Genomic DNA, 72,089 nt, shown 5'->3' on the forward strand with positions numbered 1-72,089 from the left:
TGGAAGCCAAGTACAATGGTTAAATGGTGCCTTTATGCTGCTAAGCTATGGAAGTTAAGTAATTAGAGTGTTTTAGGTCTTCAACATACATATGCCATCAACATAAATAGAAGATGACACTTCAGAATTTCTTGCGAATGACCCTATGAGATAAGAGAAAATACGAGTTCTGCCAACTTACATAAGTCATTCTTTTAACATCCTTTTTCATTGTTCATAAATGACAGCCTTCATTCTCCCAAAGAGTGGTAGAGATTTGCTTCTTGAATCATGGGATAGTAATGAAGAATGTATGTTTGCTTAGCTTGATCTTTTTTTTACCCTTTGGTTAAATTCCTTTTGTGGTCCTATCTGTTGGAGGATCCATGATTCAAGACTACAAAGAGTTTTTTTTTTTTTTTTTTTTGGCTATTGGTATTAGAAGTCATATTCTGATTGTTTTGTTAGTTGGGTGAAATGAATGTTATTTGTTTGGGTGCTCTGGATCATAGTCTTGTTGTTATTGTGCTTTGATCTCCTACACATTGTTTTGTTAGTTGGGTGACGACTGAACAAATGTTATTTGTTTGGATTCTGGATCAATGTTATTGTGCTTTGATCTCCTACGCATTGTTTTGTTAGTTGGGTGATGACTGAATAAATGTTATTTGTTTGGGTGCTCTGGATCATAGTCCTGTTGTTATTGTGCTTTGATCTCCGACACATTTAGTACTGAGAGCATTTTCACCCCTCTTGTGGAACTAGTTTGATGGTGTAACTTCGGTTTTGCTAGTAGAGTACTGGAGCCCGTTTGGATTGGCTTATAAGCTGTTTTCAGCTTTTTTGAGTATTTGGCTGGCCAGCTTAAAGTCATTTTGTGCTTAAAATAAGCTCAAAAAAATAATTGGGCCCATTTGACTTAGCTTATCTAAAGCAGCTTATAAGCTGAAAACAGCTTATAAGCAAAAAATAAATAAGTTAGACTATCCCTAACTTATTTTTTTTAGCTTATAAGCTGCAAACAGCTTATAGGCATAAGCCCATCCAAACAGGCTCCTAGTAACGTTTACGTCTCTTCTTTTATTTCAATTTATTCACTGAACTGAAACTTAGCACCTGTATTCTTATTGATTCCTGAGGTGATGTCTATGAAATCTATCCATATAGCACTTCTTAGATCAGGCCAGCAATGTGCTATTACCCGATGGAAGTACACTGTTCTCTGTTCAATCGGCCACGTAGACTATGTCTTGTGTGCAAGCCCCATCATATATATTCTGCGTGACACTTTGATATAACTAATTCATCATTCGTTGGAAAATTATAGGGCAAATTTTGTTTTTTTTGGGTTATTGAATTTCCCTGGCATAAGAGAAGATTTTAGTTTAGTGTGAAAATGGATTTAAAAATTATTTTACATCATATATCCGAATCTGCAGTGAGACTTTCTAGTATAATATTTTTGAATCTCCTATAGATTATTGGATGTGCCACTATAGGTGTTTTGTTTCCTTAAAGTCTGGTTCCAGATAAAATGAAAATCAGAAAGTAATATTTGGGGGTGTTTTTTAATAGAAAAATAAACAAAGAGGTTGGGTTTTGAATGTTGTGACAGAAAGGGACTGCTTTGGACAAGAAGAACCTTTCATTTTCTGCTTACATCTTTGATAGATACCTGTTTTATTTTTCCTTTGGAAATTTGGCAATTATCTTATAGATCAAAATAAATAATCTACTGAATTATTTTTGGTAGATAAAAGCGTGTCTGGAAATAATTTTCTGCGATATAAATATTCAGAAAAGACAAATGTCGATGCAATATAGAGAAGCGGTTATTACTTACTCCAATCTTATTATTTTGTTGGTCGAAAATACTTTTTTAAAATTATACTAGGCATAATTATTTACATCAGCTAGTTCTTTTAGACTCCCTAACTAGTTCTCCATATATATCTGCAATCTATCTACTAACTTAATTTCTTCATCCCAATATTAATTTGTATTTTTTCACCTAGCCATAATAACAACGATGCACAAAGACATCTTCAATACAAGGAAAAAAGGGGGATGTGATGGGGTTCCGTCCACCCCCTTATTACATAGCACACATTCACAAGGCACATGATTTCTATTTCTTCAATATGTCAACTAGGGGTGTTCATGGTTCGGTTTGGGTCGGTTATTGATTAAAATCATAATCAAACCAATTTAGTCGGTTTTTAAATGTCTAAAATCATAACCACCGGTTTGGTTATTGTCGGTTTGGTTCGATTTTTCAGTTTATGACTAGCAGCCATGAGACTTATCAATAAAACATTAAAAAGTTGAAAAAGACATGTCTTTCTTTTGGTTCAAATGATAACTTTTATTTATAATTTAAGGTGAAACATACATCATAGAAACATTTTCATTATTAGTGATAGCGTAGTATTCAAGTTACCCAAAGTTGCTAAACTATTACATATAGAGCTAAAAACTAACTTAGTAGTGGCTGCACCATTTTTGTCATCTTAATACACATACCTGGAAATAAAGTAGAGCATAGGAGTTTTTAGTTGTTGTTTACAAACATACATATTAATTAAACATAAAGACTACCTAAAATTAAAATGAAAATATATGAAATAAAAAAACTTTGTGTAATGATCCCAAACTTTGGGACAATAATTGCATTTTGCCCTCAATTCTCCCATTTTATTAACAAAACTTTGTGTAAAGATCCCAAACTTCAGATGTTTTGCTATCACTATCCCCAAGGCTAGGGTCTCGATTACAAGGAGTTGTTCTTTTCTGTTTTTTAGGAGGATTACCCACAGAAGAAGTATTGGGGCATTAACATGTGCTTGAGTTACAACAAATGTTGATGTTACTGAAGTATCTTCTATACGAACCTCCAAATCTACAACCTTTGTCCTTTTCATATGAAGAATATTAGAAGTTTAGGACTCATTCAAACAAGAAAAAAGAAAGGTATAAATTCGAAAAAAAAGAATAAGAAACAACCTAAAATCAAATGGCTGACAAAAAAAGGCTAAAAATTTAAGTTAAAGGCATTAGACTCTAACGTGAGCTTCTGTTAGTAGGTTTATACTTAACACTTAAAGAGTTAAAAGACTTAAAGACATGAGCTTGGACATATTCTTAAAAACACGAGCCTTAAACAATCATGTGAAATAAGTAGACCAAAAATCAAATTAATGATTAAAAGGTATAAAATATTTATAATTATTTATGAAAAACTAATATTATACATATAAATAATTATAAAATTTATGTATATAATTTATCCGTTTGGTTCGATTATTTATTCGGTTATTTTTTAATAGAATCATAACCAAACCAAATATTATCGATTTTTAAAATTTAAAACCAAACCAAACCAAATATCAATTTTTTTATTCGATTTGATTTTAATTTTAATCAAAACCGTGAACAACCCTACTCTCAACTATGGCCAGCTAGCCAAAGTATAAATTGGTGCCATATAATATTTTTTTAGTACACCTTTTGAAATTATGGGAGAAGGGATAAATGATACAATCCGAATTGGCACACGTGCTAAGGATACAGATAATATCAAGACAAGAGAATGTTTCACGAGGTCAAGAATTAAATGAAGAATCCATTCGAAGATGCTAATTTCTGGATTGACAAGTTGGTCAGAACGATCGTGGACCAAATGGCGGAGTCCGGAGCCTAAAGAGTATAAAAATACACCGTCTTTATCAAAAGGAGATGATAAAAAATTAATATACCAAAAGGGATATATCGTGGATCAGCCCACGATATACCCCTAAAAATTTTTTTCCGTGTCAGACTTCATCAACGAAAAAAAAAACATTTATTGTATAACGTGGATCAGTCCACGTTATACAAGTTATAAAAACTTCTAAGGGAATTTCAACTAGTTGGTATTGTTTTATATGCTTTGCTTTTCATTGTCTTCTACTATTAGCTAAGTCCACATTGATTTCGGAAAAGTAGAGTCTAACTTGGCGCCATGTGATTTTAAGCCTTCTATAATGCAGGTAAACGGTGATAAATATTTTTGGACAAGTAATCATGTAGTGAGTACAGGATTTGCATCAAATTAGAATATTTAATTATAAAAAAAATCTAAGGGAGGACTACACTGCAAGAGAGAAAATTATCAGAGGTGATGTTATTTGTTTGAAGTCAAACACTTAGAATTTTTTATAACTTGTATAACGTAACGTGGATCAGTCCACGTTATACAAGTTATAAAAAAATCTAAGGGAATTTTAACTAGTTGGTATTGTTTTATATGCTTTGCTTTTCATTGTCTTCTACTATTAGCTAAGTCCACATTGATTTCGGAAAAGTAGAGTCTAACTTGGCGCCATGTGATTTTAAGCCTTCTATAATGCAGGTAAACGGTGATAAATATTTTTGGACAAGTAATCATGTAGTGAGTACAGGATTTGCATCAAATTAGAATATTTAATTATAAAAAAATCTAAGGGAGGACTACACTGCAAGAGAGAAAATTATCAGAGGTGATGTTATTTGTTTGAAGTCAAACACTTAGAAGTTTTTATAATTGTATAACGTGGACTGATCCACGTTATACAATAAATGTTTTTTTTTTTTCGTTGATGAAGTCTGACACGGAAAAAAAAAAATTGGGGTATATCGTGGACTGATCCACGATATACCCCTTTTGGTATATTAATTTTTTGTCATCCCCTTTTGGTAAAGACCGTGTATTTTTATACCCTTTAGGCTCCGGACTCCAAATGGCGCGGTCGCAAAGGAGCAACTGCAGTATGGGTGGCAAATGAGTGGGTTTGGTTGGATTTGATTTGGTTGAAAATTGTTTGAACAAAAATGGGTTGGGTTTCAAACCGTCCATATTTTATGTGGGTAAATATGGGTTGGGTGATAAATGGCTGGGTTGGTTATGGGTTAACCCATATTATACAAGTGTAATATTATTTCAAGTGTATGTTTATAATTTTTTTCTTTTGTCAAGTTAAATTAATTTTCTCATATAAATTTTAGGGGTGAGGGTCGGGGTAAGATTTTTTTTTCCATTTTTTATAATTTTTTTTATAAAAGTAAAATATATGAAATTGATTTTTTTTTTGGGTGGAGGGGGGGGGGTGGGTTGGAGGTAGGGGAGGGGGACCAGAAATTCTTTTCCATTATTCATAAATTTTTCATAGAAGTTATATATATATATATGAAAATTGAAATTTGGGGTGGGGGAGGGGGTGGGGCGGGGGTAAGATTTTTTTTTTCCATTTTTTATAAAACTTTTATAAAAGTAAAATATTTGAAATTGATTTTTTTGGGGGGTGGGGGTGGGGAGGGGGGGTCGGAGAGGGGTGGGGTGGGTAGGGGTAAGAATTTTTTTTCATTTTTTATAATTTTTTTATAAAAGTAAAATATTTGAAATTGAATTTTTTTGGGGGAGGGGGGGTCGTGGAGGGGTGGGGTTGGGGTAAGAATTTGTTTTTCCATTTTTATAAAAGCAAAATATTTGAAATTGAAATTTGTGGGGTGGGGGGTCGTGGAGGGGTGGGGTGGGGGTAAGATTTTTTTTTTCCATTTTTTATAAAGGTAAAATATATGAAATTGAATTTTTTTGGGGGGGGGGTATGGTGGGGGTGGGGGTAGGGGTAGGGATCGGAGTGGGAGGTAAGAAAAAAATTTCTCCTTTTTTATAAGCCCTTTATAACAGAAAAATAAAGTATATGAAATAAAAAAAAAGTGTGTGGGGGTGGGGGGGCATGGCGGGGTGGGTGGTGGGGTAAGAAAGAAATTTCTTATTTTCAAAATGAGTTATTTTTTAGTCTAGTGTGTTCTTATATGTATACCCATATTTTACCCATATTTGCCCATATTTTTATGGGTTAAAGAGAGACTTGAAGCCCATATTTACCCACCTGAAATATGAATGACCAACTCACTAACATGTGGATAAAATGGGCTAATTTTCTAAATATGGGCTTAAATTGCCTCCTCTAAACTGCAGGCAAGAGCGCTATCGCAGAGATATGTGCACGGTTGCAAAAGACTCCTGTGCTCAAGAGGACGATCTTGTGACACTATGCGCGATTATGAGGAAAGTGTGCATCGATTACGTCGTAAGCAAACTAATATAAGTCCAGAGAGGTTATGATACCCCTATCAGGTTAAAGAAAGACTTTTGACAATCATTAAGCATGTACCCTAAAGGTTCCGAGGCTAAGATAATCGAAGAAAGTACTTTTTGTGAAAGTTTGTTGACTGGGCAGAGATACGGACCATAAAAGTGACATACGGACCGTCTGTCATGTCTGAGAGGCGTAAAACAACATCAGAGAGTTGTGCAGAATTTTGGCCAACATACGGTCAGACATATGGACCGTAAGTATGACATACGAACCGTATGTCCACCGTAAGTTGTTGTCGGTGGAAAAGTTCCAAGTTACATATATTTGGCCTACTTCGTTTTTTCCCATTTTTTCTTCATCCACAGACCCCAAACACTCCCAAAAACCCTCTCCACACCTCTAGAGCCTTCTCCACACACTCCTTTACATAAATCCAAGGCAAATTAAAGATCAACATCATTAATCCAAAGAAATCAAGTGCAAGGAAGCTCTTTAGGATCGTTAGAAGTCAAGAATTTCTTTGGATTGAAGCTAGGGTTTTTCCTCAAGTGAAATAATTTCATCCAAACTTGCTCCTACCCAATCAAAGGTAAGTTTTATGATTCTTCCATGTTATTTAGACTATTGAGGGGTTGAAAGATTTGGATTATGGAAGGAGGTAGAAGATGGGTTACAAATATGAGAATAGTGGCATTTGTGAGTAATAGATTAGTATGAGTCATGGTTTTTGATATGATGCGATTATAAATATGTTATAAATGGTATTAAGGACATGGGAGGAACATTATATGAGGATAAATGTAATATTGTATTATGACCATGGTTATGGATGCCCTTGAAAGGGAAGTAGGAGAATTGAATAATGTATGGTTGACGAAGATTGTTGAGTATGATATTATGAATATTGTTATTGATGTTTGGGAGTTGATAGATGATATGGAGAACGTTGTATAAACAAAGGAGATGCTTCCCAATTTTCTCTAGTCTTAATTTAAACATGCATATGTTATCGATTATCTAATATTAGTACGAACTCTCTTGAAGGTACGAACGTGAATATTGGAGGGGAACGTTCAAGTGATAAAGTATCTAAACGAAAAGGTATGTAAGGCTAGTCCCTTCTTTCTAAGGCATGATTCTTATGACATGACTTCCCTTATCTCTCCATGACTTTCTTACATTCCGGAAACTATGAGTCAACGTTATGCAGAGCTTCTTATGAGATAAAAGAATAAGGGATATGTTATGAATACGATAAAGGTAACGATGAGCCTAAGTCTAGAGATTCTAAAGCCTATGATACGATATCTTCACGAAATTCATACTACGAATATGACATGAAATTCTACGAAGCTAACGATCCTTGTACGACTCTTTGATGTTATTCATTGTTGCTAGACCCACCTTATGATGCTAGCCCCTTTTCCTTCCTAAGACATGACCCCTGTATTGTATCTCCCATGCATTCCATGATTATTAAGAGTTTTCTTATGAGCCACAGAAGAGATATGTTCTATGATAATAGTGATGATTCCATAGTGGTCAAACTACATACGACGCTCACAACGCACCTAAGCCCAGCAACACTAGAGACCCACAACTTTCATGAATCTTGCGATATTAATAATAGTGATCTTTATAATGATAATTCCTATGTTGTGACCCCACTCTTGTGTTCCACATTGTCCTTACTCCTAAAATGTTAGGCTTCCATGATTCTTAAGGCCATCATGATAATATTGAGGAATGTTCTTCGTGATAATGATTGCGATGGTAATTCCCCTCCCAGTGATACGCAAAGACTAAAGTTCCACATGTCCTCATGGGATGATTTAGCTTACCGTGTGAGTCTCCGTCACATTCATGATAGTTGTCCTTGTCTTATGTTATCATTTTCTTCAAAAGTGAGACATGACAGTAATGACGATCATGATAACGAAAATGATTGTGCTTTCCAGGGGATATATAAGCATAATTCCCTTATTACGAATTCAGTTAAAATGTCTGAAATGTGCTACTCCTAAGAAAAGCTAGAGTATACGACTTCCAAGACTCTTAAGATGATATTGATAAAAGACTTTCATAGTGATGGCAATGATGATAATGGGATATACCGAGCCTTATTATGGCCGGGTACGGATGGCATGTATGTGATACTGTCGAGCCACTATGTGGCCGAATACGGATACAGTCGAGCCATTACGTGGCCGAATACGGATACTGTCGAGCCACTACGTGGCTGAATACAGATAATGTTTAATGTGTATGAGCAGATACGGTACTAGGATATGTATGTGCATTCCACGATTCCTAAGAAAAGGTAAAACAAGTATGATGAATATCCCAAAAGGTATTACTTGGTCTTTTATCTTATGCTATCCTTCACGTTTTATTTATGTTACTGCTTATGCCTTACTGAAATGCCTTACATATTCAGTACATATTTCGTACTGACGTCCTTTCTTTTTGGACGTTGTGTTCATGCCCACAGATAGACAGGGAGACGGTGCAAATCCCTAGGAGTTACTCAGCAGACCTACAGGAGCACTCTATTATTCCGGAGGTGCCATTTTGATATATTATTTTGTGCATATATTTTGGGCACGACGGGGTCCTGTTCCGTCCTTATGTCTAGTACTCTAGTAGAGGCTCGTAGATACGTACGTGTGGGTAGTAGATGTCCCATGATGGCTACGTGGTAATTTTGTATATCATTTTGATAGCCGGAGGGCTTATGTATATAAATGTAGCTATGTATTAAAAGTGAAAATGATTCCTCCTCATGGCTAGCTGTGTCAGGAATAATAAATGAAGGCAAGATAAGTATGATGAGTAGTAGAATGAGTGGTGCTCGATAGTTAGCTCCGGGTACCCGTCATGGCCCCTAGTCGGGTCGTGATAGCTAGATTTGCAATCCTCTATGGGCGTTTGGGCTATATTTGTAATAGTTGATAGCTACTATAAATATAACCTAGACTTAGGACTCGTTTCGCCATAAAAATTATTCACTTTTTTCCGAAATTTTTTTCTTCACTTTTTTAAAAAATTAGTGTTTGGCCATGAAAATTTGAAGTTGTATTTGGAATTTGAAAAACAAGAAAAACTTATTTTTGAAGTATTTCACTTTTTTCACAACCAAAACAAGTACATTTCAACAAAAAAAAAAAAAAACTATTGGCAAAAACTATGGCCAAACACAACTCCAACTTCAAAATTCCAAAAAAAGTGATTTTTTTTTTGGTTTCTATGACCAAACGCCTACTGAGTATGCGTTTGGCCACATGATTTGGCAGCTTGATATCATATTTTGATTTCAGATCAGCGTATGTTTACGAAATCTGCACAAATTTTCAACTTCAACTTTAAATCATGATTTCAACTTTTTTATAATGTAAAACTTGACCCATAAATTTTTATTTTATAAAAAAAAGACCCATCATTTTATATTTTGTAAAAAAGACTTATGCTTGAAGCAAACAGATTGTCCATACCATGTGGAAGGATTATATTAAAGAATAGCTAGTTTTTACTATTGTTGATTTTTTGAAAGTGGATCTTTGTATGTGTTTTTTGAAAATTTGTAATAGCATGTAATCGGGAGCATTTATTTATAAAAGGAATATTAGATGTGTAATTTATTAATGTAGCGCCTTAGGATATTTCGATACCTTGTTTATGAATTATGATTTGATAATTTGGTAAGATTGTATAAGAGTTGAGAAAATTTTGATATTTTTCACAAATTGTGGGGTTTTCATGTTTATGAGAAAAAGTACAACTTAAGAAATCCAAATCGCATATCGAACAAATTTCAACTTCAAATCAATCTGATTTTAAATTACTGCTTTCAAATTATGATTTGAAATCGGGTTCAAACTCATTTATTAAGATTAAGATATCTGAATCTGAATGCACATCTAAGTGATCAAGATGCTGATTCTAAATCAAAACATTGAAGGATTAAGACAGTTTGTTTTCGACATCTGAATATTCATAATTTGTTTATTTTTAAACATAATAAATACACAATCCAAATAAACAGTAATTATATATATATATATATATATATATATATATATATATATATATATATATATATATATATCATTATTTGGTTAAAAAAAATTAGTTTTGTCTGTTAGTAATGATAGAGATGGTTTGTAGTGTTGGTGGAGATGATTTGGTATTAGACTGAGCCTATAGACTCAAGGTACCCTGAAAATCAATCCAAAATTAACTTTGGCATTTAATATTGGCATTATGTCTGAGGGGATGATTATCTTTTCTTTTAATAATTTCTATGTATTCCTTTATTAAGAAAGAACTAGTAAATAAAATTTTGAAAAGAGATGGACTTTCTTCTAGTGAACTGTACTAAAAATTTACGTAAATCAAGCAAAAGAAGCAACACATAAGTTTTATTTGTCAACTTCATCTCATTTATTACCCCATACAAATCGCTTTAATATGTCTTAATTTTAATTGATTCTGATTCATCACCCATTTTTCACTTTTCCGCTCATGATTCTCCCCCATTCACTCGTGACTCTCTTTTTCATCCTACTTCAATCCAATTTCTCAATTTAATCCATCTTACTCATAATGACATATAACTAGTACATTAAAATCCTCTCATACACATGATAGTTGTTTTTTATTTTGTATAATAATGACGTCTAAACAATTTGTCCGATAAATTTATCTGATATCGATTGATACTGTTCATTAAAATTTAAATAAATGAAAAAAAAAAAAACACATACACCCATACTGTTCATGACTCCCTTTTGCGTCCTCCTTCAATCCATTTTCTCAATTTAATCCATCTTATGCATAATGAAACAATGTAAGTAGTATAGTAAAATTCACCCATACACACACAATCACACATACACATACTAGTTGTTTTTTATAATGATGACGTCTGAACAACTTGTCGGTTAATTTTGTCTGATATCGATATTATTCGTTAAAATTAAGATAAATGAAAAAAACACACTTACACCCACCATGTTCATGACTCCCATTGCATCCACTTCAATCCAATTTCTCAATTTAATCCAACTTACTCATAATGAAACAAGTAATTAGTACCGTAAAATCCACTCATACACATACTATTTGTGAATGACGTCTGAACATTTGTAGGTCAATTTTATCTGATATCGGTTGATATTATTTCTTAAAATTTAAATAAATGAAAAAAAAAACATGTTGTTTATGACTCCCTTTTGCATCCTACTTCAATCCAATTTTTCAATTTAATCCATCTTACGCATAATGAAACAATGTAACTAGTATAGTAAAATTCACCTATACACACACAAACACCCATACACATGCTAGTTGTTTTTTCTAATGATGACTTTTGAACAACTTGTCGGTTAATTTTGTCTGATACCGATTGATATTGTTCATTAAAATTTAAATAAATGAACAAAAAAAAAAGCTCATACACCCATACCGTTCATGACTCCTTTTGCATCTTCAATTCAATTTCTCAATTAATCCATCTTACTCATAATGAATAGTAAATCCAACCATACACACGCAAACACACATACACATACTATTTGTGTTTTATTTTATATAATAATGACGTCTAAACAACTTGTCGATTAATTTTATCTGATATCAATTGATATTGTTCATTAAAATTTAAATAAATGGAAAAAAATAATATCTAGAGTTTATTTGTCTCTATAGGAATTTAAATTGTAGTCCTCAAGATTTGCGCCCATGTGTTACCAAAAAAAGGCATTGCTATTTCCACGTCAAATATCTTCAAATTTTTATTAGTCTATGATGGAAGTTAGGGATCGTTTGCCTGGTGGAGTAAAGAATTATAATTTCGGGCATGTTTGATACAATTTTTTTAATTGTGTTTAACTATCCCGGGATCGTTTATACCATACTTTATGTGGAATAACAATACTGGAATTACTAATTCGGGGATAAAATAATAAAATAACATATTTTTCCTTCTACAAAAAATTTCTTCCAATGTTTTAAAGAAAGACTGGGTTAAAACTGAAATAAAAGCTTACCCCAATTTATTCAATTTAAATCAAGCAAATATTTAAAATTATACTTTATATATCTCATTTTTGCCATCTACCACTAAAGGTATATTCATTAAATAATTCGGTCATTATTTAATCTTTATATTGTAATCACAACCAAAGGGCATCGTTTGGTTTAAGGGATTATGTGGGTTATCTGTATGGGTAAAATATGTGTTTCACAGTTGGGCGCGATAGTTGAAGCCCGATCAGGTCCAACTCAGCAAAGACAGCACCAGACACAACGCTAGAACATACTCGATGAGTCTGTTCCTATCCAGCGGAAATCCGAAATAACGACACAGGCTTGCCTAGCTCCAGAGTGACGAGAGTGGGAGCGCATTAGTGATCAATCAAGATAAACTCGACTCATAATCGTGTCCGAAGAATTCCAGATTTTCTGTGACTATTACATACCCATGTACGTATCGGATGCAATGCAAATAGTGATAATTAGGGATGTCAAATGGCAGTTAGACTGAGATTGGGCAAGTCAAAACGAGTTAAGTTAATAAATGGCTTGGGCTAAGATTGGCCTAAAAGCTATGTGGGCTGAAATGGGTTAAAAATGGGCGGGTCAACTTGGCCCAATTTTTTTGATGGGCCTATTTTTTAGAAAAACATTTTTCTTGGTAAATATTTTTCGTGAAAAACATTCCGTGGAAAATATTTTGAGGAAAACATTTTTCGTGAAAAATATTTTCCTTCATATCAAACACAACCCAAACTTATAATAATAAATGATACAACAAAAGTGAATACATAGAAAAAAATAAAGTATTCCCTCCGGATCAAAAAGAGTGTCCAGTAGCCTTTTTTTCTCGGGTCAAAAAGAGTGTCCACTTATCAAATCAAGAAAGAATTAACCTTCTTTTTTCAGATTTGCTCCTATTAAGTGTTATGTGATCAAATCCCAATACCTAGTTAATTAGGGGCAGTTTAGTCAAGTTATCTATTTTTGTCGAGCAATTCGCAAGAATGCCCCTTATTCAGGGTGGTCTTTGATTTTTGCCCCTTCTAGTCTTTAATTTTTTCCCTTCGCCTAGAATACCCTAAGGTTCTGGGTTCGAACCCCGACTCAGGCATAAAAATAAAAATAAAAATAAAAATCGCAAGGCAAGGCTTTTGGAAAAGTCTACCTTATGCGGCATAGGTTGCCTTAAGGCATAACTAAAGTTCTGCCGGATCCGGCAGAGGTTGCCTTGCCTTATAAGGCAGAATTTTAGTTATGCCAAGGCAACCTCTGCCGGAGACAACATAGGTTGTCTTAAGGCATAACTAAAGTTATGCCGGATCCGGCATAGGTTGCCTTATAAGACAGACTTTTAGTTATGCCTCAAGGTAACCTATGCCGAATCCGGCATAACGTTAGTTATATGCCTTAAGGCAACCTATGCCGCATAAGGCATACTTTTCCCAAAGTCTTGCCTTGCGATTTTTTTTTTTGACTAAGCGGGGGTTCGAACCCAGAACTTCGGAGTATTTTCGGCCACTTTTTTAAGCGAATGGCAAAAATTAAAAATCACCCCTAAAGAAGGACAATCCGCGCAAAAAAAAAGAATTTTGTCCAGGAGTTAGAATTTTCTTTAGGGGTGTGCAAATGGCATGCAAAAGGCTAAGTGAATACTCTTTTTTGTTTGAAGGGAGTAAATCTCAAGCAAAAGACCCAATTTAAAGTAAATCTTGAAAATGGGCTAGAATTAGGCTAGTATTGGCTAAGTTTAAGATCACTTTAAAGTGATTTTTGTTGGGTTGGGCTAAAATCAGCCTAATATGAAATTATCTTGAGCCTAACCCATAAAATTTTGGGCGAGTTGGGCGGATCATCATCTTTTGGGCTATATTTGACACCCCTAGCAATAATTATGGGTAGCTGAATATGTAGAAGACATTACTTGAGGTTATATTATAGAAGTATCCCTTCCCTTGACTTGTATCCCATCTGATTTCCATCAGAATAACTACATTACGCTCTCAGTTGTAACTCTAGCTCTCAAGTAATCGCTTTTCCAATAACGTTGCCAGATAATTACCCGGGAGGAAGCTTAATAAGATTCAATTATTCTCTTTTATTTGTTACTTCATAACCTAGTATTCTTTACTTATTATTTCAATTGTATCATTAACAAGTCATGCACAACCTAACACCCCCCCAAAAAAAGAAGCGAGCTATGATAACACTCAACCATACCTTCGTAAAAGAATAAAGCGATCGTTACAGTAATCATAGAAAGTATTTATCACGACCCAGCTAGGGGCCGTGACGGGTACCCGGGGCTAGCCACCGAGCACCACTCGTTCTAATACTCATCTTACTCATTTAATGCCCTTTTACCAATTTTATACACGAATTGTAGGAAAATCATATTTTATAAGAAACATAAATACTTATATACATTTGCCTCTCGGTCATCAAAATAATATATACATAATAATAACATTTTGTGAGACCATCTGACCCACACTGCGTATCTACGAGCCTCTACTGACATACTAAACATAAAAACGGAACAAGACTCCGTCGTGCCCAAAATATGCATATATACCAAAAGAAGAATCATAAGCACCTCCGGACAATGGAGTGCTCTCAATCAGCTGACAGCTACTAAGGGTCTGGACCAAGCTCACCTCCCTGTCTACCTGTGGGCATGAACACAGCGTCCAAAGAAAACGGACGTCAGTACGAACATTGTACTGAGTATGAGAGACATAAATAATAAAGAAAGACAGTGTTAATATAATGTGATCATCAATATGAAACATCTGAATCTGAATGACAATCATAAAAGAAGTAATGCATGATGTCTTACTCATACTCATCATAATTTCATATATGCATAATATGCAAGCTGCCCGTCCATATCGGAACGGTGTGATAATCAATAACATTAGCCCGCGTCCAGGCCTCCCGCGTCCGGGGTACCGTCTCATGCCGCCCACTAGTGGTGTCTGCCCATGCCCAAAAGGGTCATGGTGTATCCGTATAGCTGCCCGCCTTGGCGGTGACTGCCCGGCCAACTAGGCGCGGTGTAATATGATCATGACATGCTCATAAAAAAATACTTGTAATAATATGCTTATCATAGTACATGCATAAGACTCAAGATCAACTATACTCTGTCGGGGTGGCGTAAGGTCGTGATCCCCCGATTTCATTATGGAGTAATTATTGACATTCTGCCTCACCTTGAAGGAATTTGTACATAAGGTGAGTGTAAGAAATAAATAGCATCATTATCAATATGACATCATCATATCATATCTCTTATCTCTTATCTTATATAGACATTTATGGACTTAGGCTTCTAGCTTTCCGGAAAATAGGAGCTCATGAAGAGGAAAAAAACTTATGCTATAGGATTCATGCCATTAGAAAGAAAGGACTAGCCTCACATACCTTTGTCGTTTAGCTATGTTGTCGTTCACTTTCCCTCCCCCAATGTCACGTCGTTACCTTCACGGGAGAATTTGTATTAACATTAGTTAATCGACTATAAGAACGCGTCGTAAATTCTAGAGAAAATTGGGCAGCATTTCCCCTGTAAACTTAACAATCCTCGAAATTCCAACTTAGCCAAACGTCAATCAAAATACCAACAACAACAATACCAACAATTTCATATCAAACTAGACTTAAATCCATTCTTAAATTACTCCCAAAACAGCCCAATATACATTCGGATGCCAATGCTTGTATACACTTCTTTATTTCCGTATATCCATAATATAACAACAGCAACTACAGCCAATCCTCTGATATTCCAGCCCTCAAAACAGTCTATAACGACCATAAAACAGTCCCCAAAATATCATCGCAAAACAACCACAAATATTATACCAAACAGCTCCAAAATATAGTCACAAAATAACCACAAAAATTACATAAAACAGCTCCAAAATATTGTCACAAAACAACCACGAAAATTACATAAAACAGCCCGGTATACGCTTTGTATACAATATCTTTATACACTTTATTCTTCCAAATTCAAGAACAACATCAACAACAATATCAACAACCTCATATAGCAATATAAGCACCTAGAAATCTCTCAAAGTTCCAATCAAAAACAACCCTCAAGGCAATCATATCAACCAACTAATCTATGACTTCATAACATAATTCCCTTCACTTTAAACTAGGGAATTCTCCCATGAATAACTTAATTAACAAGAATAGAGTATATTACATACCTTATTGCCCAGAAAACTCAACTAAAATCCTAGCTCCAAGCTTCAATAATCAGCCACACATCAAGCACCAAATACTATAATCCTTTCCTAACTAGTTTCCAATTTCCTAAGATGAAATCTTGCTTTGATTTGGAGGAATTCAACTTGAAAGATTTAAAGAGCTTTTAGGAGGGTTTGGGAGGGTTTAGAGAGAGTTTAGAGTGAGAGAGAGAGAGGTAAAAATGAAGAAAAAAAATCAGATTTTTTTCGGTTTTTTAGTCTCTGATTTTTACTGTTCATCGGTACTGTTCATCCACGTCTACTATTCATCCGCGTCTACTGTTCACCCGCAGAATTATTTTCATGGACTCAATTTTTTTTTTCTGAGGTGTAACAGTATTTTCGAGTCGAATTCCACAAAGAGCAATTATATGAGGTTGTTAAGTCTAAATTCGTTTACCTATACATAACACAGTGCCAAATATCCTTTCGAAGCGATTTTAGTTAGCATTTAAACCTAAGAATTAAGAACGCGTAGTAAAGATATGTTGTAATCGATTAGGAGAAACATAGGGTTTCAACGCCTCGTTGCATTCATTCGAATTCATTGATTTATTAGCGTTTATTTAGTGATCTACCTTTAATCATACGTCATAGTTTCACGACATGTCGACTTATCTTTACTTAGCTCATATCCCTAATCATTAAACATGTTTTAGTTCTTATTCTGGCAAATCCCCGAGATGAGATAAACTATTCCTAGCGATCTCTATTGGTTCGACAATCTAACTCCATAGGCAATCTACGCCAACCCGCGAACTGAATCATATCCGAGATACGTTCTTCTTTCCCAAGATAGAGCGCAAAGCCACAACCAAGAGCGTGCACTCTTTCGGTTAATAAGTACAGATTCAATTAGAATAAGGAAAAACGCTAATCCTTAACCATAGATGAAACAAGAAACTAAAATACATAAATTTGTCTTAAACGCTAGATATATGTTTAACCGCTCATGCTAAGATCACTACAAATGAATAAATAAGAAGAACTCATCATATTAATCACGAGAACAAAAAAAAAAATGTTTAGAAGGCGAACAACATTGGATTTTTCCAGACTTGTGTTGCTTTTCTCCAAAATATTCTCTCAAAGTTACTATAGTGGCTTTTCGAATAAAAGATAATAAAAACGCGCGAAGTATTGCTTGTTATATAAAATTACAAAATTTGGAGTTTCAGACAAAACTGTCCCTGGTCGGCCACAAGTGCGAGGTCGCACATGTCCTCTGTGGTGTCACAAACAAGGTCGTATAACCTCTGTGGGGTGGCAGACATCTCTGTGGGATCACATACATTCTCTGTGAGCTCTCAAACATCTCTTTGAGCTCGCAGAGGACTCTAAGACCTCTCAGACTTCATAATTTTCAAATTCGAGCCTGATTTAGTCATTTTCTTTCTTTTTTCGCTTCTTTATCATTATTTTTTTGCTTCAACTACGTCTATTGATCCACACACCGGAAACACGATTAATTTCATAAGATCGAGCACAAATACATACTAAAAGAACTACAAAAGCGTAAGTAAATGACGCTGAATAAGTGGTAAAATCACCACTTATCAAGCTACGTTCGAGTTAAACTTGGAGCTGGAAGTATTCTTTCATTTCTCAATGGTGAAGTAAGGCCAATCTCATGAGCTTATTGTCTCGGGCCAGAACAAGTTGATTGGACCCTTTCCCCTAGTATGGCGATATGAGGGGGGGGGGGGGGGGGGGAGGAAAAGAGAGAGATGGGGGTTCTCTCGCTTTTGGCATAACGGTCCCTCAATGGGAGGTTTGTCCGACAAGCTACTAGCTCAGTGGTAGAGCGGACCCCTAATAATTGAGTTATTGTGTCGGGCTGAAGGGCTCTCGGCCACATGAATAGTTCAATGTATAACAACATCAAGAACATATTATTTGGTCATTATAATATGTGTACTCTAGAACTTCGAATATAAGTTCAATCGTTATTCTAATTCACTGATTTAGAGGTAAACATTATCCCCGTGTAAATTTTTAAAATCAAATTTATCTCGTATTTGGTTGGACATATTATTATTTTACTATTATACAAAGTCTATCTCATATAAAAGACGAGATTGATTGTTATAATCCTGATTATAATTCGGGATATCCTGGATATCCTGGTTTTGAACCAAACGACAACGACCCCCCGGATTGTGAATCCCAGTGGTAAAATTGTAAAAAGACATTTATTAATTCTTTCTCATTTAGTTAAGCAATAAAAATTGTTATTGCTCTGTGACAGCAGAGCAACAAATCCAATATTAAATTCAGCTGAGTTCTTCATCTTTGCCTTGTCTCTCACTTCCCAAGAAAAACAAAGATATTGCACACTAGTCTTCTAATCTGTATGTAGATGCGTGCATACACATACATATTTGGCTAGGTATATATTTTCTTACATACAACTCTAAGGGAATTTAGCCAAACCATTGATTCTTGGATGATGCTGGCTTAGATCTCTTTTGTTTCTTGATTTGGGTATTTCTTTTTTTCTCTCTGCTTTTAGGTTTATGCAAATATACATGTTATTTTTTTACTTTTTATTTTTATTTTTCTGTATATGTGTGCAAATATACAGAATGCATGTGGATCTGCTTAATTTTCTGGATAGGTTTTGTGGTAGATTTAATTATGTAAAATGGGTTTCAATCTGTGTCATCTGTGCACTTGTGTGCATTTTTGCTAGACTTTTTTTATTAAGAGGAATGGGGTTTTGAAAAGAATTGAATTTACTGATTTGAGGCAATTTTTTTAGTTTTAGTTTTCTTTTCTTTAGAGCCGAGCGTCTATCGCAAACAACCTCTCTACCCCACAAAGGTAGGGTAAGGTCTGCGTACATCCTAACCTCCATAAACCCCACTCGTGGGACTACACTGAATATGTTGTTGTTGTTGAGGCAAGTTTTTAGTTTGCTCGTTATTGTTTTATCATACTTTTATGTTTTGTTCGGATCAAGGTGAATTTTGCTTCTCTCTTTTTCTTTTGATTTTCCCTGTGATTCAGCCAATTTTCTTTTTATTTGGAGAAGTGGTTGTAGTTTGAATGCACATCGGGCGTGGAAAACTAGGGTTTCGTTTTCAATTTAGGGTTCAATGAAAGTAGGCGGTTATTAATTGAATCTTGAGTTTGCAGTCACTTAATTGTTATGTTGCTCAGACTCTTCGAGAATGTCGCCTGGTGCGTGTCGGATACGTGCAATTTTGGAGGATCCGACACGGATGCGGCACATCACGTGTGCCTAATGTGCACATCGCGTGTGAAAATTAGGGTTTTGTTTTCAATTTAGCGTTCAGTAAAAGTATGTGGTTATTAATGGAACCTTGGGTTTGCAGTTACTTAATTGTTATGTTGCTCAGACTCTTCGAAAATGTCGCCGGGTGCGTGTCGGATACGTGCATTTTTGGAGGATCCGACACGGATGCGGCACATCGCGCGTGCCTAATGTGCACATCGCGTGTGAAAAAAGGGTTTGTTTTAATTTAGCGTTCAGTAAAAGTATGTGGTTATTAAAGGAATCTTGAGTTTGCAGTCACTTAATGCGATGTTGTTTAGACTCTTCAAAAATGACGCGGGGTGCGTGTCGGATACTCCGAAAATAGTGCATTTTTTTGGAGGATCTAACACGGATGAGACTATTTTTGGAGAGTCCGAATAACGTAGCTTAATTGGTTTGTTTAAAAGTAGGTGGTTATTAGTGGAATCTTGAGTTTGCAGTTGCTAAATTGCTATGTTGCTCAGACTCTTCGAAAATGCCGCGGGTGCGTGTCGGATACTCCAAAATATATTGCATTTTTGGAGGATCCAACGCGAATGCGACAGTTTTTTTTGGGAGTCCGAACAACGTAGCTTAATTGGTTTGTTTTTTGTGTTGTGAATTTATGTAACCGAGCACAACTAGTTTGTGACTAAGGCATAGTTGTTGTTCTTCTGCTTTGTTTTTAAGGTGCTCGACTATTGTGCATGCAGCAGTGTGATGGCATTCACTAGTACTGATAAAAACAGACTGGCAGATACAGTGGTATGTAGTTATTCTGCTCCAAATCTATGGAAAAACCTGTTATTCCATTGGTAGCCATCTGAACAAGTTGTTGAACCAACAACATATTCACCTAGTTCATATGACCCTGGCTTGCTGAGAGGCTTAGGTCAGTCTGATTTATTTTTGACCTATTCCCTCCGCCTGCATATAACTTGTTTTTTTGTCTTATCCGGGCTTTACTTCTATAACAGTTACTTTTCTTACTGTTTTGTCGAAAGGAGGAGCTGTAGATTAGTACTTTTAAGCAAAAATTATGAACAGAAATTGGAACCTGAAATAGCTAAGCTGGCACATTGAAACCTTGTGCTGTGTGGTTGTTGAATCTATGTCCTGTATGGCCGCTATAATCAAACTAGTATAGCAACTCTGGGTAATTCTTCAACTAGGGAAGGCACTTTTACTTGGGGATGTCTTGTCCACTACTCCACTTACATTTGTCAGGTGTTTAGTGTTTAGTGAGATCTGGACGTTAAATCCCCTATCTGCAGCCACAGGGATATGGTAAGAATAAAGTAATACATAGATAATCAACATCTATCAAATGAAGAAAAAAAAAAAACTCACTTCTTTGACTTGCTCTGGGTCATGTGTAACATGCCCAATTCCGCAAATTTTGATTTGCCGTAAGATAATCTTTCCTAATTTAGTACTCCCTCTATCCCAATTTGTGTGAAACACTTTCCTTTTCAGTTTGTCCCAAAAAGAATGTCACCTTTCTACATTTAGCAACAATTCTAACTTTATGAGATGATTTAAAACCACACATTTATCTAAGGCTTATTTTGGATCACAAATTTCAAAAGTCTTCCTTTCTTTTTTAAACTTCGTGCCTAGTCAAATGGTGCCACATAAATTGGGACGGAGGGAGTAATTTAAAACATCCTGCTATAGTAAGTAAGGCTAGTTACTTTGTTTCTTCTATCTCCTAATGAGACAAGTTTTATCAAAGCGCCACATTTGGAAGAAATTCCAACTTTTACTTAAAACACTGAGGTTTTTACAATATTCAAGAATTGCTTGAGTATAAGAATTCCATTGTCGCTTTTCTGACGATAAATGTTGTATGACATGCTTGGATGTTAGTTACATTGTTTGTTAATAGAACTATTTGCAGGTTCCATAAAGTTGAGGCTAACGTATATGGTCAGATTGTTTTCTTTTGAGGTCCTTTCTCTTATCAGTTTTGAAAAATTGGGTCGAACAATAACGTGGTATTAGTCAAGCTGTTTACTTTCTTTTTTTGGATGAAAAAGTAAGAATAAAAAGTAAGCAACCATAACTAATACCTTGTTAGTCATTGCTTCTTACTTATGCTGTTGGACAAGTGATTGGCTGTTGGATCAGATGAAGTATATTTAAGAATGGCAAACAGATTGTTGTTAGAGTGCTTTAACTTTGAATAGCATGTCAGTGATAGTTGTATCGTTGATACTTCCCTACTTCCAAAATTTTTAGGAAATGGAATGTATGTAAAAAGATTCAATGATATATCCAAAATTCCGACTTTATAAGCTATGCGAAAAGGAAACAGTTCACCAATTGCATAACAATCCTTTGTTGTTGTAGCGCGTGACATCACGTCTTGTGAACAATCGTAGTACAATCCCTCAACAACAACACCATACCCAGTGTAATTCCACAAGTTGGGTGTGGGGAGGGTAGGATGTACGCAGATCTTACTCTTACCTTTGTGGGATAGAGAGGCTGTTTCCGGTAGACCCTCGGCTTATTATAGAACTTATGAATTATGATTCAAAATAAACATAGAAGATCAAATAATAGAAGAACTTCAAATTTAATAAATAACTTTACAGACAAGTTACTGAAAATAGAGGATAGAGCTGCACATAGTTCTCTGTTCGGATATCTAGAGAATCGAGAGAGGTTTGCTTGTTCACAGTACACGGGTAGCAGTAAATGCGGTGATAGTAACTGCTAAAAATATAAGAAAATAAATTTAACATACGTCAATTGGTGCTTCATCTGAAAACGTTCAGAGATGATGTGAACAATTTATTAGTGCATTGTAAAATTACAAAACCACATATAGTGCCCCTATAGTAAGTATTCATAGATTCAGGCCGCCTTTAAATAATGTTCGTGTTCTTAAAATTTTTGTTATATTTTGTCCCTATAGTAAGTAGTTTTTTGCTATTTCTCCTTCGCATCCAACATCTTTTATGTGTTGCTTGACTAATATTTCGAGATCCTTACCTTGTTCAACATATTCATCTATTCGTCTGCCGAATTGGTTGTCAATCTCCATTTTCTCAACTTTGTCCGTGAAGAGTTGGAGTAGTATGACCCCATAGGTGAAGACATCACGTGCATATGACCCAAAAGAAAGTAATGTTAGTGAGGAAGAAAATAATTAAGTATTCTTTACAATAAGGGCGTGTGGTCTAAAACCAAATTTTAATTCAAGGCTTAAGTATATACACATACAAAATAAGTTTTAATGGTTTCATACTTCTTGTTTTAGTGTAGTATTCTCAGAAGACATAAAATCTTTTACCAAATTTTAATTCAAGGCCTTAAGTATATACACATACAAAATAAGTTTTAATGGTTTCATATAGTTGTTGTTTTAGTGTAGTATTCTTAAAAGACATAAAATCTTTTTGTTCACATAGTAATATTATTATTTATAATAGTAGGGAGTAATTTAAGTTAATAAGATATTAACCATGTGTTTTCAATACATTAACTTGGATGTTGTTGTAAAAACTTTATTTATTAATAGGTAGATTCATGTAGTTTAGTTTAAAGTTTTAACATATTTCTGTTAAAAAATTAGGTAATTTCTAGACTCTTATATTCGTTTTGCTTCCACCATATGCCGTTAACTCATTACTTTATTAAGAAGAACCTTAAGACTCTAGAATTTAGAAGAGTTGTTTGCAGGGTTAGTGACCAGAACTCAGATTCAATTGGTTGATGAACTTCTCTGCTTAAGATTTATGACCAATAAAACCTCCTAAAACAGCGGCTCTAGCCATTTTTTAAGATTAAAACAAAAGCTTTCATGGAAACAACCCGAGTGTCAAGTGGCCCCTGGTATTTGCACTCTTGATGACTTAGGGCGTGTTTGGAAAGCCATCCAGGTAATTGGAATTGGGTGTAATTACACAGTTTGACCTGTTTGTTTGACCAAGTAATTACACAGTTAGGTGGGAATTGGGTGTAATTGAGAGGGTGTAATTACAGGGTTACTTTTTAGTTTGTTTCTTTTTTTGTTTATTTAATTTCTTTTTATTTTTTATTTCGGTTATTTTAATTTCTTTTGATTTTTAATTTATTTTTTATCTATTATTTTAATTTCTATTTCTATTTAATTTTTAATTTTTAATTATTTTTATTTTTTATATTATTCATTTTTCATTTCCTTTCTTTTCATTCCCAACCTTTACTTCTTGTGGTTCCATGTAATTGCTCGTATTTTTTATTTTTATTTTATTTTATTCATTTAGCATAACCGTGTTATTATTCTAATTTTTTAAACTACACCTCTTAATATTGGAAAGAATGAGTCATTAAAAAACTTGGCATATAACGAGTGACGTTATTAAAGTAGAATTTCGTTGTGAATGAGGGTATAAAATTATATTTTCCTTTTCTTTTGAATTATTTACTTAAGTTAGGTTGGAACTTATTTATGTAATGTTGGAATTTGACATAAGAGTATTATGTTAAACTTTTCTTTTGGATTTTGAATTTAGGTTGTTTTATCAATTTTAAGTTATTTGCTTTCACATTGCATGTTGTTTATTTTTCACTTATATTTAATGGATTTCTTGTGTCAAACATTTGAATAATGTTATGACATTATATTTATAAATATTATTTTTTTGTTAAACATCCAATCCATGACGTTCTCACAAAAAAAGTCTTCTTTTAAGTTTTATAATTAATTAAAATTAAATATTATTAATTTGAAAAATATATATCAATTATTTTTTACAATATTAGTTACAAATATATGATTATTAATTAATATATTTTCAAGAAACAATGTATTATTAAATAACAAATTTAATATCATTTATGAAGGCAAATATTTTTTAAATATTAATTTTAAATTTTTTATAATTAAATTTTATTTTTAAATTAAACTAACTGTGTAATTGCACTTGTGCAACCAAACAATACCCTTGTAATTACACTGTAATTACGTTATGACAAAAAAATAGGTCGTTGTAATTACACGGTTACGCTATGTAATTACTACCCTAGTAATTACACCAATTCCAATTACTAGGTGGCTTTCCAAACAGGCCCTTAGGAAGTGCTTTGTTTGGGAATATCATGTTCGTTCAATATTAATAGGATTCTTAAGTTTCTGATTAAAAAAATAGTACTCCTAAGTTGTAGTTCAAACTATGTACCTTTACCGCTTTATGAATGGTTTCAATCCCCAGAACATCAGCTTCCTTTCGTGGTTATCAAGATCTCTTGTAAGTCATTTAGTTGAGCAGTTTCAAAATTTTATTTCTCTTGCCACAGATCTCCTCTGCGGCCTCTTGTTGCTTATCTGATCGGTTGGGAACTTGATAGATATTATTGCCTTCTATATTCACTCTGATTTTTCACCTTGTAGAATTTTCTGTTATTAATGATATTTGGTTTTATTGGTTTGCCATTCATTTTATCGTTTATGTGTAGGTGATTTTACGGCACTTTCATCATAGAGAATAACGCCTGTACTTTGATTACCCAAAGAGTTAAATTAGATTTTATCTTTTGAAAGGGTTTTTGGGCATTATATCTGAGTGTAATGTTTAGTTTCAAGACCCCTCACATGTTTAACTGGATCTTCTTGTTTATAATATTTTCTCCTTGTACTAGATGGACACATTTGGATATGGAGATTATTTGAATTGCTACCAAGACTGGCGTTTTTAATTTGATTTATAATTGCTCTCTAATATCCTTCATGTTAACTCTTGATGACTTGGTGTTGAGTACTCCCTTCCAGCCTTTATTTTACCAATCCAAAGAAGGATTCATGTCTTTGTAGAAAGTAACATAAATTAGCCCTTCTTAGATGCTCGGAACCTTTGGTTAAATAGGATAAAGGAGGAGTTCCTTTTCTGTTCTATGCTGTTCACTGTTCCAGGAATTCTATTGTCGAATAAATTGTGTTTTTTTTTTTTTTTGGACAGTTCTATTCAATTTAGATTTGGCTGGATGGAGCGAGATTTTCTGGACCTTGCGACCCCTGGAAAAACAGATCATAATGATATTCATGGTTCTTCAGTTGCTAGTCATCGTGATAATATGAAGCATGAGCCAAAAGATTCGAGAGATTCTGCACGCCCCGGTGTCATTGGGACTTCTAATCCGAATCCTATAGATGTTACTTCTTCAGCTGAAAGAGAAGAACACAGCTCAGATGACGAGGATAACCGCACTGAAGATGCTCAAAAACAGTTGGTGCTTTACGATCCCACTGCAGTTGGTGCTGGTGAAATTGAACTCGTCCCTGATCCTGTTGATTCTCAACCTCGACGAAATTCCTTTCCGAATTATGCATCTAGGATTTTGCCATCTGTAGGGGCATTTACTGTGCAGTGCGCTAATTGCTTTAAATGGAGGCTTATACCTACGAAAGAGAAGTATGAAGAAATAAGAGAACACATTTTGGAACAGCCTTTCTATTGCGAAACAGCTCGTGAGTGGCGTGCTGAAGTATCATGTGATGATCCACCTGATCTTACTCAAGATGGAAGTAGGCTCTGGGCTATAGATAAGCCTAATATTGCTCAGCCCCCTCCTGGGTGGGAACGTCTTTTAAGAATCCGAGGTGAAGGAGGCACCAGGTTTGCCGATGTGTAAGTTTCTTGCATTCCTTCACTCCTCCTTTTGCCATAGGTTTTAAAGTGCATATCGGTGTTGTCAAAGGCGAGATTAAGCCCTGAAATGAGGCTCAGAACATGTTGAGCGCTTCGCCTCGCTTAGCGAGTGCTTCAATGCCTTCATCAAGGCACTAAGACATACTTTTCCTTGCCAGTGAGCATTATCCTAAAGAGGCGTGACTACATAATTGATTTCACTGTATCATAATTTCTTTTTTTCCAGTTTCTTTGTCCATATATATATATATATATATATATATATATATATATATATATATATATATATATTAATTCATGCTCATAATTATTACTCTTGAACTACATGTACATATCTGTATTTTTCTCCATTTGCACTTTTCTTCATTAAAGCCTACGTTTATTTTGCGCTTAAAGCCCCGACGGACCTTAGAGCTTTTTAGCGCTTTTTGTCTTTGATAACACTGGTACATATATGATTCTTCCCTTTTAATTTAGGACAACACTGCCCAAGTAACATTTTCTTGTCATGATTTACAGGTATTATGTTGCGCCATCTGGCAAGCGACTTCGTTCAACCGTTGAAGTTCAAAAGTAAAATACAAATTTGGAATCTGTATTTTCCTCTCATATCCCTCATGGTTTTGATCAGTACTTTCTTTTCTTAGGTACTTGCAGGAACACCCAGAGTATGTAGCACAAGGTGTAAGTATGTCCCAATTTTCGTTTCAGATCCCAAGACCTCTGCAGGAAAACTATGTTAAGAAGCGGCCTTATCGTCCAGCACTTGCAAATGATGAAAATGATCCTGGTATGCAAGGACCTTTTGAACCTCTTCTTCCTTTATATACTTGGTTCATTAAGCATGCTTAAGTTAAAAAAGTCTAGCATTTGTGATGAATTGATAAAGCTAGTAATTGGAAAATAAGGAAGTATCGCTGCTGTCCTGTCTCTTTCACTCTCTCAGCAAAAGGACATACCCTTGACATTTTTGAATTTTACTGATTCTTTGCACCGTGATTAAGTGAATGATGATCTGGTGTGTGTATGTTTTTGTTTTTTGGGGACAAAGGGAATGTTGATCTGATATTCTAGATGGATGTGATAATACCAGGTTTTCATGCCTGCAGAAATATTCGAAAAGTAAGTTAACAGGTGCTATTTGCGCACCCCCCCCCTCCCTCTTCCCCCCCCCCCCCCCCCACAAACACCCCATCAAGTAAAAATGGAGTCTCTGCTATAGGTGAACAGTGAAAGAATTGCTTGTAAATTATTAACTGTGAGTGGAGTCACAGGAAGCTTGTCTTACGGATAATGAATCTATCTGACATGCATGTTATATCTGAATCATTATGTGGTTTTTGTGGCATAAGCATTCAGAACTCTTAGGAGTCGTTTGGTTGTTGGTTAGGAAGTAAAATTATTCATGTATTAAAATCAGCATAACTAGTACCATGTTTGGTAGCATTTTAGTTGCCATGTATAAAATTCTGCACACCAAGTACGGTGTTTGGTTACTAGTTTACAATCCCGCATAACTAATACATGTATAAATTATGAGGGAATCTATATATTATTTTATGCAGGGTAGAAGATAGAATGGCTAATACACGAATAACTAAACCCTGCATAATTAATTTCTGCGTTACTAATACCTGCCTACCTCTAACCAGCAACCAAACGACCCCTTAGGCTATAAGCCCTTCATTGATGGATTTTCCTTCACTACCCTCTATCTATAACTAATCACCTCTTGGATTGAGAACCAAGCTATGAAATGAGTTCATAAGCATAGATCAGTCCATGTTGATTGGTGTGACTTCATAAATTGCTGACCTTGAGATGGCTGCTGGATATGAAGTTCTGTATTTATATCTTTGCTCCTGACTGGTTATTCATCTGGTTGTCCCATCACCTTAGTCTAATCAATGCCTGAGCTTGGCAGTATTATTTACAAAAGGCGCAAACTTTGCACTCGTCACTGATTTGAAACTCATTTGTAACTTTGACAGTTAATCGCATAGCATGGATTGATCAAGATGGCGATACAGATTTAAGGCTTGGTATGCCAGAGCTGCCTGCACCTTGTGACAGGGCCCCGCTTTTTGAACCTGTGAGCAAATCGTTCAAGAAAAAGCGGACTCCCTCTAAACGAATGAGCAATGCTGATGCAGGGTGGAAGTCAAGTTAGGAGAGTCTCTACTTTTATTTGTATATGATCCGGCAAAATCTCTCTGATTACCTTTTATGTAAGCTGACATTTAGCAAACTGCGCATGGACTTGTACCTATGGAAATGTTTAGGAAATATGGCTTTGACCAAGCTTTGTTTTTTGATGAACTTACCTTAAGTTGATATCTTTTGTTGTTTCCGACAAGTGAATATGAACGGAATTAGGTAATGTAAAGAGCTTCTGTTCTTAGGTTTAGTCGAAATGTTTTCTTTTGTTGACTGACACCCCTTCGGTGGAAAATTATACTATCTAAAAAGGTAAAAGACGAATGAGTATTGTTGAAATATAACTGGTTGATCTTGGTATTTTCATGTCGAGATGTGTGTTGTAGAAATGTTAAGTTGCACCACTCATCTATTGTTTGATAACATTTTGACGCCGCATAACACGTTAACGCTCCTACAATGCTCCACTCTAATTGTTGTACTTAAAAGATGCGAATATTAAGAACTTAAGTCTTGATACTAAGATGATATGTGCACTCTCCAGATGAGGGGGCGATGATTCATGTCGATGAAAGAAGCAATAAAGGTCTAATTCTTTTTATCAAATCCAAAATCGGTTTATTGAATGAAGTTAGTGGTTCCAATGAGTGGGGAAGAAAGGCTAATACAGTAAGGATCGTTTGGTTGGTGAACAAGTTATAGCGAGGTTATAATATTCGGAATAGTAGTAACAGGAAGCATATCAATCAAAGATCTTGCTGAAGGAGAGAAAGTATGACAAGCTAAGAAAGTCTAGTTGAAAGCAGTAACTCAGACGGTAACAACTATTTTCACTAGTTCTAAAGGCTTGATTGAACCTTGGGATTGAATCTGGCTAGGGGGTGCCCACTAAAACCTCGTTACGCCGAAAATAGTTGAGGGACGACAAATTCTTATTGATAAATGTTTGATTTATTAGATTAGAAATGAGAGCATCTTTGTCATTTTGGTGTTTTATTCCAATGTTAGTAATTCTGGCATTGTTATTCCATGTTGCAAGCTTGTGTGGCCAAATTGTCAAATCAACTTATTTGGAAAAGTGCTTAGGCATAATAACAATTTGTGTTTTACTAAATCATTTAAAAGATAATTTGTTTATCTTTTGTTTTTCACCAATATTTTTAAGAAGTTTATATAATTACAAAAAATGATATGCATATACGTTATCACCTATTTATCAACTGGAAAGGAGACTCACAAAAATGATACAAAGATCTTACCCCTACCTTTGTGGAGTAGAGAGGCTGTTCCGATAGACTCTCAGCTCAAAAGAAAAGCATGGATCGTAAGAAAAGGGACACCAAATAGCAAGACACAATACAAATCCAGCAACAAATAGTAATAGACGTCGAAGAAATATGCAATAACTGAATACTACTACTAAAATGAAAAGAGGAGAGGAGAGGAGGAGGTTAGCCCTAGCTCCCCACCCCCCTCCCTCCACACCCCCCTCTCCCACACAGAGTGAGACAACACTCCACTACCTACTAGCCTTTTACGCTGATCCTCAACCTTCATACCTTCCTATCTAAGGTCATGTCCTCAGTCAGTTGTAGCCGTGCCATGCCCTGTCTACTCGCCTCCCCTCAATTCTTCTTCGGCCTACCTCTACCTCCCCTAACTCCTGCTACCGCTAACCCCTCGCACCTCCTCTTCACATGACTGAACCATCTCAGTCTCCCTTCACTTATCTTGTCTGCCACTGATTGCACTCCCACCCTATCCCGTATAACTTTGTTCCTAATCATATCTCTGAGTGTATGCCCACACATCCATCTGAGCATCCTCATCTCTGCTACCTTCATCTTCTGAACATGAGCGTTCTTGACTAGACAAGACTATTCCTCATACAACAATGTTGGTCTAACCATTACTCTGTAAAATTTACCTTTAAGCCTAGGCGACACATTCTTATTGCACGGTACCCTGGAGGCGAACTGCCGTTTCACCCATGCTACTCCAATACGATGTACTACATCATCGTCAATTTCTCCGTTTCCTTGAATAATGGACCAAAGATACTTGAAGCTCCCTCTCTTGGGTATGACTAGTTCCTCGATCTTCACTTCCACCTCCACCTAATGCGTTACATCACTGAACTTGCACTTCAGGTACTCTGTTTTAGTCCTGCTTAACTTGAAACCTTTGGACTCTACGGTCTTTCTCCATACTTCCAGCTATCATTCACTCCACCGCGTGTGTCCATCAATAATCATGCATCTTATGATTAATCATTTCTAATTTAACGTAACAACTCCTAAATTTAATTTTTAATGAGATATGCCTATCAAATAAGTAGAGAAGCAAATCAAAACAAAAAAGAACTAAAATATTACAAAAATATATTTTTGGCACTCACATAATAATGAAGTAAAAGAAAAAGAGAGCAAAAAGTGTTGTTGAATATTGTAATTGGCTGCAAAGCAACTTTTTTTTTAAGAATTAGTATTCGTACTTGCGCGATACGCTATTGTTAAAAGAAATTAGTTATGTAAAATTATTATCTTGTTTGTTTGGGCACATCAAATTTGACTTTTTAAAATTAAATTATAACTGTGATTTTGCTTCCCATGCTATGTATCCTAAAAATAAAAATTTTATGAATTATAAGCTAGTAAAATGTTTACACCAAACTACTAAATACGTTACATATGTCTTCATATACATTCTTATCACTAAACATTAATTAAGTACACACATTTTTCATTAGTTTATAACTTAATCATAGTAAATTAGTATGATTTAGTGTAAAACATCGAATGCGGATGAATATTTACCCGTAAGACTACCTTAACATCTGCACTAAACGATACATAATGCTAGAATTCCATCAATCACTATAAAAAATTACTTGACAATTGATATCTTTTGTTGAAATAAGCCTCTAGTTCTGATACTTTGTACGTGAATTCCATGTACGAAAGAGGACTTATTTTGATTTTCTATTAGCTTTTCATTGGACTTATATTATTGCTCATTATTTCCCATTTATTATAACATAGACCAATATTGCTTCCGTTTCAATTTATCTGAACTCATTTGACTGGGCACGGTATTTTAAAAAGAGTGAAGGCTTTTAAAATTTGTGGTTCAAAATAAGTCTTGAATATTTGTATGGCTGTAAATCATTTCATAAAGTGAATTTGTTTTCAAATTATAAAAGAGATCATTTATTTTAGCACGGACTAAAAAGAAAATAGGTTCACATAAATTGAAACAAAGGGAGTATAATTTTTCTTACTCTTAATTTTTATTTTTATTTTAGACCCTTTATTCTATTTCTTGAATTTCTATTATTTAAATTTGTTAATAATAATTTTAACTTTTAAATGAAGTGAATTTTTTTTTTCTTTAATTCTCCTTTGCAAACATTCTCTAAATATGTTAGTTAGGTTTTCCCGGTAAGTGTTTTACCTATGATCCAAAACTGTTATGTATTACTGTGATTCCAAATTTGTTCAAAGTATAGATAGAGAAGTGTTTTAAATTATTTTGTCATAAAACCTATGAATATTTTTAATAATTGTTAGTTTAGTAATATATGCAATAAGCAATTATTTAAATTTCCTATTTGAAAATTTTAATTTTTTGTAATTGGTTATTTTGTTGCTTGCCATTTTTTTTTTTTAATTATCAATCTTTCATTTATTTTCAACTTTATCTGTTAAAATTTCAGTTACCTGAGTTTATTTGTAATATAACTTTTCTTGTGCCAGTTCAAAATACTTTCTCAATTCAAATTCAAATGAGTATTATCCAAATATATGTATACTTTAATAATAAAGTTTCCAAGTGTATTATTAACTTCAACGGGACAAAAAAGGGAGAAAGAAACTACTACGGTTCAATAGAAGAGGAAATTAAGTGATTAGAGGTGCTACAAAATGCTTACTCACCGATGAGAAGACTGTCTTTTTTCCTAAAACTGCAGCTTCCTCGTTAATTTAGTCACATACTGCTCGTGAACCTTCAAAATTTAAGAGCTTAACTTGATTTAATTCACATTAAATACTGAAATTTGAACAAAAAAAAAAAAGCATAAGACCATCTAAACTTACTTTTCTTTGCAAAATAATTCATCCTTAATTCAGGATCTCTCCACTGCCCTGCTCCTGAAAATAATTTGATATCACTTTCAAGATAATGTTTCTATGTATATACTTGCAGTTAATTATATTTTTAAAGTGATTGTGTCTTGATAACAATAAACTTTAAATGTCGAACTATTCATATATATTAATCACATTGTGTAAACACATAAACTTAACTGTGAAGAACAGTTATATGTAATGTCAAATCCAAAAACTTCGATATTGATTTGGATAAATATAATTTTAATAGAGTTATAAAAAAAAAAAAAAAAAGGAGGCAAAATCTGTGTTTTATTTGCTACAAAAAAGGGGACCAGAAAACGTGTTTTTAGTTGAAAAAAAGAATTTGCTACATCGAGGAGCCAAAAAAACGTGTTTTTACTGATTTTAAAAAATATAAACCGTGCATGTGGTGGGGAAGTTGGGGTAAGGGACGTTAAATCAATTGACCTTTCACAGAATGTTGATTCCATTCAGCAAAATAACTAACATCACAATATTTTTAAAAAAATTAATCTTCCAATTCAAATGGAAAAAAGTCGAATTGATAAAGATTGTAATTCAAATCATTTAAAATTCAAAAGAAAATCTTCATCCTTTAAAAATACACTGAATACAAAATGTAAGAATAATAAATATAAATATAGATATGGATTTCGATATGTGTATATTGAAACACCAAAACTGCAATTGTAGATAACTTTTCATACCGATCAGAATTTAGAGTAAAATCTTTTATTCCATTCAGAATATTCAACATCCCACGTAATATTAAAAGTTTTGACACTGCATTATCATCAAACAACGTATAACCAATTTGCATTTCCTTTCTCTCTCAAAAGATTTTTTCATCTTTAGGACTCAAATTCGAAAATTCTAATTAAGGGTGGAGGAATCCATCCCACCACAATCCTGATTCTCAGAAGAAGATTATACAGAGTTATTATGACAATGCAACAATCAAAATTAATACTTACTAAAGAAAATAGGCAACAAAGTGCAAAAAAAGCTTATTTTAGAGAAAATGAATCTCTTTTTCTATATAACCAAAGGCATTAACTCGGTAAAGGAAAAATCGAAAGCAATATAAAAAATAATGTATTTTTAAATACTACTTTCAAAAGCTAATTTACATGAAGACAAAGTTATAAGATGATAAACTAGACTAACAAACCTGGCACCGATAGTTGCCCAACAACATTGAATAATTTTACATCATTTTTTACTCGTACTCTTTATTAATTAAGGAATAATGAAGAACGAAAAAAATGGGCCTGAAAGCTGAAACTTTTACAATGAGGCTAAAATGCTGAGATGTTGTAACCACCTTGGCAGTTTTTATATATATATATATATTTTTTGAATTTTCTGATTTTCTGATATTGGGAGTTTTAATTTTCAAGTTTAAAATAGGATATTTTCGCGTGATGACACTTGTCATCCTAATATTGTGTTGCCTCTCCTGTTATACTCTCTCCGTCTCGTATTACTTGTCCACTTTCCTTTTTGCATGTTCCTTAAGAAATAATAAATAAAAGGTGAATTTTACTATTTTATTCTTATATCTCTCCAATAAATTACACTCTAATCAATATTGATAATTTTCAAGAATACATAATATTAAGGGTAAGATGGGAAAAATTTCATTAATTCTATCTTAGTTTTGTAAATGGACAAGTAATTTGAAACAAATATTATTAGAAATGTGGACAAGTAATATGGGACGGAGGAAGTATATAGATAGAAGATGTTTGTATAAGATTAAATATTGTTTTATCCGATGTTTGATTTGTCTTTTGGATCATGTATAATTACTCTTCGTACAATTTAATACACAAATTGATTTATTATTTTGTACCAAGATCAATGTGGTATAACAATATCATGATTATTCATGGATAAAACATTTAAAATGCTGTTGGTCTTCCTAACTCTTTTCCAAACCCTGATATGGTTTTAAACCAAACACAAGTTTAAATTAACCACCATATATCTAATTATTTTACAATGAATCATATGCCCGATAGAAATTCATTATTAGTCTGGTTCTTTGCGTAACTTGTTTTTAAATCAAATGACCCTTGTTTGGTTGCATTACTAAGATGTTACAAAACATGCATAAACTCCATATTAATTAGTTATATAATGTTTGGTTACTTTTTGAAACTTGCATAAAATTTAACATTATATAGCACATTGTTTCATTGACATTCTTATTGCCTGCACAACTAATATACGCACAGGTTATGTAGGAACCAATGTATTATTTTATACCGGATAAGAAGTGAAATAAAAATACGAGAATTAGTAATATATGAATTAAAACTAAAACAACTATAATGATCATAATAGCCCTCATTATTAAACATTTTTTTGTAGAAGTAAACAAAACACATAGTTTAATCCCAATATTATAAGATACATTATCAATCCCTGCATTACAATCCTGTATTACTGGTTCCTACATTACAATCCCTACATTATTAATCCCAACTTTACAATTCGGGCATTATTAACTTCTACATACCTTGTCTCTAGACCAAACGAGACAACTTAATATAGTGTTGCAACCGATGCGTTATATTATTGCTGGATATTGTGCATTTCCACGGAGCAAACCAATTTGCATTGTATATGTTGGATGAAGAAATGAACCGAAAAAGAATCAACTACCTAACTCAAGTCTCTGAATTTATCAAGGGATCTTTACACAAATAATCGATCACCGTAAAATTAGCGCTTTAGGGCCAGCCCACCTAATAATAGGACATGACTTACTAGGTTGACTGGGTGGACATGCTATATCACAACTTTTGAAATTTACTTGGTAATTTGGAATACAATATTGAAGGAGAAAGTATATTTACAGAATTTAGTGCACCGGGCTACCCACACTCTGAAATATCAAGCCTTGTGGAATTATATTACGGAAACAAGAGATTTTGACTTAATTTCTCACGACAAGCACCATACTTCTATCACCTTAATACCTCCTACTAGAGCAGATTACACAATAATACCCTTTATATTTGCAATTGTTAAGAAAATGAGTAATCGTTCCAGGAAATGAGTTGTTATTTCCTTTTATGGTCTTCGGCAATCTTCATCTTATGAGCTAGTTTTAGGGGTTGAGTTAGGCTCAAGGTCAATTTCCTTTTCATAGTATTAGAGCTAGACTCATTCATATTTTAGATTTACTCCGTGCTTGACCTCCGTATTACTCAAGTGTCAGCTTATTTTTTGTCATGCAATCAAAACACTTAAGTACCGACAATTAAGTTCTTTAACGTTCTTTATTTGCAACAAAAATAATTTTGTGACTTAGAGTAATCAATTACTTTAATTGTGCCAAAAAAGTAATTTTGTCACTTTATTATTATAGTAGATTAATCATCTCCATCCCCTCTACATTTTTTCTGGTAAAATTTCTCAATGAGGCAACTAGTAACACAATATCTGATATATGTACTCTTTTTTCTTATTAGGATTTTTGTCAGACTCTTGAGTTTTTCCTCCTTGGATAGCGAGGCACGTTATTTATTAATGGACCAAAAGGAAAAAAAATATGTATACATTGAATTGTGGATGTTCATTTAGTACTTGGGGCATTCTATTCTATGGAGCTCATAGGGAAAGCTTATTGAAAAAACTTCTCATATAGATAGGGGGTTAACCACACCCATGTTGTACAACAATCAAAAGCAATAAAATATCTCTTTTACTCTAAACCATTTTCTCTTACAGAAAAGAGTATATTTACACAACTATACACTCTGATATATCAAACCTTGTGGAACTCTCAAAGGAACAAGAGAAATTCTGATTAGTTTCGCGGCAATCACCATACTTCTATTGCCTTAATAACTATGCTAGAGCAGATTAACCTTCGCAATATCAGAGCTCCCAACCTAGACTGGACCATGCAATATCAGCTCTGTTTACATCAAGGGATCATTAAATATACCAAGATCCCACGAAGAGCTGGCTCGCATACTGTACTGTGGTGTATACAAGAAGGAAAAACTTTGGTGGCACAGCTTTCCACCATGCTTGAGCAACAAATTTCCTAGAAGCTATATTTGTGTAAGTTTCCAGCTTCAAAAGAATTGTTAACAACTTTAGCCAGCTATAATTACACATCTCCAGCGTCTGAACTGCTACAATCTTGGTTTTGAAGGGCACTACCTCCAAAATCTCCATCCAAGCTCATTTGTTGAACTTCTTGTGGAGAAAGAATCTTGATGCAGCGGACACAGCTCACAAATTCCCTGCAAGACATCATATGACAGTATAGCAGATGTAAGTCAAGAGTACAGATACTTCTTGTATAGAGAATGCAAATACAGAAATTTTGACAGAAGCATATATAGTTCATGGACTTACTCCCAAGGGTCATCCCCAACCAGGAGAACATCTTTCTCGTGATCAACATACACAAGCTTCCATCCTATTCTTTGTCTGTCCTCCAGTTGTCCCTCTATACCAAACCTACGAGCCAAATCCAGTTTAAGTTCCTCATAGCCTGAGTAGCGTGCGATATCAATTGATCTTCCCACCGCACCACGCTTGTACACCTTTGAGAAAAAAGATGCAAAAAAGTTGTAACTCTATAAGAAAAAACGAGAGACAATTAAACCACTTTATGAGGCTACCAACCTTGGTATATGTTCGCAAACGAGGCAGTTGAGGCGGTGGCTCCCAGCCACCTCTATCCATGAAGTTACCATCATTGATAGTAGAATCAATTGAATTAAAGGTCATATACTCATTAGCCATTGAGGCCAAGAGTTCAGGCTGTGCTTCCTTAGGGTTCTCATAGCTGGAGAGCATGCCTCCTCCTGATGAGAGATTTTCTGAGAAATCCTTCCTCGATCCCACTGAGCTCTTTGTGATCAAAGGATTAGCAGGCATCATAGGAAGTCCTAACTGATTTTCCATATTTGCTCCAAAAGCTACATTGTTTCTCGGGTCACCCTGAACTTCTCCATCTGGACTATCTCTGAATATCAATGGCTGAGAACTACAAGATAATGGGTCTGTATTCTGCTGCAACTGAGCATCATTTTGGGAAAGGCAAGCCGAAGTTGCTGAAGATGAACTATCCAAATAATCAAATTGGAGTCCTGAAGTGTTAAGAGTTTGAGGTGCCAAAAATCCATGGTTCTGGTTCTTGGAGACATTTACTGAAGGTTTAACATCAGATTTTTGCTGCAACTCTTTAACCAGGATGTTATTAGCAGACATAGCTTCTAACCCGCTTGAATTTAAAAGGGGCCCAGAACAGTGGGTTGTTTCATCTCGTGCACCTGTGCTTCCATGGATTCGACCATTCATATTTGGCTGAACTACATTTTGACAGTTGTTAGTGGATACCGAGGTGCACCATGATGGGACATCATCAATTACCACAGACTGCCCTCCGCCTGCAGTTCCTGTTAAACTACTTCCATTTGTGGAAAGCTGATAAGTTGTTCGGGGTTGAGAGTAGCTAACTGATCCAGATAGGTCTGATAGGTTTCCAGATTGCTGCTGCTGCTGCTGCTGTTGCTGAAGTTTCGGTTGCTGAGTTGGCTGGGCAAACCGAAGATTAGACTGGCTATTTATTCTTGTCATTTGCTGCGGAACAACTTGCGAGTGAGGAAGTGAAGTGGACATGGTTTGAGACGCATCCAACATTTGGCTCGTCGCAAGTGACCTGGAAAAGTTCTGTGATACATCCAAGAGCTGCTTCTGCTGATCCTGGATTGGCCCAAGTTGCGAAGGTTGTTGCAATGAAGCTTGTTGTGCTAGAAGTGATTTTTGTTGATGCAGTTTCTGTAGAAGCTGAAACTGTGCTGGGTTATTATCAGAGAAATGCTGCTGTTGGTTAACTTGATCGGAGGGCTGGGATGGCACGAAACTTTGCTGCTGAGTTTGACTCGGAATCTGTTGTTGTTGGTTTCTCTGCAGCTGGTTTTGAATTGATTGCTGCGGAGGAAGAACATTCTGAGATTGCACAAGATTCTGAGCTTGCAGATGTTGTGTATGAACTTGAGTGGTAGGCAGTGATTGATTAGTTGGATTTTGTCTCGGTTGCTGACTGACATCAGATAACTGTTGTTGCGATTGCATAATGGAGTCTAATGGGTTCAGTGTTGCTGCTTGTAACTTCTGGAGCTGGTCGAGCTGTTGGCCCTGTTGGTTTGGTCTATGGGTATTAAACTGCAAGTTGTGCTGCTGCTGCTGAAACTGTGGTGCTGCCAAACCTAGCTGGCGTGATAGGTCTGCTCCAGCAAGGTTTTGTAGAGCAGAACCGGATAGGGAATTCAAATAGTTGGGGAGCATCGGGTTAGCCAGAGAAGGGTTTTTTTGCATGTTCATCCACTGGACTAAGCTAAGACCGGGCAGACCTTGAGGATCCGTCATGCCAAAATCATCACCAAGCCATGGCATCGTCCTCTTGAACATGCCATCAAGGTCAGAATAATCACTATCTGCAAGAAGTAGTAATTTTCTACTGAGTGAGTTTAGAAGTTAGCACTTTACAGATGCCAATGATTGTTGAGTTGAAAGCATCCAAAGCATATGTATCTTTCATATTACAAGTCATTACGTCAACATTGGCTTATCAGAAACTTCACTATTCAAATACCACAACAAAGGTAACTTGGAGTTCAAAGACAGGCTATGAAAGGATAAATCTCGTTTACATTTACCTATAGTTTTCTTTTCAGTATAGATTATTCTTTTTTCCTTTTGTTACTTAAAAAGGTTCTCCATTCCTTTAAATTTTAAATCTTATTCTCTACCAATATCATCTACTCACTCTTTGGTAGGTCTTGTAAGTGGTGACAACACTCTGATGAAACTTTCTCAGGGGGAAACCTTCATAAAAAGACAAGTCCGCATATGCCAGGAAACAAGAGGCAAAGTCTAACTGCTCCATATCGACTTTATTTAAAATGGAATTCTGACAAAAAAGAATAAATTGTGCAACTACCTGGCATTCCAGGTTGCCTTGGACGCTTGGAGTTGAAGAATGGACTGGAACAGATCAAAAAGGGTGCTGTTATCGGTTCAATCTCCCAAATAGAGACTCGGTTGATCCTCTCCCCAGCAGTTGATTCATCCCAACCAACCTAATCAAGATTGTGAACGCGTCAGTTGAATAAATTCCAGAAGCAAAGAGAAAATTAGAGAGCGGCCACTCCACTTTTTCAACCTGCAAATTCCGCCACTGAGAGTTCTTCCACCTCACTGGATCTAGATCACTAATGCCAGTAATTGTTCCCATATACCTTCTAGTTCCCGATTCTTCTGTCTCAAACATCATTCGAAACCGCATGCCAAGAGATACTTGACTGCTATAAGTTGCTTTGTAGTACTTTGCTAAAGGAATTACGAATTCAGAAGGACCAGCCCTGTTCATAATAGGCAGAAATTATCAATATCATTAAGGACGGAAAGATTCGTATCTCTTTAGGTCATTGATGCATAAACCTAAACAAAAAATAAGTCCACTGACCTTGGGTTATAAAACACGGTGAAAGGACTGTTGTTTGCAGCTGCATGTGCTGCTGCTGCTAGGATACCGATATGCATGCTATCACTTGACAACACTGATGACGATAAGTTGGTAGGCTGCCTGTTTGCCTTTCTAATTCCTAGTTGAAACTGGTGCTTCTCATCCCTATTGACAAAGATTAAAGAGTGTCAAGTAAGATTGAAAAGAAAAGACCGACCAAAGAAGAGAATCGAACAAAAGAGTAAGTTTTTCTGAAGCCTAAACACTCTTTATGTTTCACCACGGAATGTACTTAGTTTTCCGTTAGTCTATGGATTATAATTTGGACTACCATTGCAATTGTCATACCTAATAAACAAGACCGAGTCACCTGCAAAAAGCCTTTTTCCACTCACGACTAGGCTCCACCCTGTTGTTAGCAAGTGTCGTTTGGGTTGCCCTGAATGATGAGAGATAGGTGAGGAACCGGAAACATGCATGATTCTCATTCAGTTGTGCTCGAGCTCCTGAACCTACATATAACTGTCAAATAAACCCACCTCGATAAACATGTCGAAAGGTCCATATGTTATCATGCAAGTCTCTAGCCACAAGTTCTTGAGCAGGTGGTTGCAGCGTGTAATCCTGATTAAAAACAAGCAGTGTGTCACACATAAGTTATAGAAACAACAACTAGAAACACTAAATGGAAAATTTTACAAGACACTTACCAGAGGAGGGAATATTTTCTCAGCTGCACGCCGAGGCACAGAGAAACCTCCATGAGTGCTTGTATCACTAGCCGTCAAGGTTTTGCAAAAAAATTCTGGCTGTGGTTTATTTGCTTTCATAGACAAATCTGACCTCAATAATGCCTCCTTGTCAAACTGCATGCAAAAAGGTTCACGCTGAATGAGTTATAGATTCAATTAGAACAGGTTATACCTGACAGAGAGTCACACTCATCCCCCGAAAAAGGAGAGAAGAAACACCAAAATGAAATCAAGAAGAGAAAAGGACTATTGAAGATATAAAGAGCCATACCGAAGGAACTGGTTGTAGTGTCATTTGGGCATATACTTCATCTGTTTCAGGATCAGCCTAAATAACAAAAAAGACAATCATTTTCGTAAAACAGCATGTACATAAACGTGGAGCAGATTTTATTAAGGTAAGTCAGTTCTGAGCTTCACATACATGGAGGGTGACATTGTGCAGAAGACAAATTAACTTTGACGGAAGGTTTGGATAGTTTGGAATTTGGGCTTCCACATCTTTCTTGATAGACGCTGCAACCTGAAAAAATACATGCATTAGTAAAAAATGAATAATCAGGAGAGTTAGCTTTTATGGGTTGAGAACGAATCTTTATAGTGATAAGCGTATAACCAATGTTGCACTAGCTAACTACGTGGACAAAACAGATTAGGCTATATCCTGCAGCAAGCCAGCAATATAACATAATAAGGTGAATTATTAAGCAGGTGCATCATACTGGTTCATGTTAGCAAACAGCCACAAAAAGTTGTATATACAACAACTAGACACAACCTGTAAACAAGAAGGTAAAAAAAGCTAAATGAAAGACCTGTTCACTGTGGCCTTGAGGGAAGTAGACAACGTGGGTCCCAGCGACCGGCAAGTTCACCAGAGGCCCAGCGCAAGCTTGCCATAGATCTGGATTTATGCTCTTCTTCTCTGCTAACAGAAACCCCCCACCAGTCAATTCACAGCAGTTCATTAGTTATAATATAGCCTTTGTTTTCAAGAAAATCAAGGATTTATATTATATACGCCGACAATATAAATTTACTTCAACTCAATATAGTTTAACATGTTGTAGCTGGTATTGGTAATTTACCAATTCACACTTACAAAAAGTGTAATTAATTTTTACTTAATCTGATAGTGTAAAAGATCTTGTCAGTATATGCAACATGAACAGAAGAAAAAGGGTTGAAAAAAGAGATCCTTTTTCTCATTCTTGCTAGATTGAAAAGCAGTGAAAAGGCCAATTTTTTCTCTCCTCTCTTAGTATCATATTTTCCTGGAAAATCCACTTAGGAGAACTCTCCAATTGCTAGTACCTCAACCTCACGTGTAAACATTTTCGCATGGAGGGACAATTAGTGAAGTGTATAACTTAATTATCATTGGAGGAAAAAAGATAGCAGAAATGACAATAAAACAGAAAAGCAAATCATATTTTCCTGGAAAAAAATCTATTAGAATGTAAGGATAAAATCCTTAAAAAGAATAAAAAAACAAGAACCAAAAAAAAGGCTTGTCTTGCTGGCAAATACAACTTGAACCTGAAAAATCACAACAAATCCCCCACCGCACATCACAAAACAACGAAAAAAGAGAGCTTTCCTATTCTCGCTAGATTGAAAAGCTGTAAGTAAGGCCAATTTTTTTTTCTCTCCTTTTTTAGTATAACATTTTCATGGAAAATCCAATAAAAAAAGAAATCTCTAAATGGACTAGTACCTCAACCCCACGTGTAAAACATTTTCTCATAGCTTTCTTGTCATTGGAGTAAAAAAGATAGGAGAAGTGAGAATAAAACAGAAAGGCAAATCATATTTTCCCGGAAAAAATCTATTAGAATGAAAGAATTGAAAATCCTTAAATGAATACTAAAAATCAAGTGTTAGAAAAATAGGCAAATATAATCGAAGAAGAAAGGCTTTCATGCGATACCATCCTTAAAGAGATATTGCTCGTAGACCTTCAGGATTCAATGAAGTCCTAATATACTGTAAATTTTTCTTATGCTACTTCAGGAGTATTATTATATTTATAAAAATTGAGTGATGACTTTTCACAATGGTCATATTTTTTCACAAACAGTTGCTTCTGTTCCATTAAGACCTCCTAATATTATGAACTAATTCAAACACCAAGAACCAAAAAAAAAAAAAAACTCATCTTAGTGATTCAGCTTTTTCCTATGCATATAAGAAATAGAAAATTGACCTTCAGTGGGATTAGCATTGCCACCACCAACCTGAGCACCATTTCCAGGCATCTTCATTTTCTCTTATTCAAGCTAGGACAAATTTAAACTCAATAATGGATCAAACAGAAACTTTACATCCTTGAACTCAGAAATGAAGTAAACAAGTTTCTTGATATTCCGGTAACCGGAAGAGTATTATTCAGGCGAAAAAAGTCACCGGAAAATGTGGAAGAAAGAAAAAAAAAAAAAAAAAGTTGTGTGGGGGACAAAGAAGCTTTGGAAAAAGGAAAGTATGTTGAGTATTACAGAGACACAAATGCTGCAATTTTACTTTTATATTGCCTCCTTTTTTACACTACATCTACTAGACACAATGTCTTCTTTCTTGAAAAACTCTATATTATTATGCTGCTACTTTCTTTTCTTTTCCTCTTTCACCTAACAAACCCTTTTGGAATTCTCTCTCTATGTCTGTATATTATGTATATATATATATATATATATATTTGTTTACTCTTTTTGTCATAGAAAGCAAGCCTTTTTTCTACTTTCTTTCATGTCTTTGTTTATATATTTCTTTTACTACTGTACTCATCCATTATGTACTTTTCAGTTTAATTTTCTTATTTTTTTTTAATATGTACCAATTTTTATTTTTTTATGGTTAGTAAATTGATAATTCAAAAACACTCTACCTGTTAATTTTATTACTATAAGATTTAAGAATATTTTAGTACATTATATACATTTTTCATTTAGAGCTATGAGATTAAGCAATACTTTATGTTTAAACTCCATATCTAGTTAAACTACGAGCCTGTTTGAATTTGCTTATTTTAAGTATTTTTAAGTTAAAATAGCTTTTAAATATTTTTGTAATATTTGAAATATTTTTAAACACTTGTTTTTAAGACAAATAATAAAAATGAACTAAAAATTATAAGCTAGGATTTAGCTTATAAATTTTGTGATGGAAAGCTGAGCTTTTCTTTAACTTGCTTTCTTTCCATGTCTTTTGTTTATGTATTTCTTGTACTACTGTACTCATCAATTATATACTTTCCGTTTAAGTGTCTTATTTTTTTTTTTAATATGTACCAATTTTTTTTTTTTACGGTTAGTAAGTTGATAATTCAAACACCTTACCTGTTAATTTTATTACTATAAGATTCAAGAATATTTTAATACATTATATATATTTTTAATTTAGAATCATGAGATTAAACAATATTACTTTATGTTTAAACTTCATATTTAGTTAAACTACGAGCCTGTTTGTATTTGCTTATTTTAAGTATTTTTAAGTTAAAATAGCTTTTAAATATTTTTGTAATATTTGATATAATCATAATCAAATCAAATATTATAGATTTTTAAAATTTAAAATCAAATCAAATCAAACCAAATGATAATTTTTTGATTCAATTTGGTTAAATTTTCGATTTTATTTCGATTTTAACCAAAACGGTTAACAGCCTAATTTCTTGTACTACTGTGCTCATCAATTATATGTGTATGTGTTTTTTATTGTCTCTTTCTCTCTGACCGCTTTATCTCTATCTCATGTTTATTAAGGCGGCTCCACACAGAGTTTGACCATTGAGGTGAAAGAATGGCCAACTTGTACAGTTGTACTTTATTACTGTTTCTTTTTTTCTTTTTTTTTTAATCCTTTTGTAGGAGGTGAATTAAGGATTAAATTTAATAGACTTCAACTTTAATATAGAACTTATTATATTGTTAAAATTATGAGTTTAAATTTAATATTTTTTAATATTTTACTCCTTATTACGATAACATAGTCAGTGTAATCCCGCAAATGTGATCTGGAAGGACAGAATGTACACAGATTTTACCCGCCTTTGCGCGATAGAGAGGTTGTTTCCGACTCTCGACTCATAAGAAAAGAAAAAGAAAAACATTTAAGGCATGGTATCAAAAAACTATGTGATCACTAACTAATACTATTATTATTAATATTTTACTCCTTCCGTCTCAAAATACTTGTCATATTTCACTTCTCGAGAGTCAAACTGTATAAATCTTGACCAAAATCTTAAGATATATTTTCACTATAGTGATATGAGAAAAATTATAGTTGATAATATTTTTTGTATATTTTTTACATATTTAAAATTTTAATTTTAAACTATTAATTAATTAAATTAAATTTAGCTATAAAAATTCGTCAAATTGATTTTTGAAAAGCAAAAGATGAGTACGTGACGACTATTATGAGACAGAGAAACTAGTAAACTTTTAGTGGTCGTTTGGTAGGTAGCCAAAATTATCCCGAAATTATAATTTATGGACTAATTTATCCCATTTCTTGGGATTATTTTATCTCATCTTCGGGATGGGATAAAATAATCTCAGGATAAGTGGGCTAAGAGGGGATATCCCATCTTTTATCCCGGGATGCACTTTATATTTTATTTGGTACGAGGTATAAATTTATACATACCTTCTACCAAATATGATACAAAAAATTAACGCTGGAATATCCTAGGTTATACCATGCACCAAACGACCCCTTACATATTATATCTATGCTTTGTTTTGAAAATTACGAGTGTAGATGAATCCATAGTTAGGAAACTACATCCGTCCATGCATCTTGGTGTAAGAAAGTTATGTTTCTTTAACATTATCTATAAAATTTCCATGAAATTCTCAGAATACCCGTCTTATCTTTTTTAGTTTTTGGAAGCATGTGTCTTTATTTGATCTACCTTATATACTTATTGAAGAAAATTGGACGTTGATTGATGTGGAAGTCAGACGATTAAGGAAGCAAGCTTTAGTCCTTTTCAAAACTTCTGAGGAAGAGAAAAAAGGATTTATTATTGCATCATGAAATTATATACGTAAAAACTTTTGCATCTTTTTAACGTGTGATTTTAAGAAAAATTAACGAAAAGTTTTAAAAATACAACTTTGACGTTCAAATTATATACGTAAAAACTTTTGCGTCTTTTTAACGTATGATTTTAGAATAACAACGAAAAGTTTAAAAATACAACTTTGACGTTGTCTAAACATTCTGCTTTGTCTTTTTCTTTCTTGCAAAAGATATTATAATTATTAGTACTTTATTTATTACTAAACGGAGGTCATTACTTAGCTTGACTTTTCTGGAGAAATACAAATTGGAAAATGAATTGAGTTTTTAATAATAAGTGTAAAATAAGTATTAAATGTTAAATTATCTCTTGATTTTTCAAGCTTGACAAACAAAATTGGATATTAAAGCGGACAAGTAAAAATGGACAGAAGGAGTACTTGATAGAGCATTAAGTTAAGTTAGTCCTACGCAGCGCAAATCCGAATATAATCGGAATCTAATGTGGGTATCAGACATTAGGTGAGAAACGAAAGAAAAAAAAAAAAAAAAAAAAACTAAGTTCGTCCTTGCCGCATTCTTGGCTAATATCATTTGCCGGGCCATTTGCTAATCTAGAAACAAGGGACGGGGTTAGTTAGATAGAATTTAGGAATTTGGTGTAAAATTTATATTATATTTAAAAATTCAGTTGATATGTATAAATATGGCTTAATGCATCGTATTGAAATCCCTGAACTCGTACTCAAGTGTGTCTATCAAACATAATCTGACTTACATAGTATTATATCTTCAATGTAGCAACATGCTAATATATATTCTAATTTATTATGCCATTTTTTAGCTAAGATTAGCAGCAATTGAGAGGGAAAAAAAGAGTAAGCTCTTAATTAAGCTGGCAGTGAAAGAGCAGAACCAGCAGAAACCGACATATCCATGACCTAAAGAATAGCTTACCACACGTCTAAAATATTACTTTACCTTCATTACCACAATTTATTTTTTGCTTCTAATAAAAATCATATTTAGAGGATTTGATAGACACACTTGAAGACGAGTTCAGGGGTTCAATAGAAATAACAGTTAGTTGAGGTACCAAAATGAAAAAAAGGGACAAGTTTAAGGGGTTGCAGATGCATTAAGCCTATAAATATCTATTCCATACCCAATAAACAGTTATGTGCTAATCAGTAAACTTAAAAGCTTGAATTTGCTTCTATTCGAAAATATTTTTTAGTAGAGATTGCCCTATTTTATGGATCGAGCATGTGCAGTTATTAGTGAATGGAGTAGCTTCTAGAAGTCCTGAAAAGTTTCTCGTTGGTACAATAATAATTCCCTTATTCTTTTAGGTAAATTCAAAATGGTTACTTAAATATACTTTTAACGCGAGAATCTATCCTAGAGAATATTATTTTGAATTATTCAAATATACTATAACGGATTACTTTTTATTGTTTTCTCGTACAATAATTATGCATAGTAATATGGTCATCAGCTGTGGCGGAGTTGGGAATTTAAATAAGGCGATTCAAGAAAATCTTATGCTAAAGGGATCTATATAACAACTTTTATATATGCAAAAAAAAAAAAAAAAAAACCTCTTTTTTTCTTTCTTTTTTTGTTTTTTTACTCTATTTGTATAGTATAATTTTTCAACATGGGACATTTAATTGTACTTTACTCGCCAAAAACATTATGAAAGATAGGAGAATTTTACAACTAATTAAGAATAATGCTCCTTAATCTTGAACTTCTGTAGGCTGCAGACCATCACTATCACAGTTTTTCTTACCTTATTGCCCTCAATAATGATGACAGTGACTAGTGAGTTTAAGAAAATAAAAAGTGAGTAAAAGTATTCATTACAGAATAAAATGTCACGAGAATTTGGGTTTATCTAATACTCTAGTTATTATGTAGAAAACGAAAACCAATAAAAGTAACAAATAATAAATGAGGACGTATGTCATTTCTCAACAAAAAAGTAGATGTCCTCTTCTATTTTATTTCAATTCTCTTCTAAAAATTGAAATTCAATATTTTATTTTCCAATCTTTGAGTTCAAAGGTAAACCGTGTAAATTTCATAAGATTCTCTGAAGAGAATAAAAGAGATCTCTCCTGTGCACTCGATTGAATTAAATAAACATTCCTTCAATATATGTCATAAAGAATTTTGAAGACACGCCGAATTACGAAACTCAATATCTTTTGAAAAATACCGATTCTTATTTCGAAATATATTTCTTCTCTTTGATTTTTCTCCGTTCTTATAGGAGACCATTTTCTTCTCAATTAAGTACTATGAACGTACTCCCCCGGATAAAAAATAATATCCACTTATCAAATCAAGAAAAAATTAATCTTATATTTTCAAGATTGCGCCTATTAAGTGTTATGTGATCAAATTTCAATACCTATTTAATTAGGGGCAATTTAGTTAAATTATTTATTTTTGCCTAAAAATTAATATTTTTTAAAAGAATATGCAAATAGCTAAGTGAATATTTTTTTTTATCGTGAGAGTATCAATTTGGCTTGAGTGGATACTATATCCCAAGACAAATTTTTGGAGAAAAAAATTGACTTTGATGGATTAGTTTTATTGGGATCCACTTGCAAGACAGTGCACTAACATTTTTGGAATAAATTGGTATTTAAAGCAACACTGGTTTCCTCGAACTACCAATTATATTGCAACTTCTTGCTATTTAGGATTTCCTTATGTCACAACTCATATAACATTCTATATTTAAGTTGTGCTATTTATGACTACCCATGCACCTTGATAAATTATCATAAAGTACCAACCCACATAAATATTTTTGTGCCCTAAATTAAGATCAATAATGGTAGCATACTTAAGGTATAGTAGTTATAATATATTCTGACTCCTCATTGAATATAATCATTATAATAAGCTGGATTACATTGTAAAAACACACACTATAATTGTAAAGTTATTCTATGTCAATTCTCAAATGCAGAGCAGACAATAATTGTGACATCCCCTTTCCCAAGCAATAATTTTTTTTTTAAATTACAAGTAGACTAAGTGAGTATATAAAAAAAATTCTAACATTAGTTAATATATAAAAATGCTCTTTGGATTCTGTATGAGGAAAAAAAAAATAGAAGTGTAAATATCAAACGTATATATCATTTTCTATTGCATATTGTCATATTGGATTTGTCACTTTTAAATAGATCTGTAGCGAGTTAATTTGTTGAATGAAGTTGGTTTGATGAAAAAGCAACATAACCAAATGTGTAAGTAAAAATCACTTAGAAACTCGAAATATAATCAGTTCTGATTGAACATTTGAATACATGATAAGTGTTTTTATTAAACACTTTCAACTTAAGATCTTGGAAAATTTTGTGAGCATGTTAATAATAGTAGTAGTATTTAGTAATCACGTAGTTTTTTGATTCTTTGATGTGTATTAGTACTATCTATTGCAGATTTGCTTTGTATCTTGCTATTTTGCTGTCATAGTTTTTGTATTTACATTGAATTCCTTTTCTTTTATTTTCCCGTCCTTTCTTTCTAGCCGAGGGTCTTTTGGAGACAACTTCTCTATCCCACAAAGGTAGGGGTAAGGTATGCGTACATCATACCCTCTTCAGAAACCCACCTGTTGGATTACACTAGGTACGTTGTTTTTGTTCTGGGCATGTTCTCAAGTGACATTACGTAAATAAGTTAACCACTTAAAATATGTCACTTCTTAAATTATAAGAATTAGTCTCAATAACCCAAAAAACTAATGCTTGTTCTAATTGATTTTGATGTGTATATTACAGGGGAGACCTATTTTATGTGATTACCTTATTTACGGAATTAGCGCTTGAGAACACACGCAAAAACTTTTTCAAAATATGAGCTGAAAGTGTCAAATAGAAATATTTTATCAAGTGTCTATGTGCTAAATTAAAACATGTCATAGTTCAATTATTTAAATAAAATTTTCTCATATATTTAAGGTTGTCCATGTATTCACCCAAAAAAGGGACAAAATATTATTTCAAATTTATGATAAAAATTTGAGGTTTTAACATAAGAAATGCACTATTTTTCTTTTTTTATAACTGAATATAAAATACACTACCTCAAATTTAAAATCGTAGACTAATATTAAATGAATATGGCAATAAAGTTCAAATCATGACAAACACTTGGCATGTGAGACATGTTCAGCGGTTGCCATGAGCACCTAAAGGAAAAAGCCCTCTTTACCATACACTTAAATTTTCATTAACCATCTTAATTCTTTATTATTATCTTCTCTAATTTTGATTCATTAAGTACACCATAGGTTGGACCCACATACAGATGCTCTCTTTAAGCTCTGTTTTTCTTACGTGCCTTTTGACTAATTTGTAATTTCCCTTTTTTTTAAAAAAATTTGCACCCAGTGTTTTGTATTTGTCTTGGAGCCCGATTAAATCTGGATTCGCGCCGCGCAGAGCTCATACAGGGAAGCGCTCCCTATCAAAAAAATTTCATATTCAGGACTCGAATTCGAGACTTCCTGATTAAGGAAAGAGCAGCCACATCCGTTGCACCACATTTTTTGGTGGTGACTAATTTGTTGTTTGCTATTTGTTTCTCAAGCATATTTTCCGTATCAAAACAAAGAAAAAAAAATTAGGTTTACCTTTGTATTTTGGCAAGAAGCCAAAACATTAATCTACCAATGTAAATTGGATGTATAATTCTTTTACAAACCTTCTGTCCTTTTTACTCCAAATGGACTGTCACGTTGGTTATATGGATTCCAGTGGCGAAATTTGAACTTTCACTAAAGAATTTAAAATATAAGACGTAAATACTCGAGAAGTCAAAAAGATTCAACACTTATTATATAAATATAAAAAATAATTTGTGACCTTATATATATAATGTAAATACTTTGATGAGCTGCTTGTTTAAGTTTTACAGTAGAATTTAAAGAATATTGTAGTTTATTTTTAGAAGTAAAAATTGAGATTTGAAAGTTGCAGAAAAATGGTTCGAGATGGAATTTCGCGTTTAAACGCTTTTCTGAAGATTATTAAATATAACTATTTGCAGTCAGCAACTTCTTATTATTATTATTACTCCCTCCATTCATTTTTACTTGTCCAGTATTCTAAAAATAAATTTTTACTTGTACTTGTTACTTTTATCATATAAAAACAAGACAATTTTTTTTTCATTTTACCCATAGTATTAATTACTCACTTCAAAATATAAATATATTGATAAATTATGTATTTTTTAATTCTTAAGGGGTGTGTAAAGTAAAAAATGGATAAATAAAAGTGATCGGGTGGAATATTTGTTATCATCCATAAGATAAGTAATTTCAATTTAATGGGAGAGAATAATGATACAGAAATCGTGTATTTTTAAAGGAAATTTGGACGGCGGATGTTGTTTCCCATAAAGTAGATTTGTCCGTATGAATAGACTAGGAAACAGGGAAAACTTTGATTTGGAAAATTGGTCATATCTCACTTCCACATTACTCGTTCAATAATGTGATGTTCACATTTTGTGCGACTAGTGATTTTTCTATTTTTATTTTTTATTAACAAGTTTGGAGTACTGTCTGAAATTGTTTCTCCAAAGAACTTTATTTTAAAGAAACTTGTATTGATCGAAAGAGTAATATTTACTTTACGCTCTAAATTTTGGGTTTAAAAAATAATACTCCATCATCTTTTTGAATAGGATAATAAAAATCTTTAAAATGTTAAATTTATGCTGGAAATGAGCTGGGTATTTTCATACGTCTCTTTTTAGTCCCTTACCCCATGTTTTGGATGGTGGTTTCCCATGGTTCATTAATGTAGAGTCCGGAACCAAAATGCCTCCGAAAATTTTTTTTTGAACCAAAATACCTCAATAAAAAAATAAGCTACCAAAGTACCCATAGCGCAGTATTTTACTGCGCTATAGCACTAACGGAGACGGAGTCGTTAAGTGCTATAATGCAGTAAAATAATGCGCTATCCAGAACTGTCTCTCACCTATAACGCATTATTTTACTGCGTTATAGGAGTTTGTCTCTCTCCTATAGCGCAGTAAAATACTGCGCTATATAACTCCACTATAATCCGATCGGGTTCCACCACTGGTCCCCTCCAGTGAAAAAAAAAGTTCAAAACGCCATTGGAGGCGATTTAAGGTGGTCCCCACGTCTTAAAAACGTCGTTTTCTATTAAATTTCATCCGGAAATTTTAGATTCTCGGTATATTCAAGTCAAGGAGCAAGATTCTAAGTTCGAATTTTGAGAAAAAGCGGCGTACAACTCAATTAAAATAACTCTACAAAAAATCTTCGATTAAGGTTTTCTACTATAAAATTTTGTTATTATTTTGTTATATACATTATATTGCATGCATGTTTAACATTTAATCGTCCTTAATTTCCAAAAAAAAAAAGCAAATTTCATTTTTTTTTTTTTTGGTTTGATCGGGCTGGCTGGGCAGTGGCTTAGACCACTGTTCCGTTTTTTTTTTTTGGTTTAATTCATTATTTGTTAAATGTTTATGAATTGTTAATTTGTTAAATATTTATGCATTGTTAATTTGTTAAATGTTTATGCATTGTTAATTTGTTATATGTTTATGAGTTGTTAATTTGGTTAATTATTTATGAATTGTTAATGAATTATTATTTTGTTAATTGAGTATTTGTTAAATATTCTTTATGAATTCAAAGAAGTTGATTGGTAATGAATTATTATATTGTTAACACTTTGTTTGGATGATTGTTATGTATTGTTTTGACATTTATCGTATTGTGTTGTATTGTATAGAACCTTTCGTCGTTACATAACAATAAAATTAAAGTAGCAACCAAAGCAAACATTTTATTTAAACTAACAACATAATATAATACAATAGGTAACAACCATCCAAACAAGTTGTAAACGATTATGAAATGTTAATCTATACAATTTTAAAAGCGTGAATATATATGTTAAATAAAAAAAATTATCTTAAAAAGAATAGTTAAAGTTCTTCTTTTCATAAATACATAAGCTAACGATAAAAATGTAAAGTTTATAGGAAAATATGTGGTCGACGAATATACTCTCTTAGTTTAATTTTATCGTAGTTGTGTTGGCTATTTGGTCTACTAAAAATGTATCACATATTCAAAATAGAGTTCCAAACAAATATTACTGCTAAATTTCGATTAGTTAATATAATTTATCTTTCATTTCAAGAATAATGACTAATTTAGTTTGTACAGACCGGACTCTTTCATGGATCCGAATGTTCCCCCTGGGCCCGATGATCACCCGGGGCCCGCTGTTCACCCGGGGCCCGCTGATAGATCAGTATTGTCTGTGCAAGACAATCATAGGTCAGAGTTATTATGGGCCGGTACTATAGGGATATCTACTAGGCTCCGTCCCCGTAGGCTGCAGAGAGCGTGGGCTCTTTTACGCGAGCACCCCCCACACCCTTGCGTGTTGGAGATATTGTTTCGGGCCGGCATCTACCGTTGCGTGTCCGTTAGTCGGGTACAGCATGATTGGGCGCTCATCACGGCCATGGTTGAGCGGTGGAGGCCAGAGACACATACCTTCCATCTTCGCACTGGTGAGGCCACGATTACACTTCAGGATGTCGAGGTCCTCTTTGGATTGCGAGTTGATGGAGAGCCACTGTACACTCGGTACGAGCCTCCTCCTGGTCAGACATGGGTGACAGAGTTGACTAGGCTCACCCACTTCGTGCCTGATGCCGCGGCCCAGATATCGGGACAGAGTCGGGTTCAGCTTAGTGCACTCTGCACTTATTTGGAGGGTCTAGATCCGGTTGGCGACGGCACCCCGCAGGACGATGTTGATCATCATGCCCGTTTGTACCTGCTTATTATATTCGGGGGCATCTTGTTCCCGAATTCATCGGGTGCCTTTGTCAGTTTACGTTACTTGGTTTTCTTGGAGCATCTGGACCGCTTGGGAGACTACAGCTGGGGCGGTGCTGTTTTGGCGTATCTTTACAGATGCCTGTGCCGAGCGTCTGTTGGTGCTGTCAGAGATGTGTGTGGATATTTTGCTCTTCTCCAGGTAATATTTAAGTGTGCGTTCCTTTAATGTCAACAAACCTCTTGAAAGGACGACTAAAAAATCGTATTTTCTAATATCACTTACAGTTATGGGCGTGGGAGAGGATGCTACCTTTTCAGCCCGTACCTAGGCATCACCTCGAGATTGACATGCCTTATGCGAGGAGGTGGACAACGGGTTTTGACCGGGATGTCGATACGCACCACAGTATTCTTCCATTCCGGGACCAGCTTGATCACATGACGGACGATGCGGTAAAACTATTTAAATTTACATTAATAATTTAATTAAACGTCTTTTCTACTTGGTGATCACTGATTTGTATTTATATGTTATGCAGCTATTTATATGGACGCCGTACGCTGCTATATTAGATGGTTTACCCCCCTTCTGTAGGGCAGGTCAGGGGGTTTGGAGGTCGCGGTGTCCATTGATACACCTGGACATCGTAGAGGATCACATGCCCGAGCGTGTCTTACGACAGTTTGGGCATACACAGAGTATACCCCCTGATGTCCGTCATGAGCTCCGACACTACCAGCGGGACGATCGGGCTGCCGTTGATGATGATTTTTTGGCTTTTATGGATGTCCAGCTCCACCGTTGGGAGAACAGGTTGGGCACTTTTGCGGTGGTCGGCCATTTGACTCCCATTGAGCATTACATGCGCTGGTATCATCAGATCACACGCCGATTGATCGGCAACCCAGCTTTGCGTCCCCCTAGGGATGTAGGATATTCAGCACTCGCGGGGCAGTACGAGGCATTGGTAAGTTTATCGTGTTTAGATTTATCTAATTTCATTAATTGTTACGTTTTAAAAATAATTTTTTTTTGTTTCTGTTAAACACAAATGCAGCTGGTGGCCATACAGCGTTTACGCATCTTGGGGTTAGAGCATATGCCTTACCCTGGGCTTGCGAGGTGTTACATCTCGGAAAATCTTCCGTTGGTACGCAAGTGAATGAACTAGTGATGAGTACGAGTGTACGATGTTTCAACGAGTAAGAAAAAACATTTGACGACCCTAAGTGAGATTCCGAAGGCAATCGCAATAAGAGAGAGGTTATGCTCCATAATGAATAATTATAGGTTTTGGAAATGTGAAAAGTTGCAAGTTTGCATTCTGGCCAGTTGGTCGTAAAATGAAATACGGACCGTAAAGTGGTACACGGTCCGTAAACTGCCATGTCGTATTTTGGCTTCCAAAACTTCAACTTTCTGCCAAATGAGCAAATGGTTAAAAACGACCCAAAATACGGACCGTAAAGTGGTTTACGGCCCGTAAACTGCGTCTGTAAATCACCACATCTCAGTTTGAGTTTCTGGTTTTGATATGATTAAATACGACCACGAAGGACGGTCCGTAAAATGGAATACGGACCGTAAATCAAGTTTACGACCACTGTGCACTTCAAATCAGATTTTTAAGTCATTAAATAAGGGGACCAAGGCTTATTTCATTTCACTTCTACATCACACCCCTTCTCTCTAGGACATCTCTCTACATATATTCCACAAGTTTTCAAGGATTATTAAGGATCAACAACACAAATCAAGTGAATCAAGTGTGAGCAAGCCCATTAAGATCATTCAAAGTCAAGAGATCCAAATGGAGATAAACTAGGGTTTTGCTCAAGGTGGAGTATTATCAACTAAAGCTTGTTCCTACAACATTTAAGGTAAGATTCATGATATTTCTATGTTGTTTAAGGTAGTTAAGAGTTGAAATACTTGGATTGTAGAAGAGTATAGAAAAATGAGTCATGAATATGGAATAGTGTCATTTTGAGAAATAGTATGAATTGAGCTATGGGTCTTGATGTATTGTGAGGTAAATACGATATAAATGATGTTGAGAACATGAGATGAACAATGTATGTAAATGGACGTCGTGTGTGTTATGGCCATGGTTATGGATGAATTGAATGTAAGTCTAGCAATATGGATAATGTGAATGAGTAATGGCTATTGTTATGGCATCGTGAATTTATTATTGACGTTTGGGAGTTGAGATACATTATGGAGGAGATGCTGTCCGATTTTCTCTAGCTTTAGTCATATATGCTAGCTATCGATTCTAACGATAGTATGACCTTTAATGAAGGTATAAACGCAAGCGTTGAAAGAGAACGTGCAAGTGATATATATTCGAACGAAAAGGTATGTAAGGCTAACCCTTCTTTCATAAGGCATGGTTCTTTGGCCAAACGTCTAAATCTCCTATAAGACTATGATGCCTTCAAATGATTTGATCTTCCGAGTTAGTAAACTCACAATGCTTAATATGCTACGATTGTACTAAGTTCCTCATATGCCGAGTAGGCCTATAAGATAGATGTAATGATAACGACGATGATAGTGATAATGATAGTAATGATGATGAGAATAATATGATGCTAAAGATGCCTATGAGCTATTATATGTATGTGTGCCTATGAAGGGATATAATAAGACCCCGAGCTTATGATGCCGGGTAGAATGTATGTATATGAATATGTATAGAGTATGTAAAATGATTACGTAACGTGCGCGCACTTTTGCAGAAGGTACGGATAACCCTGAAGCCTTGGTAGGGCCAGGTAGGTATAACCTTGAGCCTTTGTTGGCCAAGTATGTATGAAACACCGATCCTTCATGGTCGGGTACGCTATATAAAGGCTATATGTATATGTATATGTATATATATATATATATATATATATATATATATATATATATATATATATATATATATATATATATGACATCAATATGAGTACGAATATGCTGAGTATATGTAAATGTTGCGCAAAGGCTATGTATATGCAATGTATATGAGATGTAGACGATATGAATATGAGTATGAATACGAATGAATAAGACTATGTATACGGATACGCGATAAGAAAGAAACGCCCCTATGGAAAGCAAGTAAGTGCCATGGCGACGATGCTATTGTCTCCCCTCCTATGCTGTTTCATATGTTATCTATTACGCTTTTATATTGATGATGATCATGCTTTACTTACTCAGTACATTCTTAGCTATATTCTCAGTGATTACATAGCGGATCTCCGTTTCATTCGGAGCCATAACTTTGGGTACTTATTCTTTTGTGTACATAGTATGGGCATAGCGGGGTCCTACCCCGCTTATGTGTTATGTTATACTTTCCTTAGAGGCTCGTAGTCACGTGTATATGGGTAGATATGTCTGGCCTTGTCGGCCTATATTTTGTATATCATTTTGTTGGCCTCGTCGGCCCATGTACATTGATGTGGCATAAATGCCTATGATGATATAAAGAATCTTGTTGTCCAAGGGGACTAGTATGATGGATGAATAGAAATGTATGTTTTAAATATATGGCTCACTTAGATATTATGCAAAAGTCTGTCAAGGGGTGCCCGGGTGGGATAGCACCGGGTGCTCGTCGCGACCCCTTAGTTGGGTCGTGACACGAGGCTTGCCGCGGAGATGGTTAGGATTTTCGAGGATGGTATCTGCCAGGCAGGCGAGATTAGGCGCATGGCGGAGCCTGTTCCGGAGGCTGAGTATCAGGCAGCACCGGGTGCTCCCAGAGGAGGAGGCCGTGCTGGCAGAGGACACCGTGCGTGTAGAGGACGCGGCGCTGCTGCTAGAAGACCTGGTGGTGGAGGACTGGTAGATGAGGCGGATGAGGCCGATCCCATTCCAGAGGGCGTTCACGGCCTAGTCCATCCGCAGCCCTTCCAGGCCGGTGGCAGCTCACCTGGGGACTCACCTACGTTTACGCCGGCGCTCTTACTTGCTGAGATACCCGGGTCTTCATCACAGCCGAGCCAGAATGCATACATGGAGGAGCGTGATAACGTTGATTGGGCGGTGTTACGCGCTTCATTAGCTGATGAACGGCCTGTGAGGAATTTAGAGGGAGCCCGGATTCTTGACTTTGATGAGTTTTTGATCCCGGTTAGTATTTAAAATACATATTTGTTTCTACCTACTTATTTTTTTGAAGTTTCTATTTTATTCTCTACCTGAGTTTTATTAATATATATAAACTAATTTCTAATTAAGAGTTAAGGGTATTTTAGTAAACTTACAAGTTATTATACAATACCATACAGTCAAACCAAATAATACAAATGTTATTAAACCACAACAAACAATGCAGTCTATCCAAACATTGTGTTCATTAATACAGTATAATACAATACAACACCATATTGTATCTTACCATACTGTACATTAATGAACCACGGGAAACAACCATCCAAACAGAGGGTTAGTAGTTTCTTTTGACTTTCCAAACATCATTTTGCTTCATTGAATATTTAATTGTGGAGCTTCAAATTTCCTTGATCCCTGATACTTGTATTGGTGCAAGTATATAAATTTTACTTCACCTATTTAATTTTGTTTAAAGCATTCATTTTGTTTTTATGTCATTCTTACATATTCAACTGTTTAATAGTTTTATTTCTAAAATGTCAGATTATGACCTTCAATTATGATTACTGCATTTTTTTTCCCACTATAAGAAATTTAAGAATTGGGAGAATTCTTTAGGTTTGAGGGTAATTTCAAAAACTTTATTAATGGTAAACGTAAAGTTGGCCACATTATATAGTGGAGATGAATGTGACTAATATTTAAAGTAGATAAGTCAATTTGACCATTTTTCCTGACTAGAATGATGATTTTATGCATCCGAATTGTGCTTTGTTTGGCGTAAGGTCGAGCTTTTTTAAGACATAAAGAAGAAAAATAAAATATAACTAAAATGATCATATTGCTCAATCGTGAAGGAGTTTATTAATCCATACCGTTGAGACCCCAATAAAATTTGTTTCTTTTTGCTACCCAATTTCAGCTGTCTCATAATTTGCAAGATCTAAATTATCCTCAAGTTATTCTTGTTTGCCAACTATGTGACAATTATTCATAGTTTTAAAATTTGTAAGTTCAAAGATTCTAAGACATTATCGTCGCTATTTACATGGTAGTTTGGACAATATTTGGGAATTTTTTTTTTGAAATATTCATTTTAAAGTTTGTAGAAGCTGAAATGTATTTGAATAGTTTAGTTTTTTTAAAAAACAATTTGTGAGTATTTTATGCATGAAAATAGTCTTTTATGCGTGGAAATATGAAACTCGGACTTGAAACTTTTTGAAATCCTTTCTATTTTGTCTGTTTGGTACTCATAACCCCCCATCTTCACAAGACTTAGAAGAATGAATTCCTTTTATTTTGTTCAGTTATTGTGCTTTCCATTATCTTTTGACATTCTGCTTTTACTTTACGTTATATAAAAAAAATTAAACTTTAGAAGCCAAAACCATATTTTTCAAAAATAATTTAAATTTTCCCCAACATTTTGCCCGAAAAGCCACTATCTATTTGTCACATAAAAAGTAGCACTACTGTTTCAATCGGTGAAAAATTACTTGAAATGGGAATTTTACTAATTATTTACATATCTTCATTGTTGTATGTGAACAAATTCGTTACAAAAAGAAAATAATACTTGGCCAAAATAAGCCAATTATTTAATGGATCTTTTGTGTTATCAGATGTATTTACAAGGAAATCAATTTGTGTTCTAAAAGTTGATAACTTGATATTCTTACGACATTCTTTATCTTATAATTGTCATTTGAGTAAACTTATTTTAATAAGAAAATTGTCACCAAAATTAAAATTCTATAAGGATGGCAAATATAAAACATTTATGCCAACGTTACAGCACAAAAGTCAGAACTTCATCATCTATATGATTCTGATGAATACTGGTATTTATTCCAAGAAAATTTGTTGAAGCAATCATGGACCATTTTAAATTTGGAATACTTATATCATTCAACGTAAATTGGTAAATACATCCCTAAACATTCAAAATTAAGGTTACAAATTTTAATAATTATAGATCAACTCAAAAAAAAAAGATATTTCTTTGATGAGCATCAATTCATATGCTTGATTGTTTGAAAAAAAATTAATTTGTACACCAAAAATGGTTTTAGTACCCCATACCAGAGTCACATGCAACTGTAGGAAATTGACCCGGCAGAAACATTATTTCACAGGAAAAATTAATTGTTTTATAAAAAAAATAATTATTTAAGGAACATGGTTTAGGTACATTTAAGGAACATGGTTTAGGTACATTTTTTGGAGAAATAAATTCAATATAAAGATGAATTATTTAATTATATTAAAGCATACCTCAACATCATAACTTAATTTTATTTATTTAATTATTTGTCGTGATCATGTAACTGAATTCTCACGGGTTAGCCATATTTGTTCAAGATCCTCAAATCATAACGAAATGATTTCTTTATTTTTTTATCATGTGCTTTTGAATCTGCCAAAATTAAAAAAAAAAAAAAAAGAAGTTTTCCAGTTCACACTATTTTTAGCTATTTCATTTTGCTACCTGTTAATTCAATTCTTCCTAGAGGAATTGTCGTATTCCATCTAATAATCATGATTTTGATTAGGTGTTATTTAGTGGAATTACTTCTCGACGATTACAGCTTTTATTACAAATCAAGTACAAAAGGAGGGTAAATTTTCAATTTGTTGTTCGTTTTTGCCGTAATAACAGGGTAATTTACGGACTCGGTCGCTCAATTTCTTAACAACATCAATATCACGAAACTGTTTTTTTTATAACTTTGCCCAGGTATCATAAAATACCGCTAAAGAATTTCTTATAAGAAAAAATGTCACTCAATATGGCATAAATATCGTGGAATATATCTCAGTTGTTTCATCCTATTGACTTTATGCAATATTTAAGTAAGGTTAAAAGACTTTTTATCTTACAAAAAGTAGTTTAAGGACTTTCTCATACATAGAGAAAGTTGAGTAACTTTTTTATTATAAAAAAATAGTTTAATGATTTTAATGCGGTAAAATAAAAATTAAGTAATCATCTATAAAATTAACTCGTAAATAACTCATAATTTTTTGAAAATGTATGAGGATGAAAGTACACATATATATGTACGGTCTATAGATCAGAAATAATGAAAAAATAAGTCATAAGGGAAGCAGCAGAAAAGATTAAGAAAATTAACCTATATAAACTCAAGTCACAGACAAGTGATAAAACCAAATGCAATTACTTTAATACATATCAAAGATTAGATAAAGAAGACTACGTCATTGTTGGACATAGACAATGTTCCCATATTTTTGAACTAAGCCATTAATTGGGAGACTTGAAATAGGTGATAGTTGTACATTTTATCCCTATCATTTTGTTGTATTGTTAAGTAGCAAAGTGAGCAAGCCTGTCCCTGAATTACAATACAAGATTAAATTCATAGCATACATTTATTCTAGCTGCTATTAACACTTAATTCATTACTTTTTACTAGGTTCTTTGAAGATACAATGACCTAAGAAAAAATAATTCACTCATAATCTCAACACACCTCTTAATATTCTTCAAACCGAAAATAGCTAACTAACATCTATATTTATATTTATATAATAGTGCGAAGCTACTTTGACTATACACTATTTAACTTATATTTCTATGTAAATTTGACTACAAAATATATTTAAATATCAATTAAAGAAACTAGAGGATACCAAATCCTCAACAATTTAGGTTTTTAACTCTAAGTTAGTCTTCAACATTCTTCCATGTCATCATGATTCATGAGCTGGGAAAGTGAATCCATAATCTGCTTAATAAATTAAAATGTGAATAGGTAGTAGCTGGTTGTACTTTCAATATAGTTTGTAAGTCCAAATCTTACTTTCAAATGAAAAATTGATTATTTTCCAACGAGATAATGGTAAAAAACACACCTCAAGTATCACATTTTTTTTTTAATTTTCTACCTGAACTATCAGGTGTGAGAGTTTTCTACCTAAACTATTATCAATTAGTTTGTAAAACACACCTCAACTATCAGTTGTTCGTTTTTCCTATCAGAACTATCACAAACTAGTTGGCAAAAAACACCTAAGCTATCACTTTTGAGAGGTGTTTTGCAAATTTGTTGGTGATAATTTAGGCAGGAAAAGTTAACAACTGATAGTTGAGGTGTGTTTTGCAAACTAATTGGTAATAGTTTAGGTAGGAAACTCCTACACTTGATAGTTCAGGTAGGAAACTAAAAAAAAAGTGATACTTGGAGTATATTTTTGATCCTTAACTCTTTTCCAAATTCATTTTAATATTTCGTTAATATGACACTCAACAACATAAAGAATAGCTCGGTGCACTAAGCTTCCGCTATGCGCGGGGATCGGGGAAAGGCCGGATCACAAAAGTCTATTGTATGCAACCTTGCCTTGTATTACTTTAAGAGGCTATTTTCATGACTCGAACTCGTGATCTCCTTATCACATGACAATAATTTTATCATAATAGGGCAATATATATATATATATATATTTGAAATGGTAATTACTACTATATGACTTCTTGATCGACCCAGCTCAACCAGCAAAAAGCTAAGGCCTACAAGGCTATAACCAAGAAGTTCAAATCTTATCAAATATGCAAGTGTCAATTGTTTAATGTATATATTAATAATTTTATTTATGTACCCTCAATTTGGTTTTCGATAGGATGTATTGACTTTCCAGTTCCAACAAAACATAAAGACTTGGTTTTCAGTGTTATCAAGTGGATACATGATTCAATCACCTCAATATCTAAATATTATGGTACTAGCTTTCTCATTGTTTAACTGTTTATTTCCTGTTTCAAACAGAAGCATACATAAAGAGTCCGGAGCCAAAATGGCTTATTTTTGGAGCTAATAGCTCAAAATAAGATACATTTTTTTTTTTATATCAAAATGGGTATTTCGTTGGTTATCCAATGAAATACCCACAATCAACACTGTTCCGATCCGGAATTATTTGTTGCATTTCGCTACACTTGTAGCGAAATGTAACAAATAATTTTTTTTTTTTTTGCATTTCGTTGGTATATGAACGAAATAAGTTTTTTTTTTTTTGTATTTCGTTTATTAAAAAATGAAATATGAAAATATTTTTTTTATTTCGTTCATATAAAAACGAAATAGGATTTTTTTTTTGTATTTCGTTGGTATATGAACGAAATAGGATAATATTTTTTTTGTAGTTCGTTTATAAAAAAATGAAATATGATTTTTTTTTATTTCGTTTATATAAAAACGAAATAGGAATTTTTTTTTTTTTTGTATTTCGTTGGTATATGAACGAAATAGGATAATTCTTTTTTTGTATTTCGTTTATATAAAAACGAAATAGGAATATATATATATATTGTATTTCATTCATATACCAATGAAATAGGATAATTTTTTTTTTTTTTGTATTTCATTTATATAAAAACGAAATAGGATTTTTTTTTTTTCGTTTATATACCAACGAAATGTTTTGTTCCATTTCGCAAGTATATAACGAAACCCCCCCCCCCCCCCCTTTTTTGTTTGTTATTTTACCGTTTTTTTGCTCTCCATATCGCTATGGTTTTAATTTATTTTTTTGTTCATTTCTGTTGGTTAAATCAGTTTCAGACGAGCATTGAATAGTTGTCAAAATAATATCTTTTACATTTCGTGACTTAATTTGCGAATTTTTTTACTTTTCTCCGTTTATAAATATTGTCCTATCTTTATCTATGGTATATCCTTCGTCTTTCAATTTTCTTTTATCCATCTCATATCTTTCATCTATTGTTTTTCTCTTATCTGTTTCATATCCTTCAACTTTTATTTTTTATCTCATATATTTCATAAAAGATGACGGAAACTCATATTAAAGTGTAATTATTTTGGGGTGGTGAAGTTATGTATGAAGCAGGTTCGGTTAGATACAGCCGTGGTCCTAAAATAGGGCAAAGGTTTCCAATTTCCCTAAAATATGATCGTCTGCAACGCGTCTTAAGGAGTAAAATGTTCGTAAATGATCCTGAACTATCGGTGGTTATAACCGGACGATGTCCAAGTTCATTTACAGCCGATGGTTCACCAATTTATGGTGAGATGCCAATTACGGGCGATGAATCTTTATCGTCATTTCTTCGTTGTCCTGAGATTTTTAAAAATCACATATGCATAGCGGCGCTTGACATGTATGCTACAGTTCAACGCTCTACCCAGGTCGAAGCACCGACCGACAATGAGTTCGATTTTGGAGGTACTACCTATCTCCCAAGTTTGAATATTGGTTTTTCAAGGGGTGTAGTTCAACAACAAACAATTGTAGGATTTGGTAGTCAGTCAAATGATACAACTAATTATGGTACACAGTATGATGGTATGGCTTCAACGCACGATCATAACTTTGATTGGAGTGGACAGAATCGTGAGACGGGTGGACCAAGTAATGCTACTATGCAGTTGCATAATTTGAATTGTAATGTACGACACCCTTCACATCCTAGTCCAAGTGAATTGGACAGTGATAGGTAAATATAATCATATTTTATTCACTTTATTCATGGATTGTATAATTGTGTTTGACTTGTAAATTCTATGAATTTTTCTTATTTATAGGCATAACGATTTTGAAGATAACCCCACGTTGACTCAGCTCACACAAATTGTGAGCAATAACGATTTAGCTAATGATATAATAAATGAGTCGGATAGCGATAGTCCATTAGATCATGAAGGGACGGACGATGATCAATCGTCTGCCGACGGTGACGATTCTGATGAAGATGTTGCGGCCCCCAGTAATCTTAGTGTTAATTATCATTCAAATGTGATCCCATATTTGGATAATACAGAAGAAGTAGAACCGGAAGATTTTGCATACATGAGAGATAACGGGTCTGTTCGGGCTGCACTTTGGAATTCCAGTAATCCTAAAGTTATCAAATCAGGTTAGTTTGGTGCGATTAATTTTTTTAATAATATATTATTTTTGAATTTTGTGATTTTAATTGGTGTAATTAGGAGTTGATATTTTTTCTTGTACATGGAAATAGGTATGTTATTTCACAGCAAGAAGCAAATGAAAGGTGCAGTGAGACTCTATAATATAGCTCACAAAAAAGAATTTAAAACAGATCAAGCCAAAGGTACATTTTGGAAGGTTATTTGCAAGCAGCATGAGGAAGGTTGTAGTTGGATGATCCGCTTTTCGTTGATCGGAAGTGGTATATGGAAAGCAGGAAAAATGACTGAGCCACATAATTGTGACACGGATGATTATACAGAGGATCATTTCAATTTGAATAGAAACATGATTGCTACTTCGTTGATACCATATGTTATGATCAATGCACAAATCAGTATTAAGTTTGTTCAGGAAACTATAAAAGGCATCTATCACTATACTCCTAGTTATAGAAAAGCGCAAAAAGGGCGTAAGAAAGCTTTTGAGATGGTGTATGGTGATTTCGAAGGTTCTTTTAGGGCATTGCCTCGATACATGGCTGCCCTAGAACATTTCAATCCGGGCACTATTGTTGAGTGGACACACGAGTAAACTACAATGCAAGGCGAACACATCTTCAAGTATCTTTTCTGGGCCTTTAAACCAAGTATCGATGGATTCAAAAGTTGCAGGCCGGTCATCTCAATAGATGGCACCCATGTCTATGGTAAGTATGAAATGAAATTGTTGATTGTTGTTGGCATTGATGCAAACAGAAATATTTTTCCACTTGCATATGCTATAGTTGCACGTCAGAGCTATAAGTCATGGACTTGGTTTCTCAGTTTATTATGGAGACATGTTTGTGATAGAAAAGGCATTGGACTAATTTCTGACCGTCACCAAGGGATCTTGCAATGTGTAATGACACATGAATGGTTACAGCCACCCACCACACATCATAGATTTTGTGTTCGACATTTAAAAAGCAACTTTAACAAAAAGTTTCTTAACTCTGATCTTGAGAAGCTAATGTGGTTGGCTGCTACAGAGCACTAGAAGAAGAAATACCAAATGAAGATGCAACAAATCAAAACTTTGTCATCTGCAGCGCATATGTGGTTAAGTGAGCTTTCGAAGGAAAAATGGACATCGTATAAGAACGGTGGTTATAGGTGGGGGGCTATGACGACAAATGTCTCTGAGTCTTACAACGGTTTATTGAAGAAAGACCGTGGATTGCCTGTTACTGCCATGGTTCGCTTGAGAGATAAAGTATAAAAATTGAAGCACCTAGGTTAAGAGAATCATGGTAAATTTGCCTGAATAATGGCATTGGATGAGATCTGTAGTAAGTCAAATTCTTAGACTATTTTTCAAGATATATTAATTAGTACTAGCAGTAATTTTGTTTCTACTCAAATGTTAGAAAACTATATAGTACATCATTAACTGTCTATTTAACTTGACATGCACCAAAAGTTACGTATCAGTGCTTCGTGCCTCCCTGCGAGGTGTTGGTATCCCCTATCCACGGTACGTTCTGGATTTCCTATCAAAGTGCGGGAGTACCTCCGGTGCCATTTAAAATATTCAGAATCCGGTCCGGGAGCTACAGTAGTATGTAGAGCTTCAACTATTAATTCCCGACGGCGTTCCCATAAATATTCAGCTTGCTCAAATTTTTCCCCCATCTCCTGACTTATCCTAAACCGCTTGTCCAGTGAAAAATGAAATGGTCTATATGAGGGGAGTGGTCCCGGAACAGACTGCTCCCTACCAAATTGTCGGTTGATCCGACCCGCCATGTACCACTCTCGGTAGATCCCACAAATGAGTGGCAACTGCGCCATCCAAATGTCTTGACCACGTCGGCATCACTCCGGAAGTCCATCATTGATGGCCTCTGTATAAGGTTCCCATACAAACTATGATAGCAAAAATATTATACAGTCATTTATAATTTATAATACAAATTATACACTTTCTCATTACAACAAACATCCATTATGCATTTTCAGTTAAGTAAAGATTAGAACATTCAAGCAATTTGCTTCCTTCTAAATACACAAAATTTTATCATTTCCAAACCGTGCAAATGAAGAATAAAAAATACTCAATAGTAGAAAGCGTATCCTGACCAAATCCTTGCTAGGAGCACTTTCTTTTTTATTCAGTTCCAAAGCATAACAAGAACAGGCTAACTTGAAAATTCCATAATGGATTTTGATGGAAATAAAAACAAAATAAAATAGTTTAGTAACCTTCTAGCCATTAAAACAAACCTAAAAGAAGAAAAGCTAATAAAAAATATCACTACCGGTAGCAAGTTGTAGCAAATTAGCTATAACAAATTAAAACAAAATCAACCTATTATCACAGTACGAGTTAGCAAAAAATGAACAAATCTATAAAAACTCTATTGTTGTTATATTTTTCACATTTCTTATCAAAAAAATTTAAAAGGAAAAATACCTGATCATCAGTTATGTTGTCTAAAACATCCCTACAAACTACTAGCACAGCAAGTGCCTCGCTTTCACAAACTCCACTACGAGTCCAGTTCTGCGCAAATACAATATCTCGTTCATTTACTCTTGGAGGACGAAGTAATGGCTACATCGGGATTATTCGCTCCCAAGCCCAAACCAGTATAAGTAAATTTAAATATATAAATATTTTTTGAATTAAATAAAATAACCCGAAAATATACATGAAAATTGTGTTGTTATGGTTGAGTTCCGATAATGCGCTAATATTGTCGTGCAAGTCATTCGACAATATTATAATTTTTAATGATTTATTATACAAATTATAACACTAGGAAATCTAAAATATTATTTAAAAGATAGCAGAGAAGTTGACTATTTAAACGTGTATCAAGCAATACTTTTAAATTGTTAGCGTCATAACTCAAGGAAATATTGTTAGCTGACATTTAGATATATATACAAATATTAATAATCCAGATTGCATTATATATGGTGGTGCATTTAGTGTTTATAATAAAGCTCAACTTTCGGTTCCTAATTTCATTTTTCAAAATTTGGGTAATGGTGGTTATAAGAATGCTGCTTGATCTCTTATTTCTACTGAAGTAGAGCAATATAATATTGAAATTCACGTACCTGTAACAAAGTAATAAATCCACAAACAGCACGGCTATTAGCTATCGAAGCACGACATAGACAATTGTACAAGTATGATAATGCTGTTGCTCCCCAAGCTTTCCCGCCTATTGCATCAAGGTCTATTATGTCGAGCAAAAAGTGTAAACTAAGCTTTGAACCAGTATTATCAGGGAATATAGTGGCACCAATCGACCAAAGCAGGTACAACCTGACCCTCTTTTGTACCTCAGCCTCATCTGTGTGTTCATCAATAATATCATTCTTGGCAATCAAGGTTTCCAAATGATTAGATAATTGTGTTATTACCAACAAGCTATTACCTATAATTTCTTCTTCTCCGGGCAACCAACCAGTAAGGTCGTACATCAATTCCCGCCACGTTGATTTAGTTATATTTTTAACATTTCTCTGCACCAATGGGTGGCCATCCACGGGAATGCCATATAACACCTCGACATCTTGCAGTGTGATGGCACATTCGCCAGTCCACATATGAAATGTATGCGTCTTTGGACGCCATCTCTCAATAAGTGCAGTGATGATTCCTTCATCATACTGCACATTAGCTACTGCTAAAACTCCCCCAAATCCACACCTCTCAAAGTAATTAAGGATGCGATTATGTAAAGGGTATTGCCTCACGTGATTCCAGAATTCATGATTCGCATGACGTATAGTTAAACACTCGTTCTGTCCAGTCAATTTTCCATCCTACACAGCCTGGGATCGATGCTATTGCTGGAGTATTAATAAATCATAGTTTTCTGGACTTGGATGTACAGTGACTTTAGGGCGATCCATATCTATAGCATTGCAACACCAAGCCACTGCTGTTAGAATAATTTACAACACATTACACAATTGTTTACTATATATTCAATAGGAAAGTCAATAAAGGTCAAACTATAAGATATATTATCACGTGAGAAAAGGAAAAAAATTAATAAGAGTACAACTGTCAAAAAATAATTGCAGTTCCTTATGTGGTCAACGAAATGTAATTAAACTTTTGGTTAAGCTCATAATTAATTGCCATAATAGTATTCATCTTACATATAACTACTTCTTTTCTATTTAAAACAAACCATATGACTAGAGAGGGGATGCAAGCACAGTTAATTTTTTTTTTACCGGATCGGAACAGTATTTCGTTAGTTATCCAACGAAATACTCATTTTGGTATTAAAAAAAAAGGACATGCTATTTTTGTCTATTATCTTCAAAAACAAATCCAACTTCCTCACAGTTTCTTGATCTTATACTTTTAATTTGAAAAGTAAAAATTCTTCATGCTTATCAACAGAAAATAATCTCCAATGACTAGTCACAATTTGAACATAGAAAATGACCCAATAAATGATACAAATATCTTTATGTTATATTTAACAATCTTACTTTCCTCACAATTTCTTCATCTTTTTTTTAAATGTTGTTCTATGAAAATGACTAACTAAAAGAACATTTTATAATATAAATTTAGACCTTTTTAATCAGTAGCTTCGACGATCTTTTTAGTATTTTAATTGTAATTCGTTGACCAATAAACTCTACCAACATTTTTTAAAGTTTTTTTTTAATTGAAGCAACGACTAAAATTACCAACTATTGATTAATTAAACCTGTAACTTTTGTTTTCTTTATTATAGTCTACTACACTAAGTATAAGATATAAATAAATCAAAAAAATAAATGTGAACTAATTTATAATGACTAAATCAAAAAATATATGTAAAAACTTATAAAATTAATAAATCACCTCAATTTGAAGAAGATTATGGAGCAAAAGTTGAGGAATCCTTGTGATAGGATTAGTAGAAAAAGAAGAAAAGAATGAAGAACGGAAGAAGAGGAAGAATGGAGGTAGAGGAAGAACAGAGAATGGAGAAGGGAGAATGGAGAATGGAGAGGATAAGGTAAAATAATTTAGGGTAAAAGTGGAGAGCAGAAAAAGGGTATGAACGAAATAAAAAAAAAATTCCTATTTCTTTGGAATATAAACGAAATGCAAAAAAATAAATTATAATTTCCTATTTTGTTGGAATATAAACGAAATGCAATTTTTTTTTTATTATTTTCCTATTTCGTTTTTATATAAACGAAATACAAAAAAAAAAAAAATTATCCTATTTCATTCATATACCAACGGAATACAAAAAATAATAATTATATTTTCCTATTTCGTTTTTATATAAACGAAATAAAAAAAAATTCATATTTCATTTTTTTATAAACGAAATACTAAAAAAAATAAAATATTTATCCTATTTCGTTTATATACCAACGAAATACAAAAAAAAAAAAATTCCTATTTCGTTTTTATATGAACGAAATAAAAAAAATTCATATTTCATTTTTTAATAAACGAAATACAAAAAAAAATTAAAAAAATGCTATTTCGTTCATATACCAACGAAATGCAAAAATAAAATAAAATTATTTGTTACATTTCGCTACAAGTGTAGCGAAATGCAACAAATAATTCCGGACCGGAATAGTGTTGATTGTGAGTATTTCGTTGGATAACCAATGAAATACCCATTTTGTTATAAAAAACAACCCATCCTATTTTGGGCTATTAGCTCCAAAAACAAGCCATTTTAGCTCCGGACTCCATACATAAGCAGAGTACTGCTTACAAGTTCGAGGTTCATTCGAAAGAAATTTTGACAGAGTTTTTGGTCAAATGCATGTACAAACGTCTATTTTTTATGTGCAATATTTACAAATTGTTAGAATTATAAATTTGAAACTTTTTTATGGTTTCAAATCCAAAATTTAGACATTGTAATGGATTTTGAAAGGCAAAGGCATAATACATAAACAAACCCTCAAACTTGGTCTTAGCTGACAAGTATGCCCTCCAACTTTGGGTGTGCACAAGCAGACACCTCAACTTGTATAAAGTTGAACACACAAACATGAATGTTGATGTGGCACCTCCAAAATTTATGTGCCAAGTCAGTGCCACATTAGCATTTGTGTTTACTTGTTCAATTTTATACAAATTGAGGTGCCTGTTTGTGCACACCTAAAGTTGGAGGGCATACTTGCTAGCTGAGGCCAAGTTTGAAGGCATGTTTATGTATTAATCCAGAGGTTGATGTACAACTCATGAAACCCAGTAATTTATTAGATCATGTATTTTTATTGAGATTTCCACTAAATATGTACACATAATAAATTGTGAACGCAGTAATATAAATAGGTTGTGGGTTCGATGAGAAACGAGAATGTTGGATGTGCGGATAAAGTCCCATATTGATAGCTGAAAAGAAAAAGAAATTACATATAAGGTGCAGTGATATTCTTAACGGCGTGATGCTTTTGGGGAAAACCGTATTGCCTTGACTCGACAATATCACATCATGTTAAGATCATTTTTAGATTGTTTTAGCCATCAATTGATATCAGAGCCTATAGTTCATAAAGACGAGTATGGAGATGACAAAGTGATGACATGGAACCAGCTTAATATCGTGTCCGTCTATTGGCCCGTTTACTACATTTATGTGTAGCTTTGGAGGCGCATACACAAAAGAACAAGCCAATCGGCTTTGGTGGACATAAATGCTTGACTAATCTGAGTGACATAGATTTAATCTCCATATAAGCTCACCAAGTGATGAGTCATGTAAAATTTAGTTCGAGATGATGATTATTGGATGTGCGAATAACGTCACGCATTGGTAGCTAGAAAAAAGTTACCTATAAATTAAGGTGTAGTGACACTTTGAATGATACGAGACCTTTTGGAATTTGTTTACCAAGGCTAAAATAGATGGAAAAAACTCACCTAGTGTTTTGTCTCTGCTGGAAAATAAACCTGAGATCTCATGGTGCTCAACCCACTTCACTGACCACTGAGCCGTACGGGTGCATGGTTTGTCGTTTATTTGGTTAATAAAAAATATATTATTGATAGTGCGACTAAAGCCAAGAACACAGTACTCTAGCCAATGACTATACACAAAGCATAAATTGGGGAACCAAAATGACATGTCAATATTTACTTTGATTAAAAAGATAAGTCACTCTCCCTAACGGAACAGTGTGCTTGAATGTTTCCTCAAGAGGACTTGTTCTATCATCTACCGACTTAGAGGAGGTTTACATAATAGGGTAGGGGAAAGTCGATTCCCAATAGCAATCATGTTAAATAACTAACATTTGGGAATTTTGCAGGTTGATTTCATTTGACATGTCT

The 72,089-nt window shown here is 34.0% G+C and overlaps 4 protein-coding genes across 11 annotated transcripts in view; 2 read left to right on the forward strand and 2 right to left on the reverse strand.

Annotated features, from left to right (window-relative positions):
• The first annotated feature begins 18,573 nt into the window (after nucleotides 1-18,573).
• On the forward strand, nucleotides 18,574-28,676 carry LOC132640602 (methyl-CpG-binding domain-containing protein 2-like). 6 transcript variants are annotated; one of them, XM_060357245.1, is made up of 6 exons: nucleotides 18,575-18,877; nucleotides 20,343-20,544; nucleotides 25,601-26,269; nucleotides 26,810-26,863; nucleotides 26,938-27,080; nucleotides 28,282-28,676. In XM_060357245.1, exons 3-6 carry the CDS (start codon nucleotides 25,626-25,628, stop codon nucleotides 28,458-28,460), a joined length of 1,020 nt encoding a protein of 339 aa, XP_060213228.1. In that variant the 5' UTR covers nucleotides 18,575-18,877; nucleotides 20,343-20,544; nucleotides 25,601-25,625; the 3' UTR covers nucleotides 28,461-28,676. The 6 variants fall into 6 exon arrangements, with proteins under 6 accessions (XP_060213232.1, XP_060213228.1, XP_060213230.1 ...); XM_060357247.1 differs by having other exon boundaries at nucleotides 18,575-18,782; XM_060357243.1 differs by having other exon boundaries at nucleotides 18,576-18,877; nucleotides 20,343-20,417.
• Nucleotides 28,677-36,214: 7,538 nt separating this feature from the next.
• Nucleotides 36,215-43,497, reverse strand: LOC132640603 (auxin response factor 19-like). Of its 3 annotated transcripts, none has more exons than XM_060357250.1 (13): nucleotides 43,040-43,497; nucleotides 41,649-41,761; nucleotides 41,258-41,356; nucleotides 41,105-41,161; nucleotides 40,792-40,947; nucleotides 40,621-40,705; nucleotides 40,430-40,520; nucleotides 40,082-40,246; nucleotides 39,779-39,977; nucleotides 39,557-39,695; nucleotides 37,234-39,050; nucleotides 36,961-37,151; nucleotides 36,215-36,845 (listed from the first exon to the last, which is right to left on the reverse strand). In XM_060357250.1, exons 1-13 carry the CDS (start codon nucleotides 43,095-43,097, stop codon nucleotides 36,710-36,712), a joined length of 3,306 nt encoding a protein of 1,101 aa, XP_060213233.1. In that variant the 5' UTR covers nucleotides 43,098-43,497; the 3' UTR covers nucleotides 36,215-36,709. The 3 variants fall into 3 exon arrangements, with proteins under 3 accessions (XP_060213233.1, XP_060213234.1, XP_060213235.1); XM_060357251.1 differs by having other exon boundaries at nucleotides 41,649-41,758; nucleotides 43,040-43,496; XM_060357252.1 differs by lacking the exon at nucleotides 43,040-43,497 and adding an exon at nucleotides 42,399-42,420 and having other exon boundaries at nucleotides 41,649-41,758.
• Nucleotides 43,498-54,074: 10,577 nt separating this feature from the next.
• On the forward strand, nucleotides 54,075-61,306 carry LOC132639261 (serine/threonine-protein phosphatase 7 long form homolog). The gene is made up of 3 exons (XM_060355722.1): nucleotides 54,075-54,196; nucleotides 54,283-54,705; nucleotides 61,298-61,306. The coding sequence occupies exons 1-3, from the start codon at nucleotides 54,092-54,094 to the stop codon at nucleotides 61,304-61,306; spliced, it is 537 nt and encodes a 178-aa protein (XP_060211705.1). The 5' UTR covers nucleotides 54,075-54,091.
• Nucleotides 61,307-66,631: 5,325 nt separating this feature from the next.
• The window catches only part of LOC132639262 (protein MAIN-LIKE 2-like), a 24,324-nt gene continuing 18,866 nt past the window's right edge, over nucleotides 66,632-72,089 (reverse strand). The window contains exons 2-4 of the mRNA XM_060355723.1: nucleotides 67,883-68,480; nucleotides 67,230-67,319; nucleotides 66,632-66,682 (exon numbers count right to left, since the gene is read on the reverse strand). Of these exons, the coding sequence (XP_060211706.1) occupies nucleotides 66,632-66,682; nucleotides 67,230-67,319; nucleotides 67,883-68,480 (739 nt within the window). The remainder of the gene's footprint in view (nucleotides 66,683-67,229; nucleotides 67,320-67,882; nucleotides 68,481-72,089) is intronic.

This window comes from Lycium barbarum, chromosome 5 (genome assembly GCF_019175385.1).
Source record: "Lycium barbarum isolate Lr01 chromosome 5, ASM1917538v2, whole genome shotgun sequence".
Classification (NCBI taxonomy): domain Eukaryota; kingdom Viridiplantae; phylum Streptophyta; class Magnoliopsida; order Solanales; family Solanaceae; genus Lycium; species Lycium barbarum.

Bases quoted from the DNA above. Each gene is read 5' to 3' on its own strand.
- LOC132640602 (XM_060357249.1), top strand. From the start codon at position 25,626: ATGGAGCGAGATTTTCTGGACCTTGCGACCCCTGGAAAAACAGATCAT. The intron at 26,864-26,937 runs GTAAAATACAAA...TTCTTTTCTTAG, and splicing joins TCAACCGTTGAAGTTCAAAA to GTACTTGCAGGAACACCCAG. The intron at 27,081-28,281 runs GTATGCAAGGAC...TAACTTTGACAG, and splicing joins AAATGATGAAAATGATCCTG to TTAATCGCATAGCATGGATT.
- LOC132640603 (XM_060357250.1), bottom strand. From the start codon at position 43,097: ATGAAGATGCCTGGAAATGGTGCTCAGGTTGGTGGTGGCAATGCTAAT. The intron at 41,357-41,648 runs GTCTTTCATTTA...GTATTTTTTCAG, and splicing joins CTCAAGGCCACAGTGAACAG to GTTGCAGCGTCTATCAAGAA. The intron at 39,978-40,081 runs GTCAGTGGACTT...TATTATGAACAG, and splicing joins ACCGTGTTTTATAACCCAAG to GGCTGGTCCTTCTGAATTCG.
- LOC132639261 (XM_060355722.1), top strand. From the start codon at position 54,092: ATGCCTTATGCGAGGAGGTGGACAACGGGTTTTGACCGGGATGTCGAT. The intron at 54,197-54,282 runs GTAAAACTATTT...TATGTTATGCAG, and splicing joins ATCACATGACGGACGATGCG to CTATTTATATGGACGCCGTA.